This window comes from Phyllobates terribilis, unplaced genomic scaffold (genome assembly GCF_046119375.1).
Source record: "Phyllobates terribilis strain yellow unplaced genomic scaffold, ASM4611937v1 Scaffold_2__4_contigs__length_985480577, whole genome shotgun sequence".
In the NCBI taxonomy this organism is placed as follows: Eukaryota; Metazoa; Chordata; class Amphibia; order Anura; family Dendrobatidae; genus Phyllobates; species Phyllobates terribilis.
The window spans coordinates 913966159-914038247 of NW_027362762.1; positions in this window are offsets into that span (position 1 = coordinate 913966159).

The window sequence follows — 72089 nt, forward strand, 5'->3', positions numbered from 1 at the left end:
ATTCAGCTTTTGGTAGTTTTTTCCGTAAAGAAAAACAGTAGTGTCTCCTGACTGTTGTGACACAAAAATATATCTGTTGAAAATAGTCTTGTGTAGGCCCGACATCCCAGTGTGGTTTCGCAGTTCCACGGGTCAAATCACTGTACTATTCAGTTTTGGGCCTTTGGTATCTAAAAAAAAGCAGTTTGAGTGTGTTGCTCACTGTTCAGCCGCAAATATCTCTATTTAAAAAGTGTGGTATACCCCAGGAAACAATAACTGTGGTTTTGCCATCCAACGGTAAAAAATCTCTATTATACAGCTTTTGGTAGTTTTTTCCATAAAGAAAAACAGTAGTGTCTCTTGACTGTTGTGACACAAAAATATATTTGTTGAATATAGTCTTGAGTAGGCCCGACATGCCAGTGCGGTTTCGAAATTCCACGGGTCAAATCGCTGTACTATCCAGTTTTGGGCCTTTGGTATCTAAAAAAAAAGCAGTTTGAGTGTGTCGCTCACTGTTCAGCCGCAAATATCTCTATTTAAAAAAGTGTGGTATACCCCAGTAAACAATAACTGTGGTTTTGCCATCCAACGGTAAAAAATCTCTATTATACAGCTTTTGGTAGTTTTTTCCGTAAAGAAAAACAGTAGTATCTCCTGACTGTTGTGACACAAAAATATATCTGTTGAAAATAGTCTTGTGTAGGCCCGACATCCCAGTGTGGTTTCGCAGTTCAACGGGTCAAATCGCTGTACTATCCAGTTTTAGGACTTTGGTATCTAAAAAAATAGCAGTTTGAGATTGTCGCTCACTGTTCAGCCGCAAATATCTCTATTTAAAAAAGTGTGGTATACCCCAGTAAACAATAACTGTGGTTTTGCCATCCCACAGTAAAAAATCTCTATTATTCAGCTTTTGGTAGTTTTTTCCGTAAATAAAAACAGTAGTGTCTCCTGACTGTTGTGACACAAAAATATATCTGTTGAAAATAGTCTTGTGTAGTCCCGACATCCCAGTGTGGTTTTGCAGTTCCACGGGTCAAATCGCAGTACTATCCAGTTTTGGGCGTTTGGTATCTAAAAAAAAAGTAGTTTGAGTGTGTCGCTCACTGTTCAGCCGCAAATATCTCTATTTAAAAAAGTGTGGTATACCCCATTAAACAATAACAGTAGTTTTGCCATCCCATGGTAAAAAATCTCTATTATTCAGCTTTTGGTAGTTTTTTCCGTAAAGAAAAACAGTAGTATCTCCTGACTGTTGTGACACAAAAATATATCTGTTGAAAATAGTCTTGTGTAGTCCCGACATCCCAGTGTGGTTTCGCAGTTCCACGGGTCAAATCACTGTACTATCCAGTTTTGGGCCTTTGGTATCTAAAAAAAAGCAGTTTGAGTGTGTTGCTCACTGTTCAGCCGCAAATATCTCTATTTAAAAAGTGTGGTATACCCCACGAAACAATAACTGTGGTTTTGCCATCCAACGGTAAAAAATCTCTATTATACAGCTTTTGGTAGTTTTTTCCATAAAGAAAAACAGTAGTGTCTCTTGACTGTTGTGACACAAAAATATATTTGTTGAATATAGTCTTGAGTAGGCCCGACATCCAAGTGCGGTTTCGCAGTTCCACGGGTCAAATCGCTGTACTATCCAGTTTTGGGCCTTTGGTATCTAAAAAAAAAGCAGTTTGAGTGTGTCGCTCACTGTTCAGCCGCAAATATCTCTATTTAAAAAAGTGTGGTATACCCCAGTAAACAATAACTGTGGTTTTGCCATCCAACGGTAAAAAATCTCTATTATACAGCTTTTGGTAGTTTTTTCCGTAAAGAAAAACAGTAGTATCTCCTGACTGTTGTGACACAAAAATATATCTGTTGAAAATAGTCTTGTGTAGGCCCGACATCCCAGTGTGGTTTCTCAGTTCCACGGGTCAAATCGCTGTACTATCCAGTTTTGTGCCTTTGGTATCTAAAAAAAAAGCAGTTTGAGTGTGTCGCTCACTTTTCAGCTGCAAATATCTCTATTTAAAAAAGTGTGGTATACCCCAGTAAACAATAACTGTGGTTTGGCCATCCCACGGTAAAAAAATCTCTATTATTCAGCTTTTGGTAGTTTTTTCCATAAAGAAAAACAGTAGTATCTCCTGACTGTTGTGACACAAAAATATATCTGTTGAAAATAGTCTTGTGTAGGCCCGACATCCCAGTGTGGTTTCGCAGTTCCACGGGTCAAATCGCTGTACTATCCAGTTTTGGGCCTTTGGTATCTAAAAAAAAAGCAGCTTGAGTGTGTCGCTCACTGTTCAGCTGCAAATATCTCTCTTTAAAAAAGTGTGGTATACCCCAGTAAACAATAACTGTAGTTTTGCCATCCCACGGTAAAAAATCTCTATTATTCAGCTTTTGGTAGTTTTTTCCGTAAAGAAAATCAGTAGTGTCTCCTGACTGTTGTGACACAAAAATATATCTGTTGAAAATAGTCTTGTGTAGGCCCAACATCATAGTGTGGTTTCGCAGTTCCACGGGTCAAATCACTCTACTATCCAGTTTTGGGCCTTTGGTATCTAAAAAAAAAGCAGTTTGAGTGTGTCGCTCACTTTTCAGCTGCAAATATCTCTATTTAAAAAAGTGTGGTATACCCCAGTAAACAATAACTGTGGTTTGGCCATCCCACGTTAAAAAAATCTCTATTATTCAGCTTTTGGTAGTTTTTTCCATAAAGAAAAACAGTAGTATCTCCTGACTGTTGTGACACAAAAATATATCTGTTGAAAATAGTCTTGTGTAGGCCCGGCATCCCAGTGTGGTTTCGCAGTTCCACGGGTCAAATCACTGTACTATCCAGTTTTGGGCCTTTGGTATCTAAAAAAAAGCAGTTTGAGTGTGTTGCTCACTGTTCAGCCGCATATATCTCTATTTAAAAAGTGTGGTATACCCCAGGAAACAATAACTGTGGTTTTGCCATCCAACGGTAAAAAATCTCTATTATACAGCTTTTGGTAGTTTTTTCCATAAAGAAAAACAGTAGTGTCTCTTGACTGTTGTGACACAAAAATATATTTGTTGAATATAGTCTTGAGTAGGCCCGACATCCCAGTGCGGTTTCGCAGTTCCACGGGTCAAATCGCTGTACTATCCAGTTTTGGGCCTTTGGTATCTAAAAAAAAAGCAGTTTGAGTGTGTCGCTCACTGTTCAGCCGCAAATATCTCTATTTAAAAAAGTGTGGTATACCCCAGTAAACAATAACTGTGGTTTTGCCATCCAACGGTAAAAAATCTCTATTATACAGCTTTTGGTAGTTTTTTCCGTAAAGAAAAACAGTAGTATCTCCTGACTGTTGTGACACAAAAATATATCTGTTGAAAATAGTCTTGTGTAGGCCCGACATCCCAGTGTGGTTTCGCAGTTCCACGGGTCAAATCGCTGTACTATCCAGTTTTGGGCCTTTGGTATCTAAAAAAAAAGCAGTTTGAGTGTGTCGCTCACTTTTCAGCTGCAAATATCTCTATTTAAAAAAGTGTGGTATACCCCAGTAAACAATAACTGTGGTTTTGCCATCCCACGGTAAAAAAATCTCTATTATTCAGCTTTTGGTAGTTTTTTCCATAAAGAAAAACAGTAGTATGTCCTGACTGTTGTGACACAAAAATATATCTGTTGAAAATAGTCTTGTGTAGGCCCGACATCCCAGTGTGGTTTCGCAGTTCAACGGGTCAAATCGCTGTACTATCCAGTTTTGGGACTTTGGTATCTAAAAAAATAGCAGTTTGAGATTGTCGCTCACTGTTCAGCCGCAAATATCTCTATTTAAAAAAGTGTGGTATACCCCAGTAAACAATAACTGTGGTTTTGCCATCCCACAGTAAAAAATCTCTATTATTCAGCTTTTGGTAGTTTTTTCCGTAAATAAAAACAGTAGTGTCTCCTGACTGTTGTGACACAAAAATATATCTGTTGAAAATAGTCTTGTGTAGTCCCGACATCACAGTGTGGTTTCGCAGTTCCACGGGTCAAATCGCAGTACTATCCAGTTTTGGGCGTTTGGTATCTAAAAAAAAAGTAGTTTGAGTGTGTCGCTCACTGTTCAGCCGCAAATATCTCTATTTAAAAAAGTGTGGTATACCCCATTAAACAATAACTGTAGTTTTGCCATCCCATGGTAAAAAATCTCTATTATTCAGCTTTTGGTAGTTTTTTCCGTAAAGAAAAACAGTAGTGTCTCCTGACTGTTGTGACACAAAAATATATCTGTTGAAAATAGTCTTGTGTAGGCCCGACATCCCAGTGTGGTTTCGCAGTTCCACGGGTCAAATCACTGTACTATTCAGTTTTGGGCCTTTGGTATCTAAAAAAAAGCAGTTTGAGTGTGTTGCTCACTGTTCAGCCGCAAATATCTCTATTTAAAAAGTGTGGTATACCCCAGGAAACAATAACTGTGGTTTTGCCATCCAACGGTAAAAAATCTCTATTATACAGCTTTTGGTAGTTTTTTCCATAAAGAAAAACAGTAGTGTCTCTTGACTGTTGTGACACAAAAATATATTTGTTGAATATAGTCTTGAGTAGGCCCGACATGCCAGTGCGGTTTCGAAATTCCACGGGTCAAATCGCTGTACTATCCAGTTTTGGGCCTTTGGTATCTAAAAAAAAAGCAGTTTGAGTGTGTCGCTCACTGTTCAGCCGCAAATATCTCTATTTAAAAAAGTGTGGTATACCCCAGTAAACAATAACTGTGGTTTTGCCATCCAACGGTAAAAAATCTCTATTATACAGCTTTTGGTAGTTTTTTCCGTAAAGAAAAACAGTAGTATCTCCTGACTGTTGTGACACAAAAATATATCTGTTGAAAATAGTCTTGTGTAGGCCCGACATCCCAGTGTGGTTTCGCAGTTCAACGGGTCAAATCGCTGTACTATCCAGTTTTAGGACTTTGGTATCTAAAAAAATAGCAGTTTGAGATTGTCGCTCACTGTTCAGCCGCAAATATCTCTATTTAAAAAAGTGTGGTATACCCCAGTAAACAATAACTGTGGTTTTGCCATCCCACAGTAAAAAATCTCTATTATTCAGCTTTTGGTAGTTTTTTCCGTAAAGAAAATCAGTATTGTCTCCTGACTGTTGTGACACAAAAATATATCTGTTGAAAATAGTCTTGTGTAGGCCCAACATCATAGTGTGGTTTCGCAGTTCCACGGGTCAAATCACTCTACTATCCAGTTTTGGGCCTTTGGTATCTAAAAAAAAAGCAGTTTGAGTGTGTCGCTCACTTTTCAGCTGCAAATATCTCTATTTAAAAAAGTGTGGTATACCCCAGTAAACAATAACTGTGGTTTGGCCATCCCACGTTAAAAAAATCTCTATTATTCAGCTTTTGGTAGTTTTTTCCGTAAAGAAAAACAGTAGTATCTCCTGACTGTTGTGACACAAAAATATATCTGTTGAAAATAGTCTTGTGTAGGCCCGGCATCCCAGTGTGGTTTCGCAGTTCCACGGGTCAAATCACTGTACTATCCAGTTTTGGGCCTTTGGTATCTAAAAAAAAGCAGTTTGAGTGTGTTGCTCACTGTTCAGCCGCATATATCTCTATTTAAAAAGTGTGGTATACCCCAGGAAACAATAACTGTGGTTTTGCCATCCAACGGTAAAAAATCTCTATTATACAGCTTTTGGTAGTTTTTTCCATAAAGAAAAACAGTAGTGTCTCTTGACTGTTGTGACACAAAAATATATTTGTTGAATATAGTCTTGAGTAGGCCCGACATCCCAGTGCGGTTTCGCAGTTCCACGGGTCAAATCGCTGTACTATCCAGTTTTGGGCCTTTGGTATCTAAAAAAAAAGCAGTTTGAGTGTGTCGCTCACTGTTCAGCCGCAAATATCTCTATTTAAAAAAGTGTGGTATACCCCAGTAAACAATAACTGTGGTTTTGCCATCCAACGGTAAAAAATCTCTATTATACAGCTTTTGGTAGTTTTTTCCGTAAAGAAAAACAGTAGTATCTCCTGACTGTTGTGACACAAAAATATATCTGTTGAAAATAGTCTTGTGTAGGCCCGACATCCCAGTGTGGTTTCGCAGTTCCACGGGTCAAATCGCTGTACTATCCAGTTTTGGGCCTTTGGTATCTAAAAAAAAAGCAGTTTGAGTGTGTCGCTCACTTTTCAGCTGCAAATATCTCTATTTAAAAAAGTGTGGTATACCCCAGTAAACAATAACTGTGGTTTTGCCATCCCACGGTAAAAAAATCTCTATTATTCAGCTTTTGGTAGTTTTTTCCATAAAGAAAAACAGTAGTATGTCCTGACTGTTGTGACACAAAAATATATCTGTTGAAAATAGTCTTGTGTAGGCCCGACATCCCAGTGTGGTTTCGCAGTTCCACGGGTCAAATCGCTGTACTATCCAGTTTTGGGCCTTTGGTATCTAAAAAAAAAGCAGCTTGAGTGTGTCGCTCACTGTTCAGCTGCAAATATCTCTCTTTAAAAAAGTGTGGTATACCCCAGTAAACAATAACTGTAGTTTTGCCATCCCACGGTAAAAAATCTCTATTATTCAGCTTTTGGTAGTTTTTTCCGTAAAGAAAATCAGTAGTGTCTCCTGACTGTTGTGACACAAAAATATATCTGTTGAAAATAGTCTTGTGTAGGCCCAACATCATAGTGTGGTTTCGCAGTTCCACGGGTCAAATCACTCTACTATCCAGTTTTGGGCCTTTGGTATCTAAAAAAAAAGCAGTTTGAGTGTGTCGCTCACTTTTCAGCTGCAAATATCTCTATTTAAAAAAGTGTGGTATACCCCAGTAAACAATAACTGTGGTTTGGCCATCCCACGTTAAAAAAATCTCTATTATTCAGCTTTTGGTAGTTTTTTCCATAAAGAAAAACAGTAGTATCTCCTGACTGTTGTGACACAAAAATATATCTGTTGAAAATAGTCTTGTGTAGGCCCGGCATCCCAGTGTGGTTTCGCAGTTCCACGGGTCAAATCACTGTACTATCCAGTTTTGGGCCTTTGGTATCTAAAAAAAAGCAGTTTGAGTGTGTTGCTCACTGTTCAGCCGCATATATCTCTATTTAAAAAGTGTGGTATACCCCAGGAAACAATAACTGTGGTTTTGCCATCCAACGGTAAAAAATCTCTATTATACAGCTTTTGGTAGTTTTTTCCATAAAGAAAAACAGTAGTGTCTCTTGACTGTTGTGACACAAAAATATATTTGTTGAATATAGTCTTGAGTAGGCCCGACATCCCAGTGCGGTTTCGCAGTTCCACGGGTCAAATCGCTGTACTATCCAGTTTTGGGCCTTTGGTATCTAAAAAAAAAGCAGTTTGAGTGTGTCGCTCACTGTTCAGCCGCAAATATCTCTATTTAAAAAAGTGTGGTATACCCCAGTAAACAATAACTGTGGTTTTGCCATCCAACGGTAAAAAATCTCTATTATACAGCTTTTGGTAGTTTTTTCCGTAAAGAAAAACAGTAGTATCTCCTGACTGTTGTGACACAAAAATATATCTGTTGAAAATAGTCTTGTGTAGGCCCGACATCCCAGTGTGGTTTCGCAGTTCCACGGGTCAAATCGCTGTACTATCCAGTTTTGGGCCTTTGGTATCTAAAAAAAAAGCAGTTTGAGTGTGTCGCTCACTTTTCAGCTGCAAATATCTCTATTTAAAAAAGTGTGGTATACCCCAGTAAACAATAACTGTGGTTTTGCCATCCCACGGTAAAAAAATCTCTATTATTCAGCTTTTGGTAGTTTTTTCCATAAAGAAAAACAGTAGTATGTCCTGACTGTTGTGACACAAAAATATATCTGTTGAAAATAGTCTTGTGTAGGCCCGACATCCCAGTGTGGTTTCGCAGTTCAACGGGTCAAATCGCTGTACTATCCAGTTTTGGGACTTTGGTATCTAAAAAAATAGCAGTTTGAGATTGTCGCTCACTGTTCAGCCGCAAATATCTCTATTTAAAAAAGTGTGGTATACCCCAGTAAACAATAACTGTGGTTTTGCCATCCCACAGTAAAAAATCTCTATTATTCAGCTTTTGGTAGTTTTTTCCGTAAATAAAAACAGTAGTGTCTCCTGACTGTTGTGACACAAAAATATATCTGTTGAAAATAGTCTTGTGTAGTCCCGACATCACAGTGTGGTTTCGCAGTTCCACGGGTCAAATCGCAGTACTATCCAGTTTTGGGCGTTTGGTATCTAAAAAAAAAGTAGTTTGAGTGTGTCGCTCACTGTTCAGCCGCAAATATCTCTATTTAAAAAAGTGTGGTATACCCCATTAAACAATAACTGTAGTTTTGCCATCCCATGGTAAAAAATCTCTATTATTCAGCTTTTGGTAGTTTTTTCCGTAAAGAAAAACAGTAGTGTCTCCTGACTGTTGTGACACAAAAATATATCTGTTGAAAATAGTCTTGTGTAGGCCCGACATCCCAGTGTGGTTTCGCAGTTCCACGGGTCAAATCACTGTACTATTCAGTTTTGGGCCTTTGGTATCTAAAAAAAAGCAGTTTGAGTGTGTTGCTCACTGTTCAGCCGCAAATATCTCTATTTAAAAAGTGTGGTATACCCCAGGAAACAATAACTGTGGTTTTGCCATCCAACGGTAAAAAATCTCTATTATACAGCTTTTGGTAGTTTTTTCCATAAAGAAAAACAGTAGTGTCTCTTGACTGTTGTGACACAAAAATATATTTGTTGAATATAGTCTTGAGTAGGCCCGACATGCCAGTGCGGTTTCGAAATTCCACGGGTCAAATCGCTGTACTATCCAGTTTTGGGCCTTTGGTATCTAAAAAAAAAGCAGTTTGAGTGTGTCGCTCACTGTTCAGCCGCAAATATCTCTATTTAAAAAAGTGTGGTATACCCCAGTAAACAATAACTGTGGTTTTGCCATCCAACGGTAAAAAATCTCTATTATACAGCTTTTGGTAGTTTTTTCCGTAAAGAAAAACAGTAGTATCTCCTGACTGTTGTGACACAAAAATATATCTGTTGAAAATAGTCTTGTGTAGGCCCGACATCCCAGTGTGGTTTCGCAGTTCAACGGGTCAAATCGCTGTACTATCCAGTTTTAGGACTTTGGTATCTAAAAAAATAGCAGTTTGAGATTGTCGCTCACTGTTCAGCCGCAAATATCTCTATTTAAAAAAGTGTGGTATACCCCAGTAAACAATAACTGTGGTTTTGCCATCCCACAGTAAAAAATCTCTATTATTCAGCTTTTGGTAGTTTTTTCCGTAAAGAAAATCAGTATTGTCTCCTGACTGTTGTGACACAAAAATATATCTGTTGAAAATAGTCTTGTGTAGGCCCAACATCATAGTGTGGTTTCGCAGTTCCACGGGTCAAATCACTCTACTATCCAGTTTTGGGCCTTTGGTATCTAAAAAAAAAGCAGTTTGAGTGTGTCGCTCACTTTTCAGCTGCAAATATCTCTATTTAAAAAAGTGTGGTATACCCCAGTAAACAATAACTGTGGTTTGGCCATCCCACGTTAAAAAAATCTCTATTATTCAGCTTTTGGTAGTTTTTTCCATAAAGAAAAACAGTAGTATCTCCTGACTGTTGTGACACAAAAATATATCTGTTGAAAATAGTCTTGTGTAGGCCCGGCATCCCAGTGTGGTTTCGCAGTTCCACGGGTCAAATCACTGTACTATCCAGTTTTGGGCCTTTGGTATCTAAAAAAAAGCAGTTTGAGTGTGTTGCTCACTGTTCAGCCGCATATATCTCTATTTAAAAAGTGTGGTATACCCCAGGAAACAATAACTGTGGTTTTGCCATCCAACGGTAAAAAATCTCTATTATACAGCTTTTGGTAGTTTTTTCCATAAAGAAAAACAGTAGTGTCTCTTGACTGTTGTGACACAAAAATATATTTGTTGAATATAGTCTTGAGTAGGCCCGACATCCCAGTGCGGTTTCGCAGTTCCACGGGTCAAATCGCTGTACTATCCAGTTTTGGGCCTTTGGTATCTAAAAAAAAAGCAGTTTGAGTGTGTCGCTCACTGTTCAGCCGCAAATATCTCTATTTAAAAAAGTGTGGTATACCCCAGTAAACAATAACTGTGGTTTTGCCATCCAACGGTAAAAAATCTCTATTATACAGCTTTTGGTAGTTTTTTCCGTAAAGAAAAACAGTAGTATCTCCTGACTGTTGTGACACAAAAATATATCTGTTGAAAATAGTCTTGTGTAGGCCCGACATCCCAGTGTGGTTTCGCAGTTCCACGGGTCAAATCGCTGTACTATCCAGTTTTGGGCCTTTGGTATCTAAAAAAAAAGCAGTTTGAGTGTGTCGCTCACTTTTCAGCTGCAAATATCTCTATTTAAAAAAGTGTGGTATACCCCAGTAAACAATAACTGTGGTTTTGCCATCCCACGGTAAAAAAATCTCTATTATTCAGCTTTTGGTAGTTTTTTCCATAAAGAAAAACAGTAGTATGTCCTGACTGTTGTGACACAAAAATATATCTGTTGAAAATAGTCTTGTGTAGGCCCGACATCCCAGTGTGGTTTCGCAGTTCAACGGGTCAAATCGCTGTACTATCCAGTTTTGGGACTTTGGTATCTAAAAAAATAGCAGTTTGAGATTGTCGCTCACTGTTCAGCCGCAAATATCTCTATTTAAAAAAGTGTGGTATACCCCAGTAAACAATAACTGTGGTTTTGCCATCCCACAGTAAAAAATCTCTATTATTCAGCTTTTGGTAGTTTTTTCCGTAAATAAAAACAGTAGTGTCTCCTGACTGTTGTGACACAAAAATATATCTGTTGAAAATAGTCTTGTGTAGTCCCGACATCACAGTGTGGTTTCGCAGTTCCACGGGTCAAATCGCAGTACTATCCAGTTTTGGGCGTTTGGTATCTAAAAAAAAAGTAGTTTGAGTGTGTCGCTCACTGTTCAGCCGCAAATATCTCTATTTAAAAAAGTGTGGTATACCCCATTAAACAATAACTGTAGTTTTGCCATCCCATGGTAAAAAATCTCTATTATTCAGCTTTTGGTAGTTTTTTCCGTAAAGAAAAACAGTAGTGTCTCCTGACTGTTGTGACACAAAAATATATCTGTTGAAAATAGTCTTGTGTAGGCCCGACATCCCAGTGTGGTTTCGCAGTTCCACGGGTCAAATCACTGTACTATTCAGTTTTGGGCCTTTGGTATCTAAAAAAAAGCAGTTTGAGTGTGTTGCTCACTGTTCAGCCGCAAATATCTCTATTTAAAAAGTGTGGTATACCCCAGGAAACAATAACTGTGGTTTTGCCATCCAACGGTAAAAAATCTCTATTATACAGCTTTTGGTAGTTTTTTCCATAAAGAAAAACAGTAGTGTCTCTTGACTGTTGTGACACAAAAATATATTTGTTGAATATAGTCTTGAGTAGGCCCGACATGCCAGTGCGGTTTCGAAATTCCACGGGTCAAATCGCTGTACTATCCAGTTTTGGGCCTTTGGTATCTAAAAAAAAAGCAGTTTGAGTGTGTCGCTCACTGTTCAGCCGCAAATATCTCTATTTAAAAAAGTGTGGTATACCCCAGTAAACAATAACTGTGGTTTTGCCATCCAACGGTAAAAAATCTCTATTATACAGCTTTTGGTAGTTTTTTCCGTAAAGAAAAACAGTAGTATCTCCTGACTGTTGTGACACAAAAATATATCTGTTGAAAATAGTCTTGTGTAGGCCCGACATCCCAGTGTGGTTTCGCAGTTCAACGGGTCAAATCGCTGTACTATCCAGTTTTAGGACTTTGGTATCTAAAAAAATAGCAGTTTGAGATTGTCGCTCACTGTTCAGCCGCAAATATCTCTATTTAAAAAAGTGTGGTATACCCCAGTAAACAATAACTGTGGTTTTGCCATCCCACAGTAAAAAATCTCTATTATTCAGCTTTTGGTAGTTTTTTCCGTAAATAAAAACAGTAGTGTCTCCTGACTGTTGTGACACAAAAATATATCTGTTGAAAATAGTCTTGTGTAGTCCCGACATCCCAGTGTGGTTTTGCAGTTCCACGGGTCAAATCGCAGTACTATCCAGTTTTGGGCGTTTGGTATCTAAAAAAAAAGTAGTTTGAGTGTGTCGCTCACTGTTCAGCCGCAAATATCTCTATTTAAAAAAGTGTGGTATACCCCATTAAACAATAACAGTAGTTTTGCCATCCCATGGTAAAAAATCTCTATTATTCAGCTTTTGGTAGTTTTTTCCGTAAAGAAAAACAGTAGTATCTCCTGACTGTTGTGACACAAAAATATATCTGTTGAAAATAGTCTTGTGTAGGCCCGACATCCCAGTGTGGTTTCGCAGTTCCACGGGTCAAATCACTGTACTATCCAGTTTTGGGCCTTTGGTATCTAAAAAAAAGCAGTTTGAGTGTGTTGCTCACTGTTCAGCCGCAAATATCTCTATTTAAAAAGTGTGGTATACCCCACGAAACAATAACTGTGGTTTTGCCATCCAACGGTAAAAAATCTCTATTATACAGCTTTTGGTAGTTTTTTCCATAAAGAAAAACAGTAGTGTCTCTTGACTGTTGTGACACAAAAATATATTTGTTGAATATAGTCTTGAGTAGGCCCGACATCCAAGTGCGGTTTCGCAGTTCCACGGGTCAAATCGCTGTACTATCCAGTTTTGGGCCTTTGGTATCTAAAAAAAAAGCAGTTTGAGTGTGTCGCTCACTGTTCAGCCGCAAATATCTCTATTTAAAAAAGTGTGGTATACCCCAGTAAACAATAACTGTGGTTTTGCCATCCAACGGTAAAAAATCTCTATTATACAGCTTTTGGTAGTTTTTTCCGTAAAGAAAAACAGTAGTATCTCCTGACTGTTGTGACACAAAAATATATCTGTTGAAAATAGTCTTGTGTAGGCCCGACATCCCAGTGTGGTTTCTCAGTTCCACGGGTCAAATCGCTGTACTATCCAGTTTTGTGCCTTTGGTATCTAAAAAAAAAGCAGTTTGAGTGTGTCGCTCACTTTTCAGCTGCAAATATCTCTATTTAAAAAAGTGTGGTATACCCCAGTAAACAATAACTGTGGTTTGGCCATCCCACGGTAAAAAAATCTCTATTATTCAGCTTTTGGTAGTTTTTTCCATAAAGAAAAACAGTAGTATCTCCTGACTGTTGTGACACAAAAATATATCTGTTGAAAATAGTCTTGTGTAGGCCCGACATCCCAGTGTGGTTTCGCAGTTCCACGGGTCAAATCGCTGTACTATCCAGTTTTGGGCCTTTGGTATCTAAAAAAAAAGCAGCTTGAGTGTGTCGCTCACTGTTCAGCTGCAAATATCTCTCTTTAAAAAAGTGTGGTATACCCCAGTAAACAATAACTGTAGTTTTGCCATCCCACGGTAAAAAATCTCTATTATTCAGCTTTTGGTAGTTTTTTCCGTAAAGAAAATCAGTAGTGTCTCCTGACTGTTGTGACACAAAAATATATCTGTTGAAAATAGTCTTGTGTAGGCCCAACATCATAGTGTGGTTTCGCAGTTCCACGGGTCAAATCACTCTACTATCCAGTTTTGGGCCTTTGGTATCTAAAAAAAAAGCAGTTTGAGTGTGTCGCTCACTTTTCAGCTGCAAATATCTCTATTTAAAAAAGTGTGGTATACCCCAGTAAACAATAACTGTGGTTTGGCCATCCCACGGTAAAAAAATCTCTATTATTCAGCTTTTGGTAGTTTTTTCCATAAAGAAAAACAGTAGTATCTCCTGACTGTTGTGACACAAAAATATATCTGTTGAAAATAGTCTTGTGTAGGCCCGACATCCCAGTGTGGTTTCGCAGTTCCACGGGTCAAATCACTGTACTATCCAGTTTTGGGCCTTTGGTATCTAAAAAAAGCAGTTTGAGTGTGTTGCTCACTGTTCAGCCGCAAATATCTCTATTTAAAAAGTGTGGTATACCCCAGGAAACAATAACTGTGGTTTTGCAATCCAACGGTAAAAAATCTCTATTATACAGCTTTTGGTAGTTTTTTCCATAAAGAAAAACAGTAGTGTCTCTTGACTGTTGTGACACAAAAATATATCTGTTGAATATAGTCTTGAGTAGGCCCGACATCCAAGTGCGGTTTCGCAGTTCCACGGGTCAAATCGCTGTACTATCCAGTTTTGGGCCTTTGGTATCTAAAAAAAAAGCAGTTTGAGTGTGTCGCTCACTGTTCAGCCGCAAATATCTCTATTTAAAAAAGTGTGGTATACCCCAGTAAACAATAACTGTGGTTTTGCTATCCAACGGTAAAAAATCTCTATTATACAGCTTTTGGTAGTTTTTTCCGTAAAGAAAAACAGTAGTATCTCCTGACTGTTGTGACACAAAAATATATCTGTTGAAAATAGTCTTGTGTAGGCCCGACATCCCAGTGTGGTTTCGCAGTTCCACGGGTCAAATCGCTGTACTATCCAGTTTTGGGCCTTTGGTATCTAAAAGAAAAGCAGTTTGAGTGTGTCGCTCACTTTTCAGCTACAAATATCTCTATTTAAAAAAGTGTGGTATACCCCAGTAAACAATAACTGTGGTTTGGCCATCCCACGGTAAAAAAATCTCTATTATTCAGCTTTTGGTAGTTTTTTCCATAAAGAAAAACAGTAGTATCTCCTGACTGTTGTGACACAAAAATATATCTGTTGAAAATAGTCTTGTGTAGGCCCGACATCCCAGTGTGGTTTCGCAGTTCCACGGGTCAAATCGCTGTACTATCCAGTTTTGGGCCATTGGTATCTATAAAAAAAGCAGCTTGAGTGTGTCGCTCACTGTTCAGCTGCAAATATCTCTCTTTAAAAAAGTGTGGTATACCCCAGTAAACAATAACTGTAGTTTTGCCATCCCACGGTAAAAAATCTCTATTATTCAGCTTTTGGTAGTTTTTTCCGTAAAGAAAATCAGTAGTGTCTCCTGACTGTTGTGACACAAAAATATATTTGTTGAATATAGTCTTGAGTAGGCCCGACATCCCAGTGCGGTTTCGCAGTTCCACGGGTCAAATCGCTGTACTATCCAGTTTTGGGCCTTTGGTATCTAAATAAAAAGCAGTTTGAGTGTGTCGCTCACTGTTCAGCCGCAAATATCTCTATTTAAAAAAGTGTGGTATACCCCAGTAAACAATAACTGTGGTTTTGCCATCCCACGGTAAAAAATCTCTATTTTACAGCTTTTGGTAGTTTTTTCCGTAGAGAAAAACAGTAGTATCTCCTGACTGTTGTGACACAAAAATATATCTGTTGAAAATAGTCTTGTGTAGGCCCGCCATCCCAGTGTGGTTTCGCAGTTCCACGGGTCAAATCGCTGTACTATCCAGTTTTGGGACTTTGGTATCTAAAAAAAATTCATTTTGAGTGTGTCGCTCACTTGTCAGTCGCAAATATCTCTATTTAAAAAAGTGTGGTATACCCCAGTAAACAATAATTGTGGTTTTGCCATCCCACGGTAAAAAATCTCTATTATTCAGCTTTTGGTAGTTTTTTCCGTAAAGAAAAACAGTAGTGTCTCCTGACTGTTGTGACACAAAAATATATCTGTTGAAAATAGTCTTGTGTAGTCCCGACATCCCAGTGTGGTTTCGCAGTTCCACGGGTCAAATCGCTGTACTATCCAATTTTGGGCCTTTGGTATCTAAAAAAAAAGCAGTTTGAGTGTGTCGCTCACTGTTCAGCCGCAAATATCTCTATTTAAAAAAGTGTGGTATACCCCAGTAAACAATAACTGTGGTTTTCCCATCCCACGGTAAAAAATCTCTATTATTAAGTTTTGGTATATTTTCCGTAAAGAACAGTAGTGTCTCCTGACTGTTGTGACACAAAAATATATCTGTTGAAAATAGTCTTGTGTAGGCCCGACATCCCAGTGTGGTTTCGCAGTTCCACGGGTCAAATTGCTGTACAATCCAGTTTTGGGCCTTTGGTATCTAAAAAAAATGCATTTTGACTGTGTCGCTCACTGGTCAGTCACAAATATCTCTATTTAAAAAAGTGTGGTATAATCCAGTAAACAATAACTGTGGTTTTGCCATCTCACGGTAAAAAATCTCTATTATTCAGGTTTTGGTATATTTTCCGAAAAGAACAGTAGTGTCTCCTGACCGTTGTGACACAAAAATATATCTGTTGAAAATAGTCTTGTGTAGGCCCGACATCCCAGTGTGGTTTTGCAGTTCCACGGGTCAAATCGCTGTACTATCCAGTTTTGGGCCTTTGGTATCTAAAAAAAATGCATTTTGAGTATGTCGCTCACTGGTAAGTCGCAAATATCTCTATTTAAAAAAGTGCGGTATACCCCACTAAACAATAACTTTGGTTTTGCCATCCCACGGTAAAAAATCTCTATTATTCAGCTTTTGGTAGTTTTCTCCGTAAATAAAAACAGTAGTGTCTCCTGACTGTTGTGACACAAAAATATATCTGTTGAAAATAGTCTTGTGTAGGCCCGACATCCCAGTGTGGTTTCGCAGTTCCACGGGTCAAATCACTGTACTATACAGTTTTGGGCCTTTGGTATCTAAAAAAAAAGCAGTTTGAGTGTGTCGCTCACTGTTCAGCCTCAAATATCTCTATTTAAAAAAGTGTGGTATATCCCAGTAAACAATAACTGTGGTTTTGCCATCCAACGGTAAAAAATCTCTATTATTCAGCTTTTGGTAGTTTTTTCCGTAAAGAAAAACAGTAGTGTCTCCTGACTGTTGTGACACAAAAATATATCTGTTGAAAATAGTCTTGTGTAGGCCCGACATCCCAGTGTGGTTTCGCAGTTCCACGGGTCAAATCGCTGTACTATCCAGTTTTGGGCCTTTGGTATCTAAAAAAAAAACAGTTTGAGTGTGTCGCTCACTGTTCAACTGCAAATATCTCTATTTAAAAAAGTGTGGTATACCCCAGTAAACAATAACTGTGGTTTTGCCATCCCACGGTAAAAAATCTCTATTATTCAGGTTTTGGTATATTTTCCGTAAAAAACAGTAGTGTCTCCTGACTGTTGTGACACAAAAATATATCTGTTGAAAATAGTCTTGTGTAGGCCCGACATCCCAGTGTGGTTTTGCAGTTCCACGGGTCAAATCACTGCACTATCCAGTTTTGGGCCTTTGGAATCTAAAAAAAAGCAGTTTGAGTGTGTCGCTCACTGTTCAGCCACAAATATCTCTATTTAAAAAAAGTGTGGTATACCCCAGTAAACAATAACTGAGGTTTTGCCATCCCACGGTAAAAAATCTCTATTATTCAGCTTTTGGTAGTTTTTTCCGTAAAGAAAAACAGTAGTGTCTCCTGACTGTTGTGACACAAAAATATATCTGTTGAAAATAGTCTTGTGTAGGCCCGACATCCCAGTGTGGTTTCGCAGTTCAACGGGTCAAATCGCTGTACTATCCAGTTTTGGGCCTTTGGTATCTAAAAAAATATCAGTTTGAGTGTGTCGCTCACTGTTCAGCCGCAAATATCTCTATTTAAAAAAGTGTGGTATACCCCAGTAAACAATAACTGTGGTTTTGCCATCCCACGGTAAAAAATCTCTATTATTCAGCTTTTGGTAGTTTTTTCCGTAAAGAAAAACAGTAGTGTCTCCTGACTGTTGTGACACAAAAATATATCTGTTGAAAATAGTCTTGTGTAGGCCTGACATCCCAGTGTGGTTTCGCAGTTCCACGGGTCAAATCGCTGTACAATCCAGTTTTGGGCCTTTGGTATCTAAAAAAAATGCATTTTGACTGTGTCGCTCACTGGTCAGTCGCAAATATCTCTATTTAAAAAAGTGTGGTATAATCCAGTAAACAATAACTGTGGTTTTGCCATCCCACGGTAAAAAATCTCTATTATTCAGGTTTTGGTATATTTTCCGTAAAGAACAGTAGTGTCTCCTGACCGTTGTGACACAAAAATATATCTGTTGAAAATAGTCTTGTGTAGGCCCGACATCCCAGTGTGGTTTTGCAGTTCCACGGGTCAAATCGCTGTACTATCCAGTTTTGGGCCTTTGGTATCTAAAAAAATGCATTTTGAGTATGTCGCTCACTGGTAAGTCGCAAATATCTCTATTTAAAAAAGTGCGGTATACCCCACTAATCAATAACTGTGGTTTTGCCATCCCACGGTAAAAAATCTCTATTATTCAGCTTTTGGTAGTTTTCTCCGTAAATAAAAACAGTAGTGTCTCCTGACTGTTGTGACACAAAAATATATCTGTTGAAAATAGTCTTGTGTAGGCCCGACATCCCATTGTGGTTTCGCAGTTCCACGGGTCAAATCACTGTACTATACAGTTTTGGGCCTTTGGTATGTAAAAAAAAAGCAGTTTGAGTGTGTCGCTCACTGTTCAGCCTCAAATATCTCTATTTAAAAAAGTGTGGTATACCCCAGTAAACAATAACTGTGGTTTTGCCATCCAACGGTAAAAAATCTCTATTATTCAGCTTTTGGTAGTTTTTTCCGTAAAAAAAACAGTAGTGTCTCCTGACTGTTGTGACACAAAAATATATCTGTTGAAAATAGTCTTGTGTAGGCCCGACATCCCAGTGTGGTTTCGCAGTTCCACGGGTCAAATCGCTGTACTATCCAGTTTTGGGCCTTTGGTATCTAAAAAAAAAGCAGTTTGAGTGTGTCGCTCACTTTTCAGCTGCAAATATCTCTATTTAAAAAAGTGTGGTATACCCCAGTAAACAATAACTGTGGTTTGGCCATCCCACGGTAAAAAAATCTCTATTATTCAGCTTTTGGTAGTTTTTTCCATAAAGAAAAACAGTAGTATCTCCTGACTGTTGTGACACAAAAATATATCTGTTGAAAATAGTCTTGTGTAGGCCCGACATCCCAGTGTGGTTTCGCAGTTCCACGGGTCAAATCGCTGTACTATCCAGTTTTGGGACTTTGGTATCTAAAAAAAATTCATTTTGAGTGTGTCGCTCACTTGACAGTCGCAAATATCTCTATTTAAAAAAGTGTGGTATACCCCAGTAAACAATAATTGTGGTTTTGCCATCCCACGGTAAAAAAATCTCTATTATTCAGCTTTTGGTAGTTTTTTGCGTAAAGAAAAACAGTAGTGTCTCCTGACTGTTGTGACACAAAAATATATCTGTTGAAAATAGTCTTGTGTAGTCCCGACATCCCAGTGTGGTTTCGCAGTTCCACGGGTCAAATCGCTGTACTATCCAATTTTGGGCCTTTGGTATCTAAAAAAAAAGCAGTTTGAGTGTGTCGCTCATTGTTCAGCCACAAATATCTCTATTTAAAAAAGTGTGGCATACCCGAGTAAACAATAACTGTGGTTTTGCCATCCCACGTTAAAAAATCTATATTATTCAGCTTTTGGTAGTTTTCTCCGTAAAGAAAAACAGTAGTGTCTCCTGACTGTTGTGACACAAAAATATTTCTGTTGAAAATAGTCTTGTGTAGGCCCTACATCCCAGTGTGGTTTCGCAGTTCCATGAGTCAAATCGCTGTACTATCCAGTTTTGGGCCTTTGGTATCTAAAAAAAAAGCAGTTTGAGTGTGTCGCTCACTGTTCAGCCGCAATATCTCTATTTAAAAATGTGTGGTATACCCCAGTAAACAATAACTGTGGTTTTGCCATCCCACGGTAAAAAATCTCTATTAGTAAGTTTTGGTATATTTTCCGTAAAGAACAGTAGTGTCTCCTGACTGTTGTGACACAAAAATATATCTGTTGAAAATAGTCTTGTGTAGGCCCGACATCCCAGTGTGGTTTCGCAGTTCCACGGGTCAAATCGCTGTACAATCCAGTTTTGGGCCTTTGGTATCTAAAAAAAATGCATTTTGACTGTGTCGCTCACTGGTCAGTCGCAAATATCTCTATTTAAAAAAGTGTGGTATAATCCAGTAAACAATAACTGTGGTTTTGCCATCCCACGGTAAAAAATCTCTATTATTCAGGTTTTGGTATATTTTCCGTAAAGAACAGTAGTGTCTCCTGACCGTTGTGACACAAAAATATATCTGTTGAAAATAGTCTTGTGTAGGCCCGACATCCCAGTGTGGTTTTGCAGTTCCACGGGTCAAATCACTGTACTATCCCGTTTTGGGCCTTTGGTATCTAAAAAAAATGCATTTTGAGTATGTCGCTCACTGGTAAGTCGCAAATATCTCTATTTAAAAAAGTGCGGTATACCCCACTAAACAATAACTTTGGTTTTGCCATCCCACGGTAAAAAATCTCTATTATTCAGCTTTTGGTAGTTTTCTCCGTAAATAAAAACAGTAGTGTCTCCTGACTGTTGTGACACAAAAATATATCTGTTGAAAATAGTCTTGTGTAGGCCCGAAATCCCAGTGTGGTTTTGCAGTTCCACGGGTCAAATCACTGCACTATCCAGTTTTGGGCCTTTGGTATCTAAAAAAAAGCAGTTTGAGTGTGTCGCTCACTGTTCAGCCACAAATATCTCTATTTAAAAAAAGTGTGGTATACCCCAGTAAACAATAACTGAGGTTTTGCGATCCCACGGTAAAAAATCTCTATTATTCAGCTTTTGGTAGTTTTTTCCGTAAAGAAAAACAGTAGTGTCTCCTGACTGTTGTGACACAAAAATATATCTGTTGAAAATAGTCTTGTGTAGGCCCGACATCCCAGTGTGGTTTCGCAGTTCCACGGGTCAAATCGCTGTACTATCCAGTTTTGGGCCTTTGGTATCTAAAAAAAAAGCAGTTTGAGTGTGTCGCTCACTTTTCAGCTGCAAATATCTCTATTTAAAAAAGTGTGGTATACCCCAGTAAACAATAACTGTGGTTTGGCCATCCCACGGTAAAAAAATCTCTATTATTCAGCTTTTGGTAGTTTTTTCCATAAAGAAAAACAGTAGTATCTCCTGACTGTTGTGACACAAAAATATATCTGTTGAAAATAGTCTTGTGTAGGCCCGACATCCCAGTGTTGTTTCGCAGTTCCACGGGTCAAATCGCTGTACTATCCAGTTTTGGGACTTTGGTATCTAAAAAAAATTCATTTTGAGTGTGTCGCTCACTTGACAGTCGCAAATATCTCTATTTAAAAAAGTGTGGTATACCCCAGTAAACAATAATTGTGGTTTTGCCATCCCACGGTAAAAAAATCTCTATTATTCAGCTTTTGGTAGTTTTTTGCGTAAAGAAAAACAGTAGTGTCTCCTGACTGTTGTGACACAAAAATATATCTGTTGAAAATAGTCTTGTGTAGTCCCGACATCCCAGTGTGGTTTCGCAGTTCCACGGGTCAAATCGCTGTACTATCCAATTTTGGGCCTTTGGTATCTAAAAAAAAAGCAGTTTGAGTGTGTCGCTCATTGTTCAGCCGCAAATATCTCTATTTAAAAAAGTGTGGCATACCCGAGTAAACAATAACTGTGGTTTTGCCATCCCACGTTAAAAAATCTATATTATTCAGCTTTTGGTAGTTTTCTCCGTAAAGAAAAACAGTAGTGTCTCCTGACTGTTGTGACACAAAAATATTTCTGTTGAAAATAGTCTTGTGTAGGCCCTACATCCCAGTGTGGTTTCGCAGTTCCATGAGTCAAATCGCTGTACTATCCAGTTTTGGGCCTTTGGTATCTAAAAAAAAAGCAGTTTGAGTGTGTCGCTCACTGTTCAGCCGCAATATCTCTATTTAAAAATGTGTGGTATACCCCAGTAAACAATAACTGTGGTTTTGCCATCCCACGGTAAAAAATCTCTATTAGTAAGTTTTGGTATATTTTCCGTAAAGAACAGTAGTGTCTCCTGACTGTTGTGACACAAAAATATATCTGTTGAAAATAGTCTTGTGTAGGCCCGACATCCCAGTGTGGTTTCGCAGTTCCACGGGTCAAATCGCTGTACAATCCAGTTTTGGGCCTTTGGTATCTAAAAAAAATGCATTTTGACTGTGTCGCTCACTGGTCAGTCGCAAATATCTCTATTTAAAAAAGTGTGGTATAATCCAGTAAACAATAACTGTGGTTTTGCCATCCCACGGTAAAAAATCTCTATTATTCAGGTTTTGGTATATTTTCCGTAAAGAACAGTAGTGTCTCCTGACCGTTGTGACACAAAAATATATCTGTTGAAAATAGTCTTGTGTAGGCCCGACATCCCAGTGTGGTTTTGCAGTTCCATGGGTCAAATCACTGTACTATCCCGTTTTGGGCCTTTGGTATCTAAAAAAAATGCATTTTGAGTATGTCGCTCACTGGTAAGTCGCAAATATCTCTATTTAAAAAAGTGCGGTATACCCCACTAAACAATAACTTTGGTTTTGCCATCCCACGGTAAAAAATCTCTATTATTCAGCTTTTGGTAGTTTTCTCCGTAAATAAAAACAGTAGTGTCTCCTGACTGTTGTGACACAAAAATATATCTGTTGAAAATAGTCTTGTGTAGGCCCGAAATCCCAGTGTGGTTTTGCAGTTCCACGGGTCAAATCACTGCACTATCCAGTTTTGGGCCTTTGGTATCTAAAAAAAAGCAGTTTGAGTGTGTCGCTCACTGTTCAGCCACAAATATCTCTATTTAAAAAAAGTGTGGTATACCCCAGTAAACAATAACTGAGGTTTTGCGATCCCACGGTAAAAAATCTCTATTATTCAGCTTTTGGTAGTTTTTTCCGTAAAGAAAAACAGTAGTGTCTCCTGACTGTTGTGACACAAAAATATATCTGTTGAAAATAGTCTTGTGTAGTCCCGACATCCCAGTGTGGTTTCGCAGTTCAACGGGTCAAATCGCTGTACTATCCAGTTTTGGGCCTTTGGTATCTAAAAAAATATCAGTTTGAGTGTGTCGCTCACTGTTCAGCCGCAAATATCTCTATTTAAAAAAGTGTGGTATACCCCAGTAAACAATAACTGTGGTTTTGCCATCCCACGGTAAAAAATCTCTATTATTCAGCTTTTGGTAGTTTTTTCCATAAAGAAAAACAGTAGTGTCTCCTGACTGTTGTGACACAAAAATATATCTGTTGAAAATAGTCTTGTGTAGGCCCGACATCCCAGTGTGGTTTCGCAGTTCCACGGGTCAAATCGCTGTACAATCCAGTTTTGGGCCTTTGGTATCTAAAAAAAATGCATTTTGACTGTGTCGCTCACTGGTCAGTCGCAAATATCTCTATTTAAAAAAGTGTGGTATAATCCAGTAAACAATAACTGTGGTTTTGCCATCCCACGGTAAAAAATCTCTATTATTCAGGTTTTGGTATATTTTCCGTAAAGAACAGTAGTGTCTCCTGACCGTTGTGACACAAAAATATATCTGTTGAAAATAGTCTTGTGTAGGCCCAACATCCCAGTGTGGTTTCGCAGTTCCACGGGTCAAATCGCTGTACAATCCAGTTTTGGGCCTTTGGTATCTAAAAAAAATGCATTTTGACTGTGTCGCTCACTGGTCAGTCGCAAATATCTCTATTTAAAAAAGTGTGGTATAATCCAGTAAACAATAACTGTGGTTTTGCCATCCCACGGTAAAAAATCTCTATTATTCAGGTTTTGGTATATTTTCCGTAAAGAACAGTAGTGTCTCCTGACCGTTGTGACACAAAAATATATCTGTTGAAAATAGTCTTGTGTAGGCCCGACATCCCAGTGTGGTTTTGCAGTTCCACGGGTCAAATCGCTGTACTATCCAGTTTTGGGCCTTTGGTATCTAAAAAAAATGCATTTTGAGTATGTCGCTCACTGGTAAGTCGCAAATATCTCTATTTAAAAAAGTGCGGTATACCCCACTAAACAATAACTGTGGTTTTGCCATCCCACGGTAAAAAATCTCTATTATTCAGCTTTTGGTAGTTTTCTCCGTAAATAATAACAGTAGTGTCTCCTGACTGTTGTGACACAAAAATATATCTGTTGAAAATAGTCTTGTGTAGGCCCGACATCCCAGTGTGGTTTCGCAGTTCCACGGGTCAAATCACTGTACTATACAGTTTTGGTCCTTTGGTATCTAAAAAAAAAGCAGTTTGAGTGTGTCGCTCACTGTTCAGCCTCAAATCTCTCTATTTAAAAAAGTGTGGTATACCCCAGTAAACAATAACTGTGGTTTTGCCATCCAACAGTAAAAAATCTCTATTATTCAGCTTTTGGTAGTTTTTTCCGTAAAGAAAAACAGTAGTGTCTCCTGACTGTTGTGACACAAAAATATCTGTTGAAAATAGTCTTGTGTAGGCCCGACATCCCAGTGTGGTTTCGCAGTTCAACTGGTCAAATCGCTGTACTATCCAGTTTTGGGCCTTTGGTATCTAAAAAAATATCAGTTTGAGTGTGTCGCTCACTGTTCAGCCGCAAATATCTCTATTTAAAAAAGTGTGGTATACCCCAGTAAACAATAACTGTGGTTTTGCCATCCCACGGTAAAAAATCTCTATTATTCAGCTTTTGGTAGTTTTTTCCGTAAAGAAAAACAGTAGTGTCTCCTGACTGTTGTGACACAAAAATATATCTGTTGAAAATAGTTTTGTGTAGGCCGGACATCCCAGTGTGGTTTCGCAGTTCCACGGGTCAAATCGCTGTACTATCCAGTTTTGGGCCTTTGGTATCTAAAAAAAAAAGCAGCTTGAGTGTGTTGCTCACTGTTCAGCAGCAATATCTCTATTTAAAAAAGTGTGATATACCCCAGTAAACAATAACTGTGGTTTTGCCATCCCACGGTAAAAAATCTCTATCATTCAGCTTTTGGTAACTTTTTGCGTAAAGAAAAACCGTAGTGTCTCCTGACTGTTGTGACACAAAAATATGTCTGTTGAAAATAGTCTTGTGTAGGACCGACATCCCAGTGTGGTTTTGCAGTTCCATGGGTCAAATTGCTGTACTATCCAGTTTTGGGCCTTTGGTATCTTAAAAAAAAGCAGTTTGAGTGTGTTGCTCACTGTTCAGCCGCAAATATATCTCTTTAAAAATCTGTGGTATACCCCAGTAAGCAATAACTGTGGTTTTGCCATCCCACGGTAAAAAATCTCTATTATTCAGCTTTTGGTAGTTTTCTCCGTAAATAAAAACAGTAGTGTCTCCTGACTGTTGTGACACAAAAATATATCTGTTGAAAATAGTCTTGTGTAGGCCCGACATCCCAGTGTGGTTTCGCAGTTCCACGGGTCAAATCACTGTACTATACAATTTTGGGCCTTTGGTATCTAAAAAAAAGCAGTTTGAGTGTGTCGCTCACTGATCAGCCTCAAATATCTCTATTTAAAAAAGTGTGGTATACCCCAGTAAACAATAACTGTGGTTTTGCCATCCAATGGTAAAAAATCTCTATTATTCAGCTTTTGGTAGTTTTTTCCGTAAAGAAAAACAGTAGTGTCTCCTGACTGTTGTGACACAAAAATATATCTGTTGAAAATAGTTTTGTGTAGGTCCGACATCCCAGTGTGGTTTCGCAGTTCCACGGGTCAAATCGCTGTACTATCCAGTTTTGGGCCTTTGGTATCTAAAAAAAAAGCAGTTTGAGTATGTCGCTCACTGTTCAGCTGCAAATATCTCTATTTAAAAAAGTGTGGTATACCCCAGTAAACAATAACTGTGGTTTTGCCATCCCACGGTAAAAAATCTCTATTATTCAGGTTTTGTTATATTTTCCGTAAAGAACAGTAGTGTCTCCTGACTGTTGTGACACAAAAATATATCTGTTGAAAATAGTCTTGTGTAGGCCCGACATCCCAGTGTGGTTTCGCAGTTCCACGGGTCAAATCGCTGTACTATCCAGTTTTGGGTCTTTTATATCTAAAAAAAAAGCAATTTGAGTGTGTCACTCACTGTTCAGCCGCATATATCTCTATTTAAAAAAGTGTGGTATACCCCAGTAAACAATAACTGTGGTTTTGCCATCCACGGTAAACAATCTCAATTATTCAGCTTTTGGTACTTTTTTCCGTAAAGAAAAACAGTTTTTTCTCCTGACTGTTGTGACACAAAAATATATCTGTTGAAAATAGTATTGTGTAGGCCCGACATCCCAGTGTGGTATCGCAGTTCCACGGGTCAAATCGCTGTACTATCCAGTTTTGGGCCTTTGGTATCTAAAAAAAAAGCAGCTTGAGTGTGTCGGCCACTGTTCAGCCGCAAATATCTCTATTTAAAAAAGTGTGGTATACCCCTGTAAACAATAACGGTGGTTTTGCCATCCCACGCTAAAAAATCTCTATTATTCAGGTTTTGGTATATTTTTCGTAAAGAAAAACAGTAGTGTCTCCTGACTGTTGTGACACAAAAATATATCTGTTGAAAATAGTCTTGTGTAGGCACGACATCCCAGTGTGGTTTCGCAGTTCAACGGGTCAAATCGCTGTAATATCCAGTTTTGGGACTTTGGTATCTAAAAAAATAGCAGTTTGAGATTGTCGCTCACTGTTCAGCCGCAAATATCTTTATTTAAAAAAGTGTGGTATACCCCAGTAAACAATAACTGTGGTTTTGCCATCCCACAGTAAAAAATCTCTATTATTCAGCTTTTGGTAGTTTTTTCCGTAAATAAAAACAGTAGTGTCTCCTGACTGTTGTGACACAAAAATATATCTGTTGAAAATAGTCTTGTGTAGTCCCGACATCCCAGTGTGGTTTCGCAGTTCCACGGGTCAAATCGCAGTACTATCCAGTTTTGGGCGTTTGGTATCTAAAAAAAAAGCAGTTTGAGTTTGTCGCTCACTGTTCAGCCGCAAATATCTCTACTTAAAAAAGTGTGGTATACTCCATTAAAAAATAACTGTAGTTTTGCCATCCCATGGTAAAAAATCTCTATTATTCAGCTTTTGGTAGTTTTTTCCGTAAAGAAAAACAGTAGTGTCTCCTGACTGTTGTGACACAAAAATATCTGTTGAAAATAGTCTTGTGTAGGCCCGACATCCCAGTGTGGTTTCGCAGTTCAACGGGTCAAATCGCTGTACTATCCAGTTTTGGGCCTTTGGTATCTAAAAAAATATCAGTTTGAGTGTGTCGCTCACTGTTCAGCCGCAAATATCTCTATTTAAAAAAGTGTGGTATACCCCAGTAAACAATAACTGTGGTTTTGCCATCCCACGGTAAAAAATCTCTATTATTCAGCTTTTGGTAGTTTTTTCCGTAAAGAAAAACAGTAGTGTCTCCTGACTGTTGTGACACAAAAATATATCTGTTGAAAATAGTTTTGTGTAGGCCGGACATCCCAGTGTGGTTTCGCAGTTCCACGGGTCAAATCGCTGTACTATCCAGTTTTGGGCCTTTGGTATCTAAAAAAAAAAGCAGCTTGAGTGTGTTGCTCACTGTTCAGCCGCAATATCTCTATTTAAAAAAGTGTGATATACCCCAGTAAACAATAACTGTGGTTTTGCCATCCCACGGTAAAAAATCTCTATCATTCAGCTTTTGGTAACTTTTTGCGTAAAGAAAAACCGTAGTGTCTCCTGACTGTTGTGACACAAAAATATGTCTGTTGAAAATAGTCTTGTGTAGGACCGACATCTCAGTGTGGTTTTGCAGTTCCATGGGTCAAATTGCTGTACTATCCAGTTTTGGGCCTTTGGTATCTTAAAGAAAAGCAGTTTGAGTGTGTTGCTCACTGTTCAGCCGCAAATATATCTCTTTAAAAATCTGTGGTATACCCCAGTAAGCAATAACTGTGGTTTTGCCATCCCACGGTAAAAAATCTCTATTATTCAGCTTTTGGTAGTTTTCTCCGTAAATAAAAACAGTAGTGTCTCCTGACTGTTGTGACACAAAAATATATCTGTTGAAAATAGTCTTGTGTAGGCCCGACATCCCAGTGTGGTTTCGCAGTTCCACGGGTCAAATCACTGTACTATACAATTTTGGGCCTTTGGTATCTAAAAAAAAGCAGTTTGAGTGTGTCGCTCACTGTTCAGCCTCAAATATCTCTATTTAAAAAAGTGTGGTATACCCCAGTAAACAATAACTGTGGTTTTGCCATCCAATGGTAAAAAATCTCTATTATTCAGCTTTTGGTAGTTTTTTCCGTAAAGAAAAACAGTAGTGTCTCCTGACTGTTGTGACACAAAAATATATCTGTTGAAAATAGTTTTGTGTAGGTCCGACATCCCAGTGTGGTTTCGCAGTTCCACGGGTCAAATCGCTGTACTATCCAGTTTTGGGCCTTTGGTATCTAAAAAAAAAGCAGTTTGAGTATGTCGCTCACTGTTCAGCTGCAAATATCTCTATTTAAAAAAGTGTGGTATACCCCAGTAAACAATAACTGTGGTTTTGCCATCCCACGGTAAAAAATCTCTATTATTCAGGTTTTGTTATATTTTCCGTAAAGAACAGTAGTGTCTCCTGACTGTTGTGACACAAAAATATATCTGTTGAAAATAGTCTTGTGTAGGCCCGACATCCCAGTGTGGTTTCGCAGTTCCACGGGTCAAATCGCTGTACTATCCAGTTTTGGGTCTTTTATATCTAAAAAAAAAGCAATTTGAGTGTGTCACTCACTGTTCAGCCGCATATATCTCTATTTAAAAAAGTGTGGTATACCCCAGTAAACAATAACTGTGGTTTTGCCATCCACGGTAAAAAATCTCTATTATTCAGGTTTTGGTATATTTTCCGTAAAGAAAAACAGTAGTGTCTCCTGACTGTTGTGACACAAAAATATATCTGTTGAAAATAGTCTTGTGTAGGCACGACATCCCAGTGTGGTTTCGCAGTTCAACGGGTCAAATCGCTGTAATATCCAGTTTTGGGACTTTGGTATCTAAAAAAATAGCAGTTTGAGATTGTCGCTCACTGTTCAGCCGCAAATATCTTTATTTAAAAAAGTGTGGTATACCCCAGTAAACAATAACTGTGGTTTTGCCATCCCACAGTAAAAAATCTCTATTATTCAGCTTTTGGTAGTTTTTTCCGTAAATAAAAACAGTAGTGTCTCCTGACTGTTGTGACACAAAAATATATCTGTTGAAAATAGTCTTGTGTAGTCCCGACATCCCAGTGTGGTTTCGCAGTTCCACGGGTCAAATCGCAGTACTATCCAGTTTTGGGCGTTTGGTATCTAAAAAAAAAGCAGTTTGAGTTTGTCGCTCACTGTTCAGCCGCAAATATCTCTACTTAAAAAAGTGTGGTATACCCCATTAAAAAATAACTGTAGTTTTGCCATCCCATGGTAAAAAATCTCTATTATTCAGCTTTTGGTAGTTTTTTCCGTAAATAAAAACAGTAGTGTCTCCTGACTGTTGTGACACAAAAATATATCTGTTGAAAATAGTCTTGTGTAGGCCCGACATCCCAGTGTGGTTTCGCAGTTCCACGGGTCAAATCACTGTACTATCCAGTTTTGGGCCTTTGGTATCTAAAAAAAAGCAGTTTGAGTGTGTTGCTCACTGTTCAGCTGCAAATATCTCTATTTAAAAAGTGTGGTATACCCCAGTAAACAATAACTGTGGTTTTGCCATCCAACGGTAAAAAATCTCTATTATACAGCTTTTGGTAGTTTTTTCCATAAAGAAAAACAGTAGTGTCTCTTGACTGTTGTGACACAAAAATATATGTGTTGAATATAGTCTTGAGTAGGCCCGACATCCCAGTGCGGTTTCGCAGTTCCACGGGTCAAATCGCTGTACTATCCAGTTTTGGGCCTTTGGTATCTAAAAAAAAAGCAGTTTGAGTGTGTCGCTCACTGTTCAGCCGCAAATATCTCTATTTAAAAAAGTGTGGTATACCCCAGTAAACAATAACTGTGGTTTTGCCATCCAACGGTAAAAAATCTCTATTATACAGCTTTTGGTAGTTTTTTCCGTAAAGAAAAACAGTAGTATCTCCTGACTGTTGTGACACAAAAATATATCTGTTGAAAATAGTCTTGTGTAGGCCCGACATCCCAGTGTGGTTTCGCAGTTCCACGGGTCAAATCGCTGTACTATCCAGTTTTGGGCCTTTGGTATCTAAAAAAAAAGCAGCTTGAGTGTGTCGCTCACTGTTCAGCTGCAAATATCTCTCTTTAAAAAAGTGTGGTATACCCCAGTAAACAATAACTGTAGTTTTGCCATCCCACGGTAAAAAATCTCTATTATTCAGCTTTTGGTAGTTTTTTCCGTAAAGAAAATCAGTAGTGTCTCCTGACTGTTGTGACACAAAAATATATCTGTTGAAAATAGTCTTGTGTAGGCCCAACATCATAGTGTGGTTTCGCAGTTCCACGGGTCAAATCACTCTACTATCCAGTTTTGGGCCTTTGGTATCTAAAAAAAAAGCAGTTTGAGTGTGTCGCTCACATTTCAGCTGCAAATATCTCTATTTAAAAAAGTGTGGTATACCCCAGTAAACAATAATTGTGGTTTTGCCATCCCACGGTAAAAAAATCTCTATTATTCAGCTTTTGGTAGTTTTTTCCATAAAGAAAAACAGTAATATCTCCTGACTGTTGTGACACAAAAATATATCTGTTGAAAATAGTCTTGTGTAGGCCCGACATCCCAGTGTGGTTTCGCAGTTCCACGGGTCAAATCGCTGTACTATCCAGTTTTGGGCCTTTGGTATCTAAAAAAAAAGCAGTTTGAGTGAGTCGCTCACTTGTCAGTCGCAAATATCTCTATTTAAAAAAGTGTGGTATACCCCAGTAAACAATAAATGTGGTTTTGCCATCCCACGGTAAAAAATCTCTATTATTCAGCTTTTGGTCGTTTTTTCCGTAAAGAAAAATAGTAGTGTCTCCTGACTGTTGTGACACAAAAATATATCTGTTGAAAATAGTCTTGTGTAGTCCCGACATCCCAGTGTGGTTTCGCAGTTCCACGGGTCAAATCGCTGTACTATCCAATTTTGGGCCTTTGGTATCTAAAAAAAAAGCAGTTTGAGTGTGTCGCTCACTGTTCAGCCGCAAATATCTCTATTTAAAAAAGTGTGGCATACCCGAGTAAACAAAAACTGTGGTTTTGCCATCCCACGTTAAAAAATCTATATTATTCAGCTTTTGGTAGTTTTTTCCGTAAAGAAAAACAGTTTTTTCTCCTGACTGTTGTGACACAAAAATATATCTGTTGAAAATAGTATTGTGTAGGCCCGACATCCCAGTGTGGTTTCGCAGTTCCACGGGTCAAATCGCTGTACTATCCAGTTTTGGGCCTTTGGTATCTAAAAAAAAAGCAGCTTGAGTGTGTCGGCCACTGTTCAGCCGCAAATAGCTCTATTTAAAAAAGTGTGGTATACCCCTGTAAACAATAACGGTGGTTTTGCCATCCCACGCTAAAAAATCTCTATTATTCAGGTTTTGGTATATTTTCCGTAAAGAAAAACAGTAGTGTCTCCTGACTGTTGTGACACAAAAATATATCTGTTGAAAATAGTCCTGTGTAGGCCCGACATCCCAGTGTGGTTTTGCAGTTCCACGGGTCAAATCACTGCACTATCCAGTTTTGGGCCTTTGGTATCTAAAAAAAAGCAGTTTGAGTGTGTCGCTCACTGTTCAGCCACAAATATCTCTATTTAAAAAAAGTGTGGTATACCCCAGTAAACAATAACTGAGGTTTTGCCATCCCACGGTAAAAAATCTCTATTATTCAGCTTTTGGTAGTTTTTTCCGTAAAGAAAAACAGTAGTGTCTCCTGACTGTTGTGACACAAAAATATATCTGTTGAAAATAGTCTTGTGTAGGCCCGACATCCCAGTGTGGTTTCGCAGTTCAACGGGTCAAATCGCTGTACTATCCAGTTTTGGGCCTTTGGTATCTAAAAAAATATCAGTTTGAGGTTGTCGCTCACTGTTCAGCTGCAAATATCTCTCTTTAAAAAAGTGTGGTATACCCCAGTAAACAATAACTGTAGTTTTGCCATCCCACGGTAAAAAATCTCTATTATTCAGCTTTTGGTAGTTTTTTCCGTAAAGAAAATCAGTAGTGTCTCCTGACTGTTGTGACACAAAAATATATCTGTTGAAAATAGTCTTGTGTAGGCCCAACATCATAGTGTGGTTTCGCAGTTCCACGGGTCAAATCACTCTACTATCCAGTTTTGGGCCTTTGGTATCTAAAAAAAAAGCAGTTTGAGTGTGTCGCTCACATTTCAGCTGCAAATATCTCTATTTAAAAAAGTGTGGTATACCCCAGTAAACAATAACTGTGGTTTTGCCATCCCACGGTAAAAAAATCTCTATTATTCAGCTTTTGGTAGTTTTTTCCATAAAGAAAAACAGTAGTATCTCCTGACTGTTGTGACACAAAAATATATCTGTTGAAAATCGTCTTGTGTAGGCCCGACATCCCAGTGTGGTTTCGCAGTTCCACGGGTCAAATCGCTGTACTGTCCAGTTTTGGGCCTTTGGTATCTAAAAAAAAAGCAGTTTGAGTGTGTCGCTCACTTGTCAGTCGCAAATATCTCTATTTAAAAAAGTGTGGTATACCCCAGTAAACAATAAATGTGGTTTTGCCATCCCACGGTAAAAAATCTCTATTATTCAGCTTTTGGTAGTTTTTTCCGTAAAGAAAAACAGTAGTGTCTCCTGACTGTTGTGACACAAAAATATATCTGTTGAAAATAGTCTTGTGTAGTCCCGACATCCCAGTGTGGTTTCGCAGTTCCACGGGTCAAATCGCTGTACTATCTAATTTTGGGCCTTTGGTATCTAAAAAAAAAGCAGTTTGAGTGTGTCGCTCACTGTTCAGCTGCAAATATCTCTATTTAAAAAAGTGTGGCATACCCGAGTAAACAATAACTGTGGTTTTGCCATCCCACGTTAAAAAATCTATATTATTCAGCTTTTGGTAGTTTTCTCCGTAAAGAAAAACAGTAGTGTCTCCTCACTGTTGTGACACAAAAATATATCTGTTGAAAATAGTCTTGTGTAGGCCCTACATCACAGTGTGGTTTCGCAGTTCCATGGGTCAAATCGCTGTACTATCCATTTTTGGGTATTTGGTATCTAAAAAAAAAGCAGTTTGAGTGTGTCGCACACTGTTCAGCTGCAAATATCTCTATTTAAAAAAGTGAGGTATACCCCAGTAAACAATAACTGTGGTTTTGCCATCCCACGGTAAAAAATCTCTATTATTCAGGTTTTGGTATATTTTCCGTAAAGAACAGTAGTGTCTCCTGACTGTTGTGACACAAAAATATATCTGTTGAAAATAGTCTTGTGTAGGCCCGACATCCCAGTGTGTTTTTGCAGTTCCACGGGTCAAATCACTGCACTATCCAGTTTTGGGCCTTTGGTATCTAAAAAAAAGCAGTTTGAGTGTGTCGCTCACTGTTCAGCCACAAATATCTCTATTTAAAAAAAGTGTGGTATACCCCAGTAAACAATAACTGAGGTTTTGCCATCCCACGGTAAAAAATCTCTATTATTCAGCTTTTGGTAGTTTTTTCCGTAAAGAAAAACAGTAGTGTCTCCTGACTGTTGTGACACAAAAATATATCTGTTGAAAATAGTCTTGTGTAGGCCCGACATCCCAGTGTGGTTTCGCAGTTCAACGGGTCAAATCGCTGTACTATCCAGTTTTGGGCCTTTGGTATCTAAAAAAATATCAGTTTGAGGTTGTCGCTCACTGTTCAGCCGCAAATATCTCTATTTAAAAAAGTGTGGTATACCCCAGTAAACAATAACTGTGGTTTTGCCATCCCACGGTAAAAAATCTCTATTATTCAGCTTTTGGTAGTTTTTTCCGTAAAGAAAAACAGTAGTGTCTCCTGACTGTTGTGACACAAAAATAGATCTGTTGAAAATAGTCTTGTGTAGGCCCAACATCATAGTGTGGTTTCGCAGTTCCACGGGTCAAATCACTCTACTATCCAGTTTTGGGCCTTTGGTATCTAAAAAAAAAGCAGTTTGAGTGTGTCGCTCACATTTCAGCTGCAAATATCTCTATTTAAAAAAGTGTGGTATACCCCAGTAAACAATAACTGTGGTTTGGCCATCCCACGGTAAAAAAATCTCTATTATTCAGCTTTTGGTAGTTTTTTCCATAAAGAAAAACAGTAGTATCTCCTGACTGTTGTGACACAAAAATATATCTGTTGAAAATAGTCTTGTGTAGGCCCGACATCCCAGTGTGGTTTCGCAGTTCCACGGGTCAAATCGCTGTACTGTCCAGTTTTGGGCCTTTGGTATCTAAAAAAAAAGCAGTTTGAGTGTGTCGCTCACTTGTCAGTCGCAAATATCTCTATTTAAAAAAGTGTGGTATACCCCAGTAAACAATAAATGTGGTTTTGCCATCCCACAGTAAAAAATCTCTATTATTCAGCTTTTGGTAGTTTTTTCCGTAAATAAAAACAGTAGTGTCTCCTGACTGTTGTGACACAAAAATATATCTGTTGAAAATAGTCTTGTGTAGTCCCGACATCCCAGTGTGGTTTCGCAGTTCCACGGGTCAAATCGCAGTACTATCCAGTTTTGGGCGTTTGGTATCTAAAAAAAAAGCAGTTTGAGTGTGTCGCTCACTGTTCAGCCGCAAATATCTCTATTTAAAAAAGTGTGGTATACCCCATTAAACAATAACTGTAGTTTTGCCATCCCATGGTAAAAAATCTCTACTATTCAGCTTTTGGTAGTTTTTTCCGTAAAGAAAAGCAGTAGTGTCTCCTGACTGTTGTGACACAAAAATATATCTGTTGAAAATAGTCTTGTGTAGGCCCGACATCCCAGTGTGGTTTCGCAGTTCCACGGGTCAAATCACTGTACTATCCAGTTTTGGGCCTTTGGTATCTAAAAAAAAGCAGTTTGAGTGTGTTGCTCACTGTTCAGCCGCAAATATCTCTATTTAAAAAGTGTGGTATACCCCAGTAAACAATAACTGTGGTTTTGCCATCCAACGGTAAAAAATCTCTATTATACAGCTTTTGGTAGTTTTTTCCATAAAGAAAAACAGTAGTGTCTCTTGACTGTTGTGACACAAAAATATGTGTGTTGAATATAGTCTTGAGTACGCCCGACATCCCAGTGCGGTTTCGCAGTTCCACGGGTCAAATCGCTGTACTATCCAGTTTTGGGCCTTTGGTATCTAAAAAAAAAGCAGTTTGAGTGTGTCGCTCACTTTTCAGCCGCAAATATCTCTATTTAAAAAAGTGTGGTATACCCCAGTAAACAATAACTGTGGTTTTGCCATCCAACGGTAAAAAATCTCTATTATACAGCTTTTGGTAGTTTTTTCCGTAAAGAAAAACAGTAGTATCTCCTGACTGTTGTGACACAAAAATATATCTGTTGAAAATAGTCTTGTGTAGGCCCGACATCCCAGTGTGGTTTCGCAGTTCCACGGGTCAAATCGCTGTACTATCCAGTTTTGGGCCTTTGGTATCTAAAAAAAAAGCAGCTTGAGTGTGTCGCTCACTGTTCAGCTGCAAATATCTCTCTTTAAAAAAGTGTGGTATACCCCAGTGAACAATAACTGTAGTTTTGCCATCCCACGGTAAAAAATCTCTATTATTCAGCTTTTGGTAGTTTTTTCCGTAAAGAAAATCAGTAGTGTCTCCTGAATGTTGTGACACAAAAATATATCTGTTGAAAATCGTCTTGTGTAGGCCCGACATCCCAGTGTGGTTTTGCAGTTCCACGGGTCAAATCGCTGTACTGTCCAGTTTTGGGCCTTTGGTATCTAAAAAAAAAGCAGTTTGAGTGTGTCGCTCACTTGTCAGTCGCAAATATCTCTATTTAAAAAAGTGTGGTATACCCCAGTAAACAATAAATGTGGTTTTGCCATCCCACGGTAAAAAATCTCTATTATTCAGCTTTTGGTAGTTTTTTCCGTAAAGAAAAACAGTAGTGTCTCCTGACTGTTGTGACACAAAAATATATCTGTTGAAAATAGTCTTGTGTAGTCCCAACATCCCAGTGTGGTTTCGCAGTTCCACGGGTCAAATCGCTGTACTATCTAATTTTGGGCCTTTGGTATCTAAAAAAAAAGCAGTTTGAGTGTGTCGCTCACTGTTCAGCCGCAAATATCTCTATTTAAAAAAGTGTGGCATACCCGAGTAAACAATAACTGTGGTTTTGCCATCCCACGTTAAAAAATCTATATTATTCAGCTTTTGGTAGTTTTCTCCGTAAAGAAAACAGTAGTGTCTCCTGACTGTTGTGACACAAAAATATATCTGTTGAAAATAGTCTTGTGTAGGCCCGACATCCCAGTGTGGTTTCGCAGTTCCATGGGTCAAATCGCTGTACTATCCAGTTTTGGGCCTTTGGTATCTAAAAAAAAAGCAGTTTGAGTGTGTCGCTCACTGTTCAGCCGCAATATCTCTATTTAAAAATGTGTGGTATACCCCAGTAAACAACAACTGTGGTTTAGCCATCCCACGGTAAAAAATCTCTATTTTTAAGTTTTGGTATATTTTCCGTAAAGAACAGTAGTGTCTCCTGACTGTTGTGACACAAAAATATATCTGTTGAAAATAGTCTTGTGTAGGCCCGACATCCCAGTGTGGTTTCGCAGTTCCATGGGTCAAATCGCTGTACAATCCAGTTTTGGGCCTTTGGTATCTAAAAAAAATGCATTTTGACTGTGTCGCTCACTGGTCAGTCGCAAATATCTCTATTTAAAAAAGTGTGGTATAATCCAGTAAACAATAACTGTGGTTTTGCCATCTCACGGTAAAAAATCTCTATTATTCAGGTTTTGGTATATTTTCCGTAAAGAACAGTAGTGTCTCCTGACCGTTGTGACACAAAAATATATCTGTTGAAAATAGTCTTGTGTAGGCCCGACATCCCAGTGTGGTTTTGCAGTTCCACGGGTCAAATCGCTGTACTATCCAGTTTTGGGCCTTTGGTATCCAAAAAAAATGCATTTTGAGTATGTCGCTCACTGGTAAGTCGCAAATATCTCTATTTAAAAAAGTGCGGTACACCCCACTAAACAATAACTTTGGTTTTGCCATCCCACGGTAAAAAATCTCTATTATTCAGCTTTTGGTAGTTTTCTCCGTAAATAAAAACAGTAGTGTCTCCTGACTGTTGTGACACAAAAATATTTCTGTTGAAAATAGTCTTGTGTAGGCCCGACATCCCAGTGTGGTTTCGCAGTTCCACGGGTCAAATCACTGTACTATACAGTTTTGGGCCTTTGGTATCTAAAAAAAAAGCAGCTTGAGTGTGTCGCTCACTGTTCAGCCTCAAATATCTCTATTTAAAAAAGTGTGGTATACACCAGTAAACAATAACTGTGGTTTTGCCATCCAACGGTAAAAAATCTCTATTATTCAGCTTTTGGTAGTTTTTTCCGTAAAGAAAAACCGTAGTGTCTCCTGACTGTTGTGACACAAAAATATATCTGTTGAAAATAGTCTTGTGTAGGCCCGACATCCCAGTGTGGTTTCGCAGTTCCACGGGTCAAATCGCTGTACTATCCAGTTTTGGGCCTTTGGTATCTAAAAAAAAAGCAGTTTGAGTGTGTCGCACACTGTTCAGCTGCAAATATCTCTATTTAAAAAAGTGAGGTATACCCCAGTAAACAATAACTGTGGTTTTGCCATCCCACGGTAAAAAATCTCTATTATTCAGGTTTTGGTATATTTTCCGTAAAGAACAGTAGTGTCTCCTGACTGTTGTGACACAAAAATATATCTGTTGAAAATAGTCTTGCGTAGGCCCGACATCCCAGTGTGGTTTTGCAGTTCCACGGGTCAAATCACTGCACTATCCAGTTTTGGGCCTTTGGTATCTAAAAAAAAGCAGTTTGAGTGTGTCGATCACTTTTCAGCCACAAATATCTCTATTTAAAAAAAGTGTGGTATACCCCAGTAAACAATAACTGAGGTTTTGCCATCCCACGGTAAAAAATCTCTATTATTCAGCTTTTGGTAGTTTTTTCCGTAAAGAAAAACAGTAGTGTCTCCTGACTGTTGTGACACAAAAATATATCTGTTGAAAATAGTCTTGTGTAGGCCCGACATCCCAGTGTGGTTTCGCAGTTCAACGGGTCAAATCGCTGTACTATCCAGTTTTGGGCCTTTGGTATCTAAAAAAATATCAGTTTGAGGTTGTCGCTCACTGTTCAGCCGCAAATATCTCTATTTAAAAAAGTGTGGTATACCCCAGTAAACAATAACTGTGGTTTTGCCATCCCACGGTAAAAAATCTCTATTATTCAGCTTTTGGTAGTTTTTTCCGTCAAGAAAAACAGTAGTGTCTCCTGACTGTTGTGACACAAAAATAGATCTGTTGAAAATAGTCTTGTGTAGGCCCAACATCATAGTGTGGTTTCGCAGTTCCACGGGTCAAATCACTCTACTATCCAGTTTTGGGCCTTTGGTATCTAAAAAAAAAGCAGTTTGAGTGTGTCGCTCACATTTCAGCTGCAAATATCTCTATTTAAAAAAGTGTGGTATACCCCAGTAAACAATAACTGTGGTTTGGCCATCCCATGGTAAAAAAATCTCTATTATTCAGCTTTTGGTTGTTTTTTCCATAAAGAAAAACAGTAGTATCTCCTGACTGTTGTGACACAAAAATATATCTGTTGAAAATAGTCTTGTGTAGGCCCGACATCCCAGTGTGGTTTCGCAGTTCCACGGGTCAAATCGCTGTACTGTCCAGTTTTGGGCCTTTGGTATCTAAAAAAAAAGCAGTTTGAGTGTGTCGCTCACTTGTCAGTCGCAATTATCTCTATTTAAAAAAGTGTGGTATACCCCAGTAAACAATAAATGTGGTTTTGCCATCCCACGGTAAAAAATCTCTATTATTCAGCTTTTGGTAGTTTTTTCCGTAAAGAAAAACAGTAGTGTCTCCTGACTGTTGTGACACAAAAATATATCTGTTGAAAATAGTCTTGTGTAGTCCCGACATCCCAGTGTGGTTTCGCAGTTCCACGGGTCAAATCGCTGTACTATCCAATTTTGGGCCTTTGGTATCTAAAAAAAAAGCAGTTTGAGTGTGTCGCTCACTGTTCAGCCGCAATTATCTCTATTTAAAAAAGTGTGGCATACCCGAGTAAACAATAACTGTGGTTTTGCCATCCCACGTTAAAAAATCTATATTATTCAGCTTTTGGTAGTTTTCTCCGTAAAGAAAAACAGTAGTGTCTCCTGACTGTTGTGACACAAAAATATATCTGTTGAAAATAGACTTGTGTAGGCCCGACATCCCAGTGTGGTTTCGCAGTTCCATGGGTCAAATCGCTGTACTATCCAGTTTTGGGCCTTTGGTATCTAAAAAAAAAGCAGTTTGAGTGTGTCGCTCACTGTTCAGCCGCAATATCTCTATTTAAAAATGTGTGATATACCCCAGTAGACAATAACTGTGGTTTTGCCATCCCACGGTAAAAAATCTCTATTTTTAAGTTTTGGTATATTTTCCGTAAAGAACAGTAGTGTCTCCTGACCGTTGTGACACAAAAATATATCTGTTGAAAATAGTCTTGTGTAGGCCCGACATCCCAGTGTGGTTTCGCAGTTCCACGGGTCAAATCGCTGTACTATCCAGTTTTGGGCCTTTGGTATCTAAAAAAAAAGCAGTTTGAGTGTGTCGCTCACTGTTCAGCTGCAAATATCTCTATTTAAAAAAGTGTGGTATACCCCAGTAAACAATAACTGTGGTTTTGCCATCCCACGGTAAAAAATCTCTATTTTTAAGTTTTGGTATATTTTCCGTAAAGAACAGTAGTGTCTCCTGACCGTTGTGACACAAAAATATATCTGTTGAAAATAGTCTTGTGTAGGCCCGACATCCCAGTGTGGTTTCGCAGTTCCACGGGTCAAATCGCTGTACTATCCAGTTTTGGGCCTTTGGTATCTAAAAAAAAAGCAGTTTGAGTGTGTCGCTCACTGTTCAGCTGCAAATATCTCTATTTAAAAAAGTGTGGTATACCCCAGTAAACAATAACTGTGGTTTTGCCATCCCACGTTAAAAAATCTATATTATTCAGCTTTTGGTAGTTTTTTCCGTAAAGAAAAACAGTTTTTTCTCCTGACTGTTGTGACACAAAAATATATCTGTTGAAAATAGTATTGTGTAGGCCCGACATCCCAGTGTGGTTTCGCAGTTCCACGGGTCAAATCGCTGTACTATCCAGTTTTGGGCCTTTGGTATCTAAAAAAAAAGCAGCTTGAGTGTGTCGGCCACTGTTCAGCCGCAAATAGCTCTATTTAAAAAAGTGTGGTATACCCCTGTAAACAATAACGGTGGTTTTGCCATCCCACGCTAAAAAATCTCTATTATTCAGGTTTTGGTATATTTTCCGTAAAGAAAAACAGTAGTGTCTCCTGACTGTTGTGACACAAAAATATATCTGTTGAAAATAGTCCTGTGTAGGCCCGACATCCCAGTGTGGTTTTGCAGTTCCACGGGTCAAATCACTGCACTATCCAGTTTTGGGCCTTTGGTATCTAAAAAAAAGCAGTTTGAGTGTGTCGCTCACTGTTCAGCCACAAATATCTCTATTTAAAAAAAGTGTGGTATACCCCAGTAAACAATAACTGAGGTTTTGCCATCCCACGGTAAAAAATCTCTATTATTCAGCTTTTGGTAGTTTTTTCCGTAAAGAAAAACAGTAGTGTCTCCTGACTGTTGTGACACAAAAATATATCTGTTGAAAATAGTCTTGTGTAGGCCCGACATCCCAGTGTGGTTTCGCAGTTCAACGGGTCAAATCGCTGTACTATCCAGTTTTGGGCCTTTGGTATCTAAAAAAATATCAGTTTGAGGTTGTCGCTCACTGTTCAGCTGCAAATATCTCTCTTTAAAAAAGTGTGGTATACCCCAGTAAACAATAACTGTAGTTTTGCCATCCCACGGTAAAAAATCTCTATTATTCAGCTTTTGGTAGTTTTTTCCGTAAAGAAAATCAGTAGTGTCTCCTGACTGTTGTGACACAAAAATATATCTGTTGAAAATAGTCTTGTGTAGGCCCAACATCATAGTGTGGTTTCGCAGTTCCACGGGTCAAATCACTCTACTATCCAGTTTTGGGCCTTTGGTATCTAAAAAAAAAGCAGTTTGAGTGTGTCGCTCACATTTCAGCTGCAAATATCTCTATTTAAAAAAGTGTGGTATACCCCAGTAAACAATAACTGTGGTTTTGCCATCCCACGGTAAAAAAATCTCTATTATTCAGCTTTTGGTAGTTTTTTCCATAAAGAAAAACAGTAGTATCTCCTGACTGTTGTGACACAAAAATATATCTGTTGAAAATCGTCTTGTGTAGGCCCGACATCCCAGTGTGGTTTCGCAGTTCCACGGGTCAAATCGCTGTACTGTCCAGTTTTGGGCCTTTGGTATCTAAAAAAAAAGCAGTTTGAGTGTGTCGCTCACTTGTCAGTCGCAAATATCTCTATTTAAAAAAGTGTGGTATACCCCAGTAAACAATAAATGTGGTTTTGCCATCCCACGGTAAAAAATCTCTATTATTCAGCTTTTGGTAGTTTTTTCCGTAAAGAAAAACAGTAGTGTCTCCTGACTGTTGTGACACAAAAATATATCTGTTGAAAATAGTCTTGTGTAGTCCCGACATCCCAGTGTGGTTTCGCAGTTCCACGGGTCAAATCGCTGTACTATCTAATTTTGGGCCTTTGGTATCTAAAAAAAAAGCAGTTTGAGTGTGTCGCTCACTGTTCAGCTGCAAATATCTCTATTTAAAAAAGTGTGGCATACCCGAGTAAACAATAACTGTGGTTTTGCCATCCCACGTTAAAAAATCTATATTATTCAGCTTTTGGTAGTTTTCTCCGTAAAGAAAAACAGTAGTGTCTCCTCACTGTTGTGACACAAAAATATATCTGTTGAAAATAGTCTTGTGTAGGCCCTACATCACAGTGTGGTTTCGCAGTTCCATGGGTCAAATCGCTGTACTATCCATTTTTGGGTATTTGGTATCTAAAAAAAAAGCAGTTTGAGTGTGTCGCACACTGTTCAGCTGCAAATATCTCTATTTAAAAAAGTGAGGTATACCCCAGTAAACAATAACTGTGGTTTTGCCATCCCACGGTAAAAAATCTCTATTATTCAGGTTTTGGTATATTTTCCGTAAAGAACAGTAGTGTCTCCTGACTGTTGTGACACAAAAATATATCTGTTGAAAATAGTCTTGTGTAGGCCCGACATCCCAGTGTGTTTTTGCAGTTCCACGGGTCAAATCACTGCACTATCCAGTTTTGGGCCTTTGGTATCTAAAAAAAAGCAGTTTGAGTGTGTCGCTCACTGTTCAGCCACAAATATCTCTATTTAAAAAAAGTGTGGTATACCCCAGTAAACAATAACTGAGGTTTTGCCATCCCACGGTAAAAAATCTCTATTATTCAGCTTTTGGTAGTTTTTTCCGTAAAGAAAAACAGTAGTGTCTCCTGACTGTTGTGACACAAAAATATATCTGTTGAAAATAGTCTTGTGTAGGCCCGACATCCCAGTGTGGTTTCGCAGTTCAACGGGTCAAATCGCTGTACTATCCAGTTTTGGGCCTTTGGTATCTAAAAAAATATCAGTTTGAGGTTGTCGCTCACTGTTCAGCCGCAAATATCTCTATTTAAAAAAGTGTGGTATACCCCAGTAAACAATAACTGTGGTTTTGCCATCCCACGGTAAAAAATCTCTATTATTCAGCTTTTGGTAGTTTTTTCCGTAAAGAAAATCAGTAGTGTCTCCTGACTGTTGTGACACAAAAATAGATCTGTTGAAAATAGTCTTGTGTAGGCCCAACATCATAGTGTGGTTTCGCAGTTCCACGGGTCAAATCACTCTACTATCCAGTTTTGGGCCTTTGGTATCTAAAAAAAAAGCAGTTTGAGTGTGTCGCTCACATTTCAGCTGCAAATATCTCTATTTAAAAAAGTGTGGTATACCCCAGTAAACAATAACTGTGGTTTTGCCATCCCACGGTAAAAAAATCTCTATTATTCAGCTTTTGGTAGTTTTTTCCATAAAGAAAAACAGTAGTATCTCCTGACTGTTGTGACACAAAAATATATCTGTTGAAAATCGTCTTGTGTAGGCCCGACATCCCAGTGTGGTTTCGCAGTTCCACGGGTCAAATCGCTGTACTGTCCAGTTTTGGGCCTTTGGTATCTAAAAAAAAAGCAGTTTGAGTGTGTCGCTCACTTGTCAGTCGCAAATATCTCTATTTAAAAAAGTGTGGTATACCCCAGTAAACAATAAATGTGGTTTTGCCATCCCACGGTAAAAAATCTCTATTATTCAGCTTTTGGTAGTTTTTTCCGTAAAGAAAAACAGTAGTGTCTCCTGACTGTTGTGACACAAAAATATATCTGTTGAAAATAGTCTTGTGTAGTCCCGACATCCCAGTGTGGTTTCGCAGTTCCACGGGTCAAATCGCTGTACTATCTAATTTTGGGCCTTTGGTATCTAAAAAAAAAGCAGTTTGAGTGTGTCGCTCACTGTTCAGCTGCAAATATCTCTATTTAAAAAAGTGTGGCATACCCGAGTAAACAATAACTGTGGTTTTGCCATCCCACGTTAAAAAATCTATATTATTCAGCTTTTGGTAGTTTTCTCCGTAAAGAAAAACAGTAGTGTCTCCTCACTGTTGTGACACAAAAATATATCTGTTGAAAATAGTCTTGTGTAGGCCCTACATCACAGTGTGGTTTCGCAGTTCCATGGGTCAAATCGCTGTACTATCCATTTTTGGGTATTTGGTATCTAAAAAAAAAGCAGTTTGAGTGTGTCGCACACTGTTCAGCTGCAAATATCTCTATTTAAAAAAGTGAGGTATACCCCAGTAAACAATAACTGTGGTTTTGCCATCCCACGGTAAAAAATCTCTATTATTCAGGTTTTGGTATATTTTCCGTAAAGAACAGTAGTGTCTCCTGACTGTTGTGACACAAAAATATATCTGTTGAAAATAGTCTTGTGTAGGCCCGACATCCCAGTGTGTTTTTGCAGTTCCACGGGTCAAATCACTGCACTATCCAGTTTTGGGCCTTTGGTATCTAAAAAAAAGCAGTTTGAGTGTGTCGCTCACTGTTCAGCCACAAATATCTCTATTTAAAAAAAGTGTGGTATACCCCAGTAAACAATAACTGAGGTTTTGCCATCCCACGGTAAAAAATCTCTATTATTCAGCTTTTGGTAGTTTTTTCCGTAAAGAAAAACAGTAGTGTCTCCTGACTGTTGTGACACAAAAATATATCTGTTGAAAATAGTCTTGTGTAGGCCCGACATCCCAGTGTGGTTTCGCAGTTCAACGGGTCAAATCGCTGTACTATCCAGTTTTGGGCCTTTGGTATCTAAAAAAATATCAGTTTGAGGTTGTCGCTCACTGTTCAGCCGCAAATATCTCTATTTAAAAAAGTGTGGTATACCCCAGTAAACAATAACTGTGGTTTTGCCATCCCACGGTAAAAAATCTCTATTATTCAGCTTTTGGTAGTTTTTTCCGTAAAGAAAAACAGTAGTGTCTCCTGACTGTTGTGACACAAAAATAGATCTGTTGAAAATAGTCTTGTGTAGGCCCAACATCATAGTGTGGTTTTGCAGTTCCACGGGTCAAATCACTCTACTATCCAGTTTTGGGCCTTTGGTATCTAAAAAAAAGCAGTTTGAGTGTGTCGCTCACATTTCAGCTGCAAATATCTCTATTTAAAAAAGTGTGGTATACCCCAGTAAACAATAACTGTGGTTTGGCCATCCCACGGTAAAAAAATCTCTATTATTCAGCTTTTGGTAGTTTTTTCCATAAAGAAAAACAGTAGTATCTCCTGACTGTTGTGACACAAAAATATATCTGTTGAAAATAGTCTTGTGTAGGCCCGACATCCCAGTGTGGTTTCGCAGTTCCACGGGTCAAATCGCTGTACTGTCCAGTTTTGGGCCTTTGGTATCTAAAAAAAAAGCAGTTTGAGTGTGTCGCTCACTTGTCAGTCGCAAATATCTCTATTTAAAAAAGTGTGGTATACCCCAGTAAACAATAAATGTGGTTTTGCCATCCCACAGTAAAAAATCTCTATTATTCAGCTTTTGGTAGTTTTTTCCGTAAATAAAAACAGTAGTGTCTCCTGACTGTTGTGACACAAAAATATATCTGTTGAAAATAGTCTTGTGTAGTCCCGACATCCCAGTGTGGTTTCGCAGTTCCACGGGTCAAATCGCAGTACTATCCAGTTTTGGGCGTTTGGTATCTAAAAAAAAAGCAGTTTGAGTGTGTCGCTCACTGTTCAGCCGCAAATATCTCTATTTAAAAAAGTGTGGTATACCCCATTAAACAATAACTGTAGTTTTGCCATCCCATGGTAAAAAATCTCTATTATTCAGCTTTTGGTAGTTTTTTCCGTAAAGAAAAGCAGTAGTGTCTCCTGACTGTTGTGACACAAAAATATATCTGTTGAAAATAGTCTTGTGTAGGCCCGACATCCCAGTGTGGTTTCGCAGTTCCACGGGTCAAATCACTGTACTATCCAGTTTTGGGCCTTTGGTATCTAAAAAAAAGCAGTTTGAGTGTGTTGCTCACTGTTCAGCCGCAAATATCTCTATTTAAAAAGTGTGGTATACCCCAGTAAACAATAACTGTGGTTTTGCCATCCAACGGTAAAAAATCTCTATTATACAGCTTTTGGTAGTTTTTTCCATAAAGAAAAACAGTAGTGTCTCTTGACTGTTGTGACACAAAAATATGTGTGTTGAATATAGTCTTGAGTACGCCCGACATCCCAGTGCGGTTTCGCAGTTCCACGGGTCAAATCGCTGTACTATCCAGTTTTGGGCCTTTGGTATCTAAAAAAAAAGCAGTTTGAGTGTGTCGCTCACTTTTCAGCCGCAAATATCTCTATTTAAAAAAGTGTGGTATACCCCAGTAAACAATAACTGTGGTTTTGCCATCCAACGGTAAAAAATCTCTATTATACAGCTTTTGGTAGTTTTTTCCGTAAAGAAAAACAGTAGTATCTCCTGACTGTTGTGACACAAAAATATATCTGTTGAAAATAGTCTTGTGTAGGCCCGACATCCCAGTGTGGTTTCGCAGTTCCACGGGTCAAATCGCTGTACTATCCAGTTTTGGGCCTTTGGTATCTAAAAAAAAAGCAGCTTGAGTGTGTCGCTCACTGTTCAGCTGCAAATATCTCTCTTTAAAAAAGTGTGGTATACCCCAGTGAACAATAACTGTAGTTTTGCCATCCCACGGTAAAAAATCTCTATTATTCAGCTTTTGGTAGTTTTTTCCGTAAAGAAAATCAGTAGTGTCTCCTGAATGTTGTGACACAAAAATATATCTGTTGAAAATCGTCTTGTGTAGGCCCGACATCCCAGTGTGGTTTTGCAGTTCCACGGGTCAAATCGCTGTACTGTCCAGTTTTGGGCCTTTGGTATCTAAAAAAAAAGCAGTTTGAGTGTGTCGCTCACTTGTCAGTCGCAAATATCTCTATTTAAAAAAGTGTGGTATACCCCAGTAAACAATAAATGTGGTTTTGCCATCCCATGGTAAAAAATCTCTATTATTCAGCTTTTGGTAGTTTTTTCCGTAAAGAAAAACAGTAGTGTCTCCTGACTGTTGTGACACAAAAATATATCTGTTGAAAATAGTCTTGTGTAGTCCCAACATCCCAGTGTGGTTTCGCAGTTCCACGGGTCAAATCGCTGTACTATCTAATTTTGGGCCTTTGGTATCTAAAAAAAAAGCAGTTTGAGTGTGTCGCTCACTGTTCAGCCGCAAATATCTCTATTTAAAAAAGTGTGGCATACCCGAGTAAACAATAACTGTGGTTTTGCCATCCCACGTTAAAAAATCTATATTATTCAGCTTTTGGTAGTTTTCTCCGTAAAGAAAAACAGTAGTGTCTCCTGACTGTTGTGACACAAAAATATATCTGTTGAAAATAGTCTTGTGTAGGCCCGGCATCCCAGTGTGGTTTCGCAGTTCCATGGGTCAAATCGCTGTACTATCCAGTTTTGGGCCTTTGGTATCTAAAAAAAAAGCAGTTTGAGTGTGTCGCTCACTGTTCAGCCGCAATATCTCTATTTAAAAATGTGTGGTATACCCCAGTAAACAACAGCTGTGGTTTAGCCATCCCACGGTAAAAAATCTCTATTTTTAAGTTTTGGTATATTTTCCGTAAAGAACAGTAGTGTCTCCTGACTGTTGTGACACAAAAATATATCTGTTGAAAATAGTCTTGTGTAGGCCCGACATCCCAGTGTGGTTTCGCAGTTCCATGGGTCAAATCGCTGTACAATCCAGTTTTGGGCCTTTGGTATCTAAAAAAAATGCATTTTGACTGTGTCGCTCACTGGTCAGTCGCAAATATCTCTATTTAAAAAAGTGTGGTATAATCCAGTAAACAATAACTGTGGTTTTGCCATCTCACGGTAAAAAATCTCTATTATTCAGGTTTTGGTATATTTTCCGTAAAGAACAGTAGTGTCTCCTGACCGTTGTGACACAAAAATATATCTGTTGAAAATAGTCTTGTGTAGGCCCGACATCCCAGTGTGGTTTTGCAGTTCCACGGGTCAAATCGCTGTACTATCCAGTTTTGGGCCTTTGGTATCCAAAAAAAATGCATTTTGAGTATGTCGCTCACTGGTAAGTCGCAAATATCTCTATTTAAAAAAGTGCGGTACACCCCACTAAACAATAACTTTGGTTTTGCCATCCCACGGTAAAAAATCTCTATTATTCAGCTTTTGGTAGTTTTCTCCGTAAATAAAAACAGTAGTGTCTCCTGACTGTTGTGACACAAAAATATTTCTGTTGAAAATAGTCTTGTGTAGGCCCGACATCCCAGTGTGGTTTCGCAGTTCCACGGGTCAAATCACTGTACTATACAGTTTTGGGCCTTTGGTATCTAAAAAAAAAGCAGCTTGAGTGTGTCGCTCACTGTTCAGCCTCAAATATCTCTATTTAAAAAAGTGTGGTATACACCAGTAAACAATAACTGTGGTTTTGCCATCCAACGGTAAAAAATCTCTATTATTCAGCTTTTGGTAGTTTTTTCCGTAAAGAAAAACCGTAGTGTCTCCTGACTGTTGTGACACAAAAATATATCTGTTGAAAATAGTCTTGTGTAGGCCCGACATCCCAGTGTGGTTTCGCAGTTCCACGGGTCAAATCGCTGTACTATCCAGTTTTGGGCCTTTGGTATCTAAAAAAAAAGCAGTTTGAGTGTGTCGCACACTGTTCAGCTGCAAATATCTCTATTTAAAAAAGTGAGGTATACCCCAGTAAACAATAACTGTGGTTTTGCCATCCCACGGTAAAAAATCTCTATTATTCAGGTTTTGGTATATTTTCCGTAAAGAACAGTAGTGTCTCCTGACTGTTGTGACACAAAAATATATCTGTTGAAAATAGTCTTGCGTAGGCCCGACATCCCAGTGTGGTTTTGCAGTTCCACGGGTCAAATCACTGCACTATCCAGTTTTGGGCCTTTGGTATCTAAAAAAAAGCAGTTTGAGTGTGTCGATCACTTTTCAGCCACAAATATCTCTATTTAAAAAAAGTGTGGTATACCCCAGTAAACAATAACTGAGGTTTTGCCATCCCACGGTAAAAAATCTCTATTATTCAGCTTTTGGTAGTTTTTTCCGTAAAGAAAAACAGTAGTGTCTCCTGACTGTTGTGACACAAAAATATATCTGTTGAAAATAGTCTTGTGTAGGCCCGACATCCCAGTGTGGTTTCGCAGTTCAACGGGTCAAATCGCTGTACTATCCAGTTTTGGGCCTTTGGTATCTAAAAAAATATCAGTTTGAGGTTGTCGCTCACTGTTCAGCCGCAAATATCTCTATTTAAAAAAGTGTGGTATACCCCAGTAAACAATAACTGTGGTTTTGCCATCCCACGGTAAAAAATCTCTATTATTCAGCTTTTGGTAGTTTTTTCCATAAAGAAAAACAGTAGTATCTCCTGACTGTTGTGACACAAAAATATATCTGTTGAAAATAGTCTTGTGTAGGCCCGACATCCCAGTGTGGTTTCGCAGTTCCACGGGTCAAATCGCTGTACTGTCCAGTTTTGGGCCTTTGGTATCTAAAAAAAAAGCAGTTTGAGTGTGTCGCTCACTTGTCAGTCGCAATTATCTCTATTTAAAAAAGTGTGGTATACCCCAGTAAACAATAAATGTGGTTTTGCCATCCCACGGTAAAAAATCTCTATTATTCAGCTTTTGGTAGTTTTTTCCGTAAAGAAAAACAGTAGTGTCTCCTGACTGTTGTGACACAAAAATATATCTGTTGAAAATAGTCTTGTGTAGTCCCGACATCCCAGTGTGGTTTCGCAGTTCCACGGGTCAAATCGCTGTACTATCCAATTTTGGGCCTTTGGTATCTAAAAAAAAAGCAGTTTGAGTGTGTCGCTCACTGTTCAGCCGCAATTATCTCTATTTAAAAAAGTGTGGCATACCCGAGTAAACAATAACTGTGGTTTTGCCATCCCACGTTAAAAAATCTATATTATTCAGCTTTTGGTAGTTTTCTCCGTAAAGAAAAACAGTAGTGTCTCCTGACTGTTGTGACACAAAAATATATCTGTTGAAAATAGTCTTGTGTAGGCCCGACATCCCAGTGTGGTTTCGCAGTTCCATGGGTCAAATCGCTGTACTATCCAGTTTTGGGCCTTTGGTATCTAAAAAAAAAGCAGTTTGAGTGTGTCGCTCACTGTTCAGCCGCAATATCTCTATTTAAAAATGTGTGGTATACCCCAGTAGACAATAACTGTGGTTTTGCCATCCCACGGTAAAAAATCTCTATTTTTAAGTTTTGGTATATTTTCCGTAAAGAACAGTAGTGTCTCCTGACCGTTGTGACACAAAAATATATCTGTTGAAAATAGTCTTGTGTAGGCCCGACATCCCAGTGTGGTTTCGCAGTTCCACGGGTCAAATCGCTGTACTATCCAGTTTTGGGCCTTTGGTATCTAAAAAAAAAGCAGTTTGAGTGTGTCGCTCACTGTTCAGCTGCAAATATCTCTATTTAAAAAAGTGTGGTATACCCCAGTAAACAATAACTGTGGTTTTGCCATCCCACGGTAAAAAATCTCTATTATTCAGGTTTTGGTATATTTTCCGTAAAGAACAGTAGTGTCTCCTGACTGTTGTGACACAAAAATATATCTGTTGAAAATAGTCTTGTGTAGGCCCGACATCCCAGTGTGGTTTTGCAGTTCCACGGGTCAAATCACTGCACTATCCAGTTTTGGGCCTTTGGTATCTAAAAAAAAGCAGTTTGAGTGTGTCGCTCACTGTTCAGCCACAAATATCTCTATTTAAAAAAAGTGTGGTATACCCCAGTAAACAATAACTGAGGTTTTGCCATCCCACGGTAAAAAATCTCTATTATTCAGCTTTTGGTAGTTTTTTCCGTAAAGAAAAACAGTAGTGTCTCCTGACTGTTGTGACACAAAAATATATCTGTTGAAAATAGTCTTGTGTAGGCCCGACATCCCAGTGTGGTTTCCCAGTTCAACGGGTCAAATCGCTGTACTATCCAGTTTTGGGCCTTTGGTATCTAAAAAAATATCAGTTTGAGGTTGTCGCTCACTGTTCAGCAGCAAATATCTCTATTTAAAAAAGTGTGGTATACCCCAGTAAACAATAACTGTGGTTTTGCCATCCCACGGTAAAAAATCTCTATTATTCAGCTTTTGGTAGTTTTTTCCGTAAAGAAAAACAGTAGTGTCTCCTGACTGTTGTGACACAAAAATATATCTGTTGAAAATAGTCTTGTTTAGGCCCGACATCCCAGTGTGGTTTCGCAGTTCCACGGGTCAAATCGCTGTACAATCCAGTTTTGGGCCTTTGGTATCTAAAAAAAATGCATTTTGAGTATGTCGCTCACTGGTAAGTCGCAAATATCTCTATTTAAAAAAGTGCGGTATACCCCACTAAACAATAACTGTGGTTTTGCCATCCCACGGTAAAAAATCTCTATTATTCAGCTTTTGGTAGTTTTTTCCGTAAAGAAAAACAGTAGTGTCTCCTGACTGTTGTGACACAAAAATATATCTGTTGAAAATAGTTTTGTGTAGGCCGGACATCCCAGTGTGGTTTCGCAGTTCCACGGGTCAAATCGCTGTACTATCCAGTTTTGGGCCTTTGGTATCTAAAAAAAAAAGCAGCTTGAGTGTGTTGCTCACTGTTCAGCCGCAATATCTCTATTTAAAAAAGTGTGATATACCCCAGTAAACAATAATTGTGGTTTTGCCATCCCACGGTAAAAAATCTCTATTATTCAGCTTTTGGTAGCTTTTTGCGTAAAGAAAAACCGTAGTGTCTCCTGACTGTTGTGACACAAAAATATGTCTGTTGAAAATAGTCTTGTGTAGGACCGACATCCCAGCGTGGTTTCGCAGTTCCACGGGTCAAATCACTGTACTATACAATTTTGGGCCTTTGGTATCTAAAAAAAAAGCAGTTTGAGTGTGTCGCTCACTGTTCGGCCTCAAATATCTCTATTTAAAAAAGTGTGGTATACCCCAGTAAACAATAACTGTGGTTTTGCCATCCAACGGTAAAAAATCTCTATTATTCAGCTTTTGGTAGTTTTTTCCGTAAAGAAAATCAGTAGTGTCTCCTGACTGTTGTGACACAAAAATAGATCTGTTGAAAATAGTCTTGTGTAGGCCCAACATCATAGTGTGGTTTCGCAGATCCACGGGTCAAATCACTCTACTATCCAGTTTTGGGCCTTTGGTATCTAAAAAAAAAGCAGTTTGAGTGTGTCGCTCACATTTCAGCTGCAAATATCTCTATTTAAAAAAGTGTGGTATACCCCAGTAAACAATAACTGTGGTTTGGCCATCCCATGGTAAAAAAATCTCTATTATTCAGCTTTTGGTAGTTTTTTCCATAAAGAAAAACAGTAGTATCTCCTGACTGTTGTGACACAAAAATATATCTGTTGAAAATAGTCTTGTGTAGGCCCGACATCCCAGTGTGGTTTCGCAGTTCCACGGGTCAAATCGCTGTACTGTCCAGTTTTGGGCCTTTGGTATCTAAAAAAAAAGCAGTTTGAGTGTGTCGCTCACTTGTCAGTCGCAATTATCTCTATTTAAAAAAGTGTGGTATACCCCAGTAAACAATAAATGTGGTTTTGCCATCCCACGGTAAAAAATCTCTATTATTCAGCTTTTGGTAGTTTTTTCCGTAAAGAAAAACAGTAGTGTCTCCTGACTGTTGTGACACAAAAATATATCTGTTGAAAATAGTCTTGTGTAGTCCCGACATCCCAGTGTGGTTTCGCAGTTCCACGGGTCAAATCGCTGTACTATCCAATTTTGGGCCTTTGGTATCTAAAAAAAAAGCAGTTTGAGTGTGTCGCTCACTGTTCAGCCGCAATTATCTCTATTTAAAAAAGTGTGGCATACCCGAGTAAACAATAACTGTGGTTTTGCCATCCCACGTTAAAAAATCTATATTATTCAGCTTTTGGTAGTTTTCTCCGTAAAGAAAAACAGTAGTGTCTCCTGACTGTTGTGACACAAAAATATATCTGTTGAAAATAGTCTTGTGTAGGCCCTACATCCCAGTGTGGTTTCGCAGTTCCATGGGTCAAATCGCTGTACTATCCAGTTTTGGGCCTTTGGTATCTAAAAAAAAAGCAGTTTGAGTGTGTCGCTCACTGTTCAGCCGCAATATCTCTATTTAAAAATGTGTGGTATACCCCAGTAGACAATAACTGTGGTTTTGCCATCCCACGGTAAAAAATCTCTATTTTTAAGTTTTGGTATATTTTCCGTAAAGAACAGTAGTGTCTCCTGACCGTTGTGACACAAAAATATATCTGTTGAAAATAGTCTTGTGTAGGCCCGACATCCCAGTGTGGTTTTGCAGTTCCACGGGTCAAATCGCTGTACTATCCAGTTTTGGGCCTTTGGTATCTAAAAAAAATGGATTTTGAGTATGTCGCTCACTGGTAAGTCGCAAATATCTCTATTTAAAAAAGTGCGGTATACCCCACTAAACAATAACTTTGGTTTTGCCATCCCACGGTAAAAAATCTCTATTATTCAGCTTTTGGTAGTTTTCTCCGTAAATAAACACAGTAGTGTCTCCTGACTGTTGTGACACAAAAATATTTCTGTTGAAAATAGTCTTGTGTAGGCCCGACATCCCAGTGTGGTTTCGCAGTTCCACGGGTCAAATCGCTGTACTATACAGTTTTGGGCCTTTGGTATCTAAAAAAAAAGCAGTTTGAGTGTGTCGCTCACTGTTCAGCCTCAAATATCTCTATTTAAAAAAGTGTGGTATACCCCAGTAAACAATAACTGGGGTTTTGCCATCCAACGGTAAAAAATCTCTATTATTCAGCTTTTGGTAGTTTTCTCCGTAAAGAAAAACAGTAGTGTCTCCTGACTGTTGTGACACAAAAATATATCTGTTGAAAATAGTCTTGTGTAGGCCCGACATCCCAGTGTGGTTTCGCAGTTCCAAGGGTCAAATCACTGTACTATCCAGTTTTGGGCCTTTGGTATCTAAAAAAAAAGCAGTTTGAGTGTGTCGCTCACTGTTCAGCTGCAAATATCTCTATTTAAAAAAGTGTGGTATACCCCAGTAAACAATAACTGTGGTTTTGCCATCCCACGGTAAAAAATCTCTATTATTCAGGTTTTGGTATATTTTCCGTAAAGAACAGTAGTGTCTCCTGATTGTTGTGACACAAAAATATATCTGTTGAAAATAGTCTTGTGTAGGCCCGACATCCCAGTGTGGTTTTGCAGTTCCACGGGTCAAATCACTGCACTATCCAGTTTTGGGCCTTTGGTATCTAAAAAAAAGCAGTTTGAGTGTGTCGCTCACTGTTCAGCCACAAATATCTCTATTTAAAAAAAGTGTGGTATACCCCAGTAAACAATAACTGAGGTTTTGCCATCCCACGGTAAAAAATCTCTATTATTCAGCTTTTGGTAGTTTTTTCCGTAAAGAAAAACAGTAGTGTCTCCTGACTGTTGTGACACAAAAATATATCTGTTGAAAATAGTCTTGTGTAGGCCCGACATCCCAGTGTGGTTTCGCAGTTCAATGGGTCAAATCGCTGTACTATCCAGTTTTGGGCCTTTGGTATCTAAAAAAATATCAGTTTGAGGTTGTCGCTCACTGTTCTGCCGCAAATATCTCTATTTAAAAAAGTGTGGTATACCCCAGTAAACAATAACTGTGGTTTTGCCATCCCACGGTAAAAAATCTCTATTATTCAGCTTTTGGTAGTTTTTTCCGTAAAGAAAAACAGTAGTGTCTCCTGACTGTTGTGACACAAAAATATATCTGTTGAAAATAGTCTTGTTTAGGCCCGACATCCCAGTGTGGTTTCGCAGTTCCACGGGTCAAATCGCTGTACAATCCAGTTTTGGGCCTTTGGTATCTAAAAAAAATGCATTTTGACTGTGTCGCTCACTGGTCAGTCGCAAATATCTCTATTTAAAAAAGTGTGGTATAATCCAGTAAACAATAACTGTGGTTTTGCCATCCCACGGTAAAAAATCTCTATTATTCAGGTTTTGGTATATTTTCCGTAAAGAACAGTAGTGTCTCCTGACCGTTGTGACACAAAAATATATCTGTTGAAAATAGTCTTGTGTAGGCCCGACATCCCAGTGTGGTTTTGCAGTTCCATGGGTCAAATCGCTGTACTATCCAGTTTTGGGCCTTTGGTATCTAAATAAAATGCATTTTGAGTATGTCGCTCACTGGTAAGTCGCAAATATCTCTATTTAAAAAAGTGTGGTATACCCCACTAAACAATAACTGTGGTTTTGCCATCCCACGGTAAAAAATCTCTATTATTCAGCTTTTGGTAGTTTTTTCCGTAAAGAAAAACAGTAGTGTCTCCTGACTGTTGTGACACAAAAATATATCTGTTGAAAATAGTTTTGTGTAGGCCGGACATCCCAGTGTGGTTTCGCAGTTCCACGGGTCAAATCGCTGTATTATCCAGTTTTGGGCCTTTGGTATCTAAAAAAAAAAGCAGCTTGAGTGTGTTGCTTACTGTTCAGCCGCAATATCTCTATTTAAAAAAGTGTGATATACCCCAGTAAACAATAATTGTGGTTTTGCCATACCACGGTAAAAAATCTCTATTATTCAGCTTTTGGTAGCTTTTTGCGTAAAGAAAAACCGTAGTGTCTCCTGACTGTTGTGACACAAAAATATGTCTGTTGAAAATAGTCTTGTGTAGGACCGACATCCCAGTGTGGTTTCGCAGTTCCACGGGTCAAATCACTGTACTATACAATTTTGGGCCTTTGGTATCTAAAAAAAAAGCAGTTTGAGTGTGTCGCTCACTGTTCGGCCTCAAATATCTCTATTTAAAAAAGTGTGGTATACCCCAGTAAACAATAACTGTGGTTTTGCCATCCCACGGTAAAAAATCTCTATTATTCAGCTTTTGGTATTTTTTTCCATAAAGAAAAACAGTATTGTCTCCTGACTGTTGTGACACAAAAATATATCTGTTGAAAATAGTCTTGTGTAGGCCCGACATCCCAGTGTGGTTTCGCAGTTCCACGGGTCAAATCGCTGTACAATCCAGTTTTGGGCCTTTGGTATCTAAAAAAAATGCATTTTGACTGTGTCGCTCACTGGTCAGTCGCAAATATCTCTATTTAAAAAAGTGTGGTATAATCCAGTAAACAATAACTGGTTTTGCCATCCCACGGTAAAAAATCTCTATTATTCAGGTTTTGGTATATTTTCCGTAAAGAAAAACAGTAGTGTCTCCTGACTGTTGTGACACAAAAATATATCTGTTGAAAATAGTCTTGTGTAGGCCCGACATCCCAGTGTGGTTTCGCAGTTCCAAGGGTCAAATCGCTGTACTATCCAGTTTTGGGCCTTTGGTATCTAAAAAAAATGCAGTTTGAGTGTGTCGCTCACTGTTCAGCTGCAAATATCTCTATTTAAAAAAGTGTGGTATACCCCAGTAAACAATAACTGTGGTTTTGCCATCCCACGGTAAAAAATCTCTATTATTCAGGTTTTGGTATATTTTCCGTAAAGAACAGTAGTGTCTCCTGACTGTTGTGACACAAAAATATATCTGTTGAAAATAGTCTTGTGTAGGCCCGACATCCCAGTGTGGTTTTGCAGTTCCACGGGTCAAATCACTGCACTATCCAGTTTTGGGCCTTTGGTATCTAAAAAAAAGCAGTTTGAGTGTGTCGCTCACTGTTCAGCCACAAATATCTCTATTTAAAAAAAGTGTGGTATACCCCAGTAAACAATAACTGAGGTTTTGCCATCCCACGGTAAAAAATCTCTATTATTCAGCTTTTGGTAGTTTTTTCCGTAAAGAAAAACAGTAGTGTCTCCTGACTGTTGTGACACAAAAATATATCTGTTGAAAATAGTCTTGTGTAGGCCCGACATCCCAGTGTGGTTTCGCAGTTCAACGGGTCAAATCACTGTACTATCCAGTTTTGGGCCTTTGATATCTAAAAAAATATCAGTTTGAGGTTGTCGCTCACTGTTCAGCCGCAAATATCTCTATTTAAAAAGGTGTGGTATACCCCAGTAAACAATAACTGTGGTTTTGCCATCCCACGGTAAAAAATCTCTATTATTCAGCTTTTGGTAGTTTTTTCCGTAAAGAAAAACAGTAGTGTATCCTGACTGTTGTGACACAAAAATATATCTGTTGAAAATAGTCTTGTTTAGGCCCGACATCCCAGTGTGGTTTCGCAGTTCCACGGGTCAAATCGCTGTACAATCCAGTTTTGGGCCTTTGGTATCTAAAAAAAATGCATTTTGACTGTGTCGCTCACTGGTCAGTCGCAAATATCTCTATTTAAAAAAGTGTGGTGTAATCCAGTAAACAATAACTGTGGTTTTGCCATCCCACGGTAAAAAATCTCTATTATTCAGGTTTTGGTATATTTTCCGTAAAGAACAGTAGTGTCTCCTGACCGTTGTGACACAAAAATATATCTGTTGAAAATAGTCTTGTGTAGGCCCGACATCCCAGTGTGGTTTTGCAGTTCCACGGGTCAAATCGCTGTACTATCCAGTTTTGGGCCTTTGGTATCTAAAAAAAATGCATTTTGAGTATGTCGCTCACTGGTAAGTCGCAAATATCTCTATTTAAAAAAGTGCGGTATACCCCAGTAAACAATAACTGTGGTTTTGCCATCCAACGGTAAAAAATCTCTATTATACAGCTTTTGGTAGTTTTTTCCATAAAGAAAAACAGTAGTGTCTCTTGACTGTTGTGACACAAAAATATATGTGTTGAATATAGTCTTGAGTAGGCCCGACATCCCAGTGCGGTTTCGCAGTTCCACGGGTCAAATCGCTGTACTATCCAGTTTTGGGCCTTTGGTATCTAAAAAAAAAGCAGTTTGAGTGTGTCGCTCACTGTTCAGCCGCAAATATCTCTATTTAAAAAAGTGTGGTATACCCCAGTAAACAATAACTGTGGTTTTGCCATCCAACGGTAAAAAATCTCTATTATACAGCTTTTGGTAGTTTTTTCCGTAAAGAAAAACAGTAGTATCTCCTGACTGTTGTGACACAAAAATATATCTGTTCTGTTGAAAATAGTCTTGTGTAGGCCCGACATCCCAGTGTGGTTTCGCAGTTCCACGGGTCAAATCGCTGTACTATCCAGTTTTGGGCCTTTGGTATCTTAAAAAAAAGCAGCTTGAGTGTGTCGCGCACTGTTCAGCTGCAAATATCTCTCTTTAAAAAAGTGTGGTATACCCCAGTAAACAATAACTGTAGTTTTGCCATCCCACGGTAAAAAATCTCTATTATTCAGCTTTTGGTAGTTTTTTCCGTAAAGAAAATCAGTAGTGTCTCCTGACTGTTGTGACACAAAAATATATCTGTTGAAAATAGTCTTGTGTAGGCCCAACATCATAGAGTGGTTTCGCAGTTCCACGTGTCAAATCACTCTACTATCCAGTTTTGAGCCTTTGGTATCTAAAAAAAAAGCAGTTTGAGTGTGTCGCTCACTTTTCAGCTGCAAATATCTCTATTTAAAAAAGTGTGGTATACCCCAGTAAACAATAACTGTGGTTTGGCCATCCCACGGTAAAAAAATCTCTATTATTCAGCTTTTGGTAGTTTTTTCCGTAAAGAAAAACAGTAGTGTCTCCTGACTGTTGTGACACAAAAATATATCTGTTGAAAATAGTCTTGTTTAGGCCCGACATCCCAGTGTGGTTTCGCAGTTCCACGGGTCAAATCGCTGTACAATCCAGTTTTGGGCCTTTGGTATCTAAAAAAAATGCACTTTGACTGTGTCGCTCACTGGTCAGTCGCAAATATCTCTATTTAAAAAAGTGTGGTATAATCCAGTAAACAATAACTGTGGTTTTGCCATCCCACGGTAAAAAATCTCTATTATTCAGGTTTTGGTATATTTTCCGTAAAGAACAGTAGTGTCTCCTGACCATTGTGACACAAAAATATATCTGTTAAAAATAGTCTTGTGTAGGCCCGACATCCCAGTGTGGTTTTGCAGTTCCACGGGTCAAATCGCTGTACTATCCAGTTTTGGGCCTTTGGTATCTAAAAAAAATGCATTTTGAGTATGTCGCTCACTGGTAAGTCGCAAATATCTCTATTTAAAAAAGTGCGGTATACCCCACTAAACAATAACTGTGGTTTTGCCATCCCACGGTAAAAAATCTCTATTATTCAGGTTTTGGTATATTTTCCGTAAAGAAAAACAGTAGTGTCTCCTGACTGTTGTGACACAAAAATATATCTGTTGAAAATAGTCTTGTGTAGGCACGACATCCCAGTGTGGTTTCGCAGTTCAACGGGTCAAATCGCTGTACTATCCAGTTTTGGGACTTTGGTATCTAAAAAAATAGCAGTTTGAGATTGTCGCTCACTGTTCAGCCGCAAATATCTCTATTTAAAAAAGTGTGGTATACCCCAGTAAACAATAACTGTGGTTTTGCCATCCCACAGTAAAAAATCTCTATTATACAGCTTTTGGTAGTTTTTTCCATAAAGAAAAACAGTAGTGTCTCTTGACTGTTGTGACACAAAAATATATGTGTTGAATATAGTCTTGAGTAGGCCCGACATCCCAGTGCGGTTTCGCAGTTCCACGGGTCAAATCGCTGTACTATCCAGTTTTGGGCCTTTGGTATCTAAAAAAAAAGCAGTTTGAGTGTGTCGCTCACTGTTCAGCCGCAAATATCTCTATTTAAAAAAGTGTGGTATACCCCAGTAAACAATAACTGTGGTTTTGCCATCCAACAATAAAAAATCTCTATTATACAGCTTTTGGTAGTTTTTTCCGTAAAGAAAAACAGTAGTATCTCCTGACTGTTGTGACACAAAAATATATCTGTTCTGTTGAAAATAGTCTTGTGTAGGCCCGACATCCCAGTGTGGTTTCGCAGTTCCACGGGTCAAATCGCTGTACTATCCAGTTTTGGGCCTTTGGTATCTAAAAAAAAAGCAGCTTGAGTGTGTCGCTCACTGTTCAGCTGCAAATATCTCTCTTTAAAAAAGTGTGGTATACCCCAGTAAACAATAACTGTAGTTTTGCCATCCCACGGTAAAAAATCTCTATTATTCAGCTTTTGGTAGTTTTTTCCGTAAAGAAAATCAGTAGTGTCTCCTGACTGTTGTGACACAAAAATATATCTGTTGAAAATAGTCTTGTGTAGGCCCAACATCATAGAGTGGTTTCGCAGTTCCACGGGTCAAATCACTCTACTATCCAGTTTTGGGCCTTTGGTATCTAAAAAAAAAGCAGTTTGAGTGTGTCGCTCACTTTTCAGCTGCAAATATCTCTATTTAAAAAAGTGTGGTATACCCCAGTAAACAATAACTGTGGTTTGGCCATCCCACAGTAAAAAAATCTCTATTATTCAGCTTTTGGTAGTTTTTTCCATAAAGAAAAACAGTAGTATCTCCTGACTGTTGTGACACAAAAATATATCTGTTGAAAATAGTCTTGTGTAGGCCCGACATCCCAGTGTGGTTTCGCAGTTCCACGGGTCAAATCGCTGTACTATCCAGTTTTGGGCCTTTGGTATCTAAAAAAAAAGCAGTTTGAGTGTGTCGCTCACTTGTCAGTCGCAAATATCTCTATTTAAAAAAGTGTGGTATACCCCAGTAAACAATAAATGTGGTTTTGCCATCCCACGTTAAAAAATCTCTATTATTCAGCTTTTGGTAGTTTTCTCCGTAAAGAAAAACAGTAGTGTCTCCTGACTGTTGTGACACAAAAATATATCTGTTGAAAATAGTCTTGTGTAGGGCCTACATCCCAGTGTGGTTTCGCAGTTCCATGGGTCAAATCGCTGTACTATCCAGTTTTGGGCCTTTAGTATCTTAAAAAAAAGCAGTTTGAGTGTGTCGCTCACTGTTCAGCCGCAATATCTCTATTTAAAAATGTGTGGTATACCCCAGTAAACAATAACTGTGGTTTTGCCATCCCACGGTAAAAAATCTCTATTATTAAGTTTTGGTATATTTTCCGTAAAGAACAGTAGTGTCTCCTGACTGTTGTGACACAAAAATATATCTGTTGAAAATAGTCTTGTGTAGGCCCGACATCCCAGTGTGGTTTCGCAGTTCCACGGGTCAAATCGCTGTACAATCCAGTTTTGGGCCTTTGGTATCTAAAAAAAATGCATTTTGACTGTGTCGCTCACTGGTCAGTCGCAAATATCTCTAATTAAAAAAGTGTGGTATAATCCAGTAAACAATAACTGTGGTTTTACCATCCCACAGTAAAAAATCTCTATTATTCAGGTTTTGGTATATTTTCCGTAAAGAACAGTAGTGTCTCCTGACCGTTGTGACACAAAAATATATCTGTTGAAAATAGTCTTGTGTAGGCCCGACATCCCAGTGTGGTTTTGCAGCTCCACGGGTCAAATCGCTGTACTATCCAGTTTTGGGCCTTTGGTATCTAAAAAAAATGCATTTTGAGTATGTCGCTCACTGGTAAGTCGCAAATATCTCTATTTAAAAAAGTGTGGTATACCCCAGTAAACAATAACTGTGGTTTTGCCATCCCACGGTAAAAAATCTCTATTATTCAGCTTTTGGTAGTTTTCTCCGTAAAGAAAAACAGTAGTGTCTCCTGACTGTTGTGACACAAAAATATATCTGTTGAAAATAGTCTTGTGTAGGCCCGACATCGCAGTGTGGTTTCGCAGTTCCACGGGTCAAATCACTGTACTATACAGTTTTGGGCCTTTGGTATCTAAAAAAAAAGCAGTTTGAGTGTGTCGCTCATGTTCAGCCTCAAATATCTCTATTTAAAAAAGTGTGGTATACCCCAGTAAACAATAACTGTGGTTTTGCCATCCAACGGTAAAAAATCTCTATTATTCAGCTTTTGGTAGTTTTTTCCGTAAAGAAAAACAGTAGTGTCTCCTCACTGTTGTGACACAAAAATATATCTGTTGAAAATAGTCTTGTGTAGGCCGGACATCCCAGTGTGGTTTCGCAGTTCCACGGGTCAAATAGCAGTACTATCCAGTTTTGGGCCTTTGGTATGTAAAAAAAAAAGCAATTTGAGTGAGCCGCTCACTTTTCAGCCGCAAATATCTCTATTTAAAAAAGTGTGGTATACCCCAGTAAACAATAACTGTGGTTTTGCCATCCCACGGTAAAAAATCTCTATTATTCAGGTTTTGGTATATTTTCCGTAAAGAAAAACAGTAGTGTATCCTGACTGTTGTGACACAAAAATATATCTGTTGAAAATAGTCTTGTGTAGGCCCGACATCCCAGTGTGGTTTCGCAGTTCCACGGGCCAAATCGCTATACTATCCAGTTTTGGGCCTTTGGTATCTAAAAAAAAGCAGTTTGAGTGTGTCGCTCACTGTTCAGCCACAAATATCTCTATTTAAAAAAGTGTGTTATACCCCAGTAAACAATAACTGTGGTTTTGCCATCCCACGGTAAAAAATCTCTATTATTCAGGTTTTGGTATATTTTCCGTAAAGAAAAACAGTAGTGTCTCCTGACTGTTGTGACACAAAAATATATCTGTTGAAAATAGTCTTGTGTAGGCCCGACATCCCAGTGTGGTTTCGCAGTTCAACGGGTCAAATCACTGTACTATCCAGTTTTGGGCCTTTGGTATTTAAAAAAAAAGCAGTTTGAGTGTGTAGCTCACTGTTCAGCTGCAAATATCTCTATTTAAAAAAGTGTGGTATACCCCAGTAAACAATAACTGTGGTTTTGCCATTTAACGGTAAAAAATCTCTATTATTCAGGTTTTGTTATATTTTCCGTAAAGAACAGTAGTGTCTCCTGACTGTTGTGACACAAAAATATATCTGTTGAAAATAGTCTTGTGTAGGCCCGACATCCCAGTGTGGTTTCGCAGTTCCACGGGTCAAATCGCTGTACTATCCAGTTTTGGGCCTTTGGTATCTAAAAAAAAAGCAGCTTGAGTGTGTCGGCCACTGTTCAGCCGCAAATATCTCTATTTAAAAAAGTGTGGTATACCCCTGTAAACAATAACGGTGGTTTTGCCATCCCACGCTAAAAAATCTCTATTATTCAGGTTTTGGTATATTTTCCGTAAAGAAAAACAGTAGTGTCTCCTGACTGTTGTGACACAAAAATATATCTGTTGAAAATAGTCTTGTGTAGGCACGACATCCCAGTGTGGTTTCGCAGTTCAACGGGTCAAATCGCTGTACTATCCAGTTTTGGGACTTTGATATCTAAAAAAATAGCAGTTTGAGATTGTCGCTCACTGTTCAGCCGCAAATATCTCTATTTAAAAAAGTGTGGTATACCCCAGTAAACAATAACTGTGGTTTTGCCATCCCACAGTAAAAAATCTCTATTATTCAGCTTTTGGTAGTTTTTTCCGTAAATAAAAACAGTAGTGTCTCCTGACTGTTGTGACACAAAAATATATCTGTTGAAAATAGTCTTGTGTAGGCCCGACATCCCAGTGTGGTTTCGCAGTTCCACGGGTCAAATCACTGTACTATCCAGTTTTGGGCCTTTGGTATCTAAAAAAAAGCAGTTTGAGTGTGTTGCTCACTGTTCAGCCGCAAATATCTCTATTTAAAAAGTGTGGTATACCCCAGTAAACAATAACTGTGGTTTTGCCATCCAACGGTAAAAAATCTCTATTATACAGCTTTTGGTAGTTTTTTCCATAAAGAAAAACAGTAGTGTCTCTTGACTGTTGTGACACAAAAATATATGTGTTGAATATAGTCTTGAGTAGGCCCGACATCCCAGTGCGGTTTCGCAGTTCCACGGGTCAAATCGCTGTACTATCCAGTTTTGCGCCTTTGGTATCTAAAAAAAAAGCAGTTTGAGTGTGTCGCTCACTGTTCAGCCGCAAATATCTCTATTTAAAAAAGTGTGGTATACCCCAGTAAACAATAACTGTGGTTTTGCCATCCAACGGTAAAAAATCTCTATTATACAGCTTTTGGTGGTTTTTTCCGTAAAGAAAAACAGTAGTATCTCCTGACTGTTGTGACACAAAAATATATCTGTTATGTTGAAAATAGTCTTGTGTAGGCCCGACATCCCAGTGTGGTTTCGCAGTTCCACGGGTCAAATCGCTGTACTATCCAGTTTTGGGCATTTGGTATCTAAAAAAAAAGCAGCTTGAGTGTGTCGCTCACTGTTCAGCTGCAAATATCTCTCTTTAAAAAATTGTGGTATACCCCAGTAAACAATAACTGTAGTTTTGCCATCCCACGGTAAAAAATCTCTATTATTCAGCTTTTGGTAGTTTTTTCCGTAAAGAAAATCAGTAGTGTCTCCTCACTGTTGTGACACAAAAATATATCTGTTGAAAATAGTCTTGTGTAGGCCCAACATCATAGAGTGGTTTCTCAGTTCCACGGGTCAAATCACTCTACTATCCAGTTTTGGGCCTTTGGTATCTAAAAAAAAAGCAGTTTGAGTGTGTCGCTCACTTTTCAGCTGCAAATATCTCTATTTAAAAAAGTGTGGTATACCCCAGTAAACAATAACTGTGGTTTGGCCATCCCACGGTAAAAAAATCTCTATTATTCAGCTTTTGGTAGTTTTTTCCATAAAGAAAAACAGTAGTATCTCCTGACTGTTGTGACACAAAAATATATCTGTTGAAAATAGTCTTGTGTAGGCCCGACATCCCAGTGTGGTTTCGCAGTTCCACGGGTCAAATCGCTGTACTATCCAGTTTTGGGCCTTTGGTATCTAAAAAAAAAGCAGTTTGAGTGTGTCGCTCACTTGTCAGTCGCAAATATCTCTATTTAAAAAAGTGTGGTATACCCCAGTAAACAATAAATGTGGTTTTGCCATCCCACGTTAAAAAATCTCTATTATTCAGCTTTTGGTAGTTTTCTCCGTAAAGAAAAACAGTAGTGTCTCCTGACTGTTGTGACACAAAAATATATCTGTTGAAAATAGTCTTGTGTAGGCCCTACATCCCAGTGTGGTTTCGCAGTTCCATGGGTCAAATCGCTGTACTATCCAGTTTTGGGCCTTTAGTATCTTAAAAAAAAGCAGTTTGAGTGTGTCGCTCACTGTTCAGCCGCAATATCTCTATTTAAAAATGTGTGGTATACCCCAGTAAACAATAACTGTGGTTTTGCCATCCCACGGTAAAAAATCTCTATTATTAAGTTTTGGTATATTTTCCGTAAAGAATAGTAGTGTCTCCTGACTGTTGTGACACAAAAATATATCTGTTGAAAATAGTCTTGTGTAGGCCCGACATCCCAGTGTGGTTTCGCAGTTCCACGGGTCAAATCGCTGTACAATCCAGTTTTGGGCCTTTGGTATCTAAAAAAAATGCATTTTGACTGTGTCGCTCACTGGTCAGTCGCAAATATCTCTAATTAAAAAAGTGTGGTATAATCCAGTAAACAATAACTGTGGTTTTGCCATCCCACGGTAAAAAATCTCTATTATTCAGGTTTTGGTATATTTTCCGTAAAGAACAGTAGTGTCTCCTGACCGTTGTGACACAAAAATATATCTGTTGAAAATAGTCTTGTGTAGGCCCGACATCCCAGTGTGGTTTTGCAGTTCCACGGGTCAAATCGCTGTACTATCCAGTTTTGGGCCTTTGGTATCTAAAAAAAATGCATTTTGAGTATGTCGCTCACTGGTAAGTCGCAAATATCTCTATTTAAAAAAGTGTGGTATACCCCAGTAAACAATAACTGTGGTTTTTCCATCCCACGGTAAAAAATCTCTATTATTCAGCTTTTGGTAGTTTTCTCCGTAAATAAAAACAGTAGTGTCTCCTGACTGTTGTGACACAAAAATATATCTGTTGAAAATAGTCTTGTGTAGGCCCGACATCGCAGTGTGGTTTCGCAGTTCCACGGGTCAAATCACTGTACTATACAGTTTTGGGCCTTTGGTATCTAAAAAAAAAGCAGTTTGAGTGTGTCGCTCATGTTCAGCCTCAAATATCTCTATTTAAAAAAGTGTGGTATACCCCAGTAAACAATAACTGTGGTTTTGCCATCCAACGGTAAAAAATCTCTATTATTCAGCTTTTGGTAGTTTTTTCCGTAAAGAAAAACAGTAGTGTCTCCTGACTGTTGTGACACAAAAATATATCTGTTGAAAATAGTTTTGTGTAGGCCCGACATCCCAGTGTGGTTTCGCAGTTCAACGGGTCAAATCGCTGTACTATCCAGTTTTGGGCCTTTGGTATCTAAAAAAAAAGCAGTTTGAGTGTGTCGCTCACTGTTCAGCCGCAAATATCTCTATTTAAAAAAGTGTGGTATACCCCAGTAAACAATAACTGTGGTTTTGCCATCCCACGGTAAAAAATCTCTATTATTCAGGTTTTGGTATATTATCCGTAAAGAAGAACAGTAGTGTCTCCTGACTGTTGTGACACAAAAATATATCTGTTGAAAATAGTCTTGTGTAGGCCCGACATCCCAGTGTGGTTTCACAGTTCCATGGGTCAAATCGCTGTACTATCCAGTTTTGGGCCTTTGGTATCTAAAAAAAAGCAGTTTGAGTGTGTCGCTCACTGTTCAGCCGCAAATATCTCTATTTAAAAAAGTGTGGTATACCCCAGTAAACAATAACTGTGTTTTTGCCATTCCACGGTAAAAAATCTCTATTACTCAGCTTTTGGTAGTTTTTTACCGTAAAAAAAAACAGTAGTGTCTCCTGACTGTTGTGACACAAAAATATATCTGTTGAAAATAGTCTTGTGTAGGCCGAACATCCCAGTGTGGTTTCGCAATTCCATGGGTCAAATCGCAGTACTATCCAGTTTTGGGCCTTTGGTATCTAAAAAAAAAGCAGTTTGAGTGTGTCGCTCACTGTTCAGCCGCAAATATCTCTATTTAAAAAAGTGTGGTATACCCCAGTAAACAATAACTGTGGTTTTGCCATCCCACGGTAAACAATCTCTATTATTCAGGTTTTGGTATATTTTCTGTAAAGAAAAACAGTAGTGTCTCCTGACTGTTGTGACACAAAAATATATCTGTTGAAAATAGTCTTGCGTAGGCCCGACATCCCAGTGTGGTTTCGCAGTTCCACGGGTCAAATCGCTGTACTATCAAGTTTTGGCCCTTTGGTATCTAAAAAAAAGCAGTTTGAGTGTGTCGCTCACTGTTCAGCCACAAATATCTCTATTTAAAAAAGTGTGTTATACCCCAGTAAACAATAACTGTGGTTTTGCCATCCCACGGTAAAAAATCTCTATTATTCAGGTTTTTGTATATTTTCCGTAAAGAAAAACAGTAGTGTCTCCTGACTGTTGTGACACAAAAATATATCTGTTGAAAATAGTCTTGTGTAGGCCCGACATCCCAGTGTGGTTTCGCAGTTCAACGGGTCAAATCACTGTACTATCCAGTTTTGGGCCTTTGGTATTTAAAAAAAAAGCAGTTTGAGTGTGTAGCTCACTGTTCAGCTGCAAATATCTCTATTTAAAAAAGTGTGGTATACCCCAGTAAACAATAACTGTGGTTTTGCCATCCAACGGTAAAAAATCTCTATTATTCAGGTTTTGTTATATTTTCCGTAAAGAACAGTAGTGTCTCCTGACTGTTGTGACACAAAAATATATCTGTTGAAAATAGTCTTGTGTAGGCCCGACATCCCAGTGTGGTTTCGCAGTTTCACGGGTCAAATCGCTGTACTATCCAGTTTTGGGCCTTTGGTATCTAAAAAAAATGCATTTTGAGTATGTCGCTCACTGGTAAGTCGCAAATATCTCTATTTAAAAAAGTGTGGTATACCCCAGTAAACAATAACTGTGGTTTTGCCATCCCACGGTAAAAAATCTCTATTATTCAGCTTTTGGTAGTTTTCTCCGTAAATAAAAACAGTAGTGTCTCCTGACTGTTGTGACACAAAAATATATCTGTTGAAAATAGTCTTGTGTAGGCCCGACATCGCAGTGTGGTTTCGCAGTTCCACGGGTCAAATCACTGTACTATACAGTTTTGGGCCTTTGGTATCTAAAAAAAAAGCAGTTTGAGTGTGTCGCTCATGTTCAGCCTCAAATATCTCTATTTAAAAAAGTGTGGTATACCCCAGTAAACAATAACTGTGGTTTTGCCATCCAACGGTAAAAAATCTCTATTATTCAGCTTTTGGTAGTTTTTTCCGTAAAGAAAAACAGTAGTGTCTCCTCACTGTTGTGACACAAAAATATATCTGTTGAAAATAGTCTTGTGTAGGCCGGACATCCCAGTGTGGTTTCGCAGTTCCACGGGTCAAATCGCAGTACTATCCAGTTTTGGGCCTTTGGTATCTAAAAAAAAAGCAGTTTGAGTGAACCGCTCACTGTTCAGCCGCAAATATCTCTATTTAAAAAAGTGTGGTATACCCCAGTAAACAATAACTGTGGTTTTGCCATCCCACGGTAAAAAATCTCTATTATTCAGGTTTTGGTATATTTTCCGTAAAGAAAAACAGTAGTGTCTCCTGACTGTTGTGACACAAAAATATATCTGTTGAAAATAGTCTTGTGTAGGCCCGACATCCCAGTGTGGTTTCGCAGTTCCACGGGTCAAATCACTATACTATCCAGTTTTGGGCCTTTGGTATCTAAAAAAAAGCAGTTTGAGTGTGTCGCTCACTGTTCAGCCACAAATATCTCTATTTAAAAAATTGTGGTATACCCCAGTAAACAATAACTGTGGTTTTGCCATCCAACGGTAAAAAATCTCTATTATTCAGCTTTTGGTAGTTTTTTCCGTAAAGAAAAACAGTAGTGTCTCCTGACTGTTGTGACACAAAAATATATCTGTTGAAAATAGTTTTGTGTAGGCCCGACATCCCAGTGTGGTTTCGCAGTTCCACGGGTCAAATCGCTGTACTATCAAGTTTTGGCCCTTTGGTATCTAAAAAAAAGCAGTTTGAGTGTGTCGCTCACTGTTCAGCCACAAATATCTCTATTTAAAAAAGTGTGTTATACCCCAGTAAACAATAACTGTGGTTTTGCCATCCCACGGTAAAAAATCTCTATTATTCAGGTTTTTGTATATTTTCCGTAAAGAAAAACAGTAGTGTCTCCTGACTGTTGTGACACAAAAATATATCTGTTGAAAATAGTCTTGTGTAGGCCCGACATCCCAGTGTGGTTTCGCAGTTCAACGGGTCAAATCACTGTACTATCCAGTTTTGGGCCTTTGGTATTTAAAAAAAAAGCAGTTTGAGTGTGTAGCTCACTGTTCAGCTGCAAATATCTCTATTTAAAAAAGTGTGGTATACCCCAGTAAACAATAACTGTGGTTTTGCCATCCAACGGTAAAAAATCTCTATTATTCAGGTTTTGTTATATTTTCCGTAAAGAACAGTAGTGTCTCCTGACTGTTGTGACACAAAAATATATCTGTTGAAAATAGTCTTGTGTAGGCCCGACATCCCAGTGTGGTTTCGCAGTTTCACGGGTCAAATCGCTGTACTATCCAGTTTTGGGCCTTTGGTATCTAAAAAAAATGCATTTTGAGTATGTCGCTCACTGGTAAGTCGCAAATATCTCTATTTAAAAAAGTGTGGTATACCCCAGTAAACAATAACTGTGGTTTTGCCATCCCACGGTAAAAAATCTCTATTATTCAGCTTTTGGTAGTTTTCTCCGTAAATAAAAACAGTAGTGTCTCCTGACTGTTGTGACACAAAAATATATCTGTTGAAAATAGTCTTGTGTAGGCCCGACATCGCAGTGTGGTTTCGCAGTTCCACGGGTCAAATCACTGTACTATACAGTTTTGGGCCTTTGGTATCTAAAAAAAAAGCAGTTTGAGTGTGTCGCTCATGTTCAGCCTCAAATATCTCTATTTAAAAAAGTGTGGTATACCCCAGTAAACAATAACTGTGGTTTTGCCATCCAACGGTAAAAAATCTCTATTATTCAGCTTTTGGTAGTTTTTTCCGTAAAGAAAAACAGTAGTGTCTCCTCACTGTTGTGACACAAAAATATATCTGTTGAAAATAGTCTTGTGTAGGCCGGACATCCCAGTGTGGTTTGGCAGTTCCACGGGTCAAATCGCAGTACTATCCAGTTTTGGGCCTTTGGTATCTAAAAAAAAAGCAGTTTGAGTGAACCGCTCACTGTTCAGCCGCAAATATCTCTATTTAAAAAAGTGTGGTATACCCCAGTAAACAATAACTGTGGTTTTGCCATCCCACAGTAAAAAATCTCTATTATTCAGCTTTTGGTAGTTTTTTCCGTAAATAAAAACAGTAGTGTCTCCTGACTGTTGTGACACAAAAATATATCTGTTGAAAATAGTCTTGTGTAGGCCCGACATCCCAGTGTGGTTTCGCAGTTCCACGGGTCAAATCACTGTACTATCCAGTTTTGGGCCTTTGGTATCTAAAAAAAAGAAGTTTGAGTGTGTTGCTCACTGTTCAGCCGCAAATATCTCTATTTAAAAAGTGTGGTATACCCCAGTAAACAATAATTGTGGTTTTGCCATCCAACGGTAAAAAATCTCTATTATACAGCTTTTGGTAGTTTTTTCCATAAAGAAAAACAGTAGTGTCTCTTGACTGTTGTGACACAAAAATATATCTGTTATGTTGAAAATAGTCTTGTGTAGGCCCGACATCCCAGTGTGGTTTCGCAGTTCCACGGGTCAAATCGCTGTACTATCCAGTTTTGGGCATTTGGTATCTAAAAAAAAAGCAGCTTGAGTGTGTCGCTCACTGTTCAGCTGCAAATATCTCTATTTAAAAAATTGTGGTATACCCCAGTAAACAATAACTGTAGTTTTGCCATCCCACGGTAAAAAATCTCTATTATTCAGCTTTTGGTAGTTTTTTCCGTAAAGAAAATCAGTAGTGTCTCCTGACTGTTGTGACACAAAAATATATCTGTTGAAAATACTCTTGTGTAGGCCCAACATCATAGAGTGGTTTCTCAGTTCCACGGGTCAAATCACTCTACTATCCAGTTTTGGGCCTTTGGTATCTAAAAAAAAAGCAGTTTGAGTGTGTCGCTCACTTTTCAGCTGCAAATATCTCTATTTAAAAAAGTGTGGTATACCCCAGTAAACAATAACTGTGGTTTGGCCATCCCACGGTAAAAAAATCTCTATTATTCAGCTTTTGGTAGTTTTTTCCATAAAGAAAAACAGTAGTATCTCCTGACTGTTGTGACACAAAAATATATCTGTTGAAAATAGTCTTGTGTAGGCCCGACATCCCAGTGTGGTTTCGCAGTTCCACGGGTCAAATCGCTGTACTATCCAGTTTTGGGCCTTTGGTATCTAAAAAAAAAGCAGTTTGAGTGTGTCGCTCACTTGTCAGTCGCAAATATCTCTATTTAAAAAAGTGTGGTATACCCCAGTAAACAATAAATGTGGTTTTGCCATCCCACGTTAAAAAATCTCTATTATTCAGCTTTTGGTAGTTTTCTCCGTAAAGAAAAACAGTAGTGTCTCCTGACTGTTGTGACACAAAAATATATCTGTTGAAAATAGTCTTGTGTAGGCCCTACATCCCAGTGTGGTTTCGCAGTTCCATGGGTCAAATCGCTGTTCTATCCAGTTTTGGGCCTTTAGTATCTTAAAAAAAAGCAGTTTGAGTGTGTCGCTCACTGTTCAGCCGCAATATCTCTATTTAAAAATGTGTGGTATACCCCAGTAAACAATAACTGTGGTTTTGCCATCCCACGGTAAAAAATCTCTATTATTAAGTTTTGGTATATTTTCCGTAAAGAACAGTAGTGTCTCCTGACTGTTGTGACACAAAAATATATCTGTTGAAAATAGTCTTGTGTAGGCCCGACATCCCAGTGTGGTTTCGCAGTTCCACGGGTCAAATCGCTGTACAATCCAGTTTTGGGCCTTTGGTATCTAAAAAAAATGCATTTTGACTGTGTCGCTCACTGGTCAGTCGCAAATATCTCTAATTAAAAAAGTGTGGTATAATCCAGTAAACAATAACTGTGGTTTTGCCATCCCACGGTAAAAAATCTCTATTATTCAGGTTTTGGTATATTTTCCGTAAAGAACAGTAGTGTCTCCTGACCGTTGTGACACAAAAATATATCTGTTGAAAATAGTCTTGTGTAGGCCCGACATCCCAGTTTGGTTTTGCAGTTCCACGGGTCAAATCGCTGTACTATCCAGTTTTGGGCCTTTGGTATCTAAAAAAAATGCATTTTGAGTATGTCGCTCACTGGTAAGTCGCAAATATCTCTATTTAAAAAAGTGTGGTATACCCCAGTAAACAATAACTGTGGTTTTGCCATCCCACGGTAAAAAATCTCTATTATTCAGCTTTTGGTAGTTTTCTCCGTAAATAAAAACAGTAGTGTCTCCTGACTGTTGTGACACAAAAATATATCTGTTGAAAATAGTCTTGTGTAGGCCCGACATCGCAGTGTGGTTTCGCAGTTCCACGGGTCAAATCACTGTACTATACAGTTTTGGGCCTTTGGTATCTAAAAAAATAGCAGTTTGAGTGTGTCGCTCATGTTCAGCCTCAAATATCTCTATTTAAAAAAGTGTGGTATACCCCAGTAAACAATAACTGTAGTTTTGCCATCCCACGGTAAAAAATCTCTATTATTCAGCTTTTGGTAGTTTTTTCCGTAAAGAAAATCAGTAGTGTCTCCTGACTGTTGTGACACAAAAATATATCTGTTGAAAATAGTCTTGTGTAGGCCCAACATCATAGAGTGGTTTCTCAGTTCCACGGGTCAAATCACTCTACTATCCAGTTTTGGGCCTTTGGTATCTAAAAAAAAAGCAGTTTGAGTGTGTCGCTCACTTTTCAGCTGCAAATATCTCTATTTAAAAAAGTGTGGTATACCCCAGTAAACAATAACTGTGGTTTGGCCATCCCACGGTAAAAAAATCTCTATTATTCAGCTTTTGGTAGTTTTTTCCATAAAGAAAAACAGTAGTATCTCCTGACTGTTGTGACACAAAAATATATCTGTTGAAAATAGTCTTGTGTAGGCCCGACATCCCAGTGTGGTTTCG